Source organism: Spinacia oleracea, chromosome 6 (genome assembly GCF_020520425.1).
Source record: "Spinacia oleracea cultivar Varoflay chromosome 6, BTI_SOV_V1, whole genome shotgun sequence".
Taxonomy (NCBI): Eukaryota; Viridiplantae; Streptophyta; class Magnoliopsida; order Caryophyllales; family Amaranthaceae; genus Spinacia; species Spinacia oleracea.
The window spans coordinates 67,505,938-67,561,847 of record NC_079492.1 but is presented as its reverse complement, the minus strand read 5'-3'; the positions used below and the strand labels follow the sequence as shown (position 1 = coordinate 67,561,847).

The following is a 55,910-nucleotide window of genomic DNA, read 5'->3' as shown; positions in this document are numbered from 1 at the left end:
CAGGCGAAGCACAACTCGCACACTGCAGCTATGGGAATCAAGCATATTGGAGAATGGCTTTGATGTCTCTGTTTAATGTTTTAAAGTTTTAGAGTTTAAATCTTTGTAAAACATTATTGGTTAATCATTCACAATAAATGAAAAGAATTCATTTTTCCATTTAATTTGTGGTTTATTAAATGATGAGTCCCTTCAATTTGACGATATATTCAAGATAGACTGTCAGGACCAGTCATGTGACTAAGAAATGTCTATCAAGTGAACTTGAATGTCAAAGGTTGAAAATGGTCCCTAATCGGAGTTTTCTATAAAATTGAACGCATAGAAAACGTTAGACGATTAGAATGCAAGATGACTAGTAGTTCTGTTTCTTGAACTATGTGGACATGGCAATGTCATAATCATTTGCATAGATACTTACTTTGGGAAGACTAGTATCGGACGAGACCTATGAAACTTTACTGTAAGAGATGAAAGTCTGTCATAAGTAAATTTCATTAAATTATTAGACACTAAATCCTCAATACCTGAGTGATTTGAGATTACTTGTTTGAGAACTGGTTGCTTTGACGTTGACCAACCGTCGCACCGTAAAAGGAGGCTATAAAGGCAACGCTCAGGTAATCACCTATCAAACGAAGTCTAATCTCAAGATCGCAAGATTGGGATTGTCCTCCCATAAATTGGGATGAGATGCTTAAAAGTTGTACAAGGCCACTCGGAGAGCTAGAAACTGTGAAATGCATGGCCGTGCTCGGATGAATCATAGGCAATGATTATCTGTCTATTTGATCAGTTGAACTCTGAAACCGAGGAACACCTCTGGACATAATAAGGATGACAACTCTTACCTTATGTTCAAGAGCAAGCATCGAGCGACAAAGGAATTAGGAAATGCACACTTGTCCCTAAGGACAAGTGGGAGACTGAAGGAAATAATGCCCTTGGTCCAAGTATGCATTCTATGATAAGTCTAATAAATGCGGTTCAGTATTAATTAACAAGTTAATACTTCAGTGAGATCAAGTGAGCTGAATGCCTAGCTAGAGGCCGCTTCAGTTCAAGTGGAATTAATGATATTAATCCACAGCTTACTCTTGACTGAACCCGTAGGGTCACACAAATAGTACGTAAACGGATCAAGTATTTAATAGCATTAAATACTCCATCTATGAATATTCGGAACCGACGGATCTTGGTTTCAGTGGGAGCTGAGATCGTCACAGGCAAGGAATGAATACTCCGGAAACGATGATATTGCCGGAAACGGAAATATGGATCGTATCGGAAATATAAATATTATCCAAGTCGTAGATGTTGCCGGAAACGGAAACATGGTACGTGTCGGAAAATATTATCGGAAATGGAAATATTGCCAGAATCGGAAATATTGCCGGAAACGGAAATATTGTCAGAATCGGAAATATTACCGGAATCGGAAAATAATTCCGGAAACGGAAATATTAAATATTTGTTCGAAACGGAAATTAATTCCGGAATCGGAAATATTAAATATTGTTCGTATCGGAAATGAATTCCGGAATCGGAAAATTTAATCGGAAGCGCATCGTACGAATAAGCATCGGACGAGGCCTGCCGGACGAGGCCCAGCACGAAGCCAGGCCATCGCCCAGCAAGCCAAGCGCGCCGCACAAACAGCCACGCCAGGCCCAGCGCAAGGCCAGGCCCAGCAGGCTGCGCGCAGCGCGCAGCGCGCACAGCACGCACAGAACGCGCAGCGCGCAGCGCGCGCGGGCGCTGAGTGGGCTGCTGCTCGCGCGCACGCATGGGGCCCATCGTGGCTGCCGTGCGTGTGTGTGCAAGTGTTTGTGTTCGTGCACGTTTCCTAAAACATGCAGAGTTCGGTTAATGATTAAATTCCTAATTCTATTTGATAAATTAATTAAATTAGAGTTCTTGTAGGATTCTAGGTTTGATTAATTTGTATCTGAATAGGATTTCGATTCCTTTTCCATACCGCTATAAATATGAGGCTAGGGCTCACAATTTATAACACAAGTTTCAAAGTATTCAAAGTGAGTTTTTGAGAGAAAAATTCTGTCACACATTTGCCTATAAAGTGCCGAAAATAATAGTACCTTAAGGGCGATTCTAGTTGGTCAATCTTAAGGCGGATCCGGACGTGCTGTGGACTATCTACGGAGGGACGACACTTGGAGTCCTAAAGACTTGTTCTTGTTCGGTTCGGGCGCAGCTATGGAAGGCACGCAACAAAGAGTATGCATCTAATCTATGCTAAATGATTATGTGTAAATAATATGTTTTCCTGGGTTTATGGTTTTTTTCCGCATGATTTATGAATTGTCATATGTATCATAACCTAACACTCTCAAGGGTGCGTCGTAATGTGTCCCTTTTCGATGATTTAACTGCTTTCCTCGCCCTTTTTATGAACTGTTAAACTAACCTAATCTGATTGTTCTATCACGCCTAACAAATATAATATTTTTGGGAAATCGGATTATCATGCTAGGTCCCTTAATGTTATTTAAATCAGATAATCACGATCGAATTAGTATTATATGTTGCATATTGCTAAAATCAACTCAGATTAGTTTAATAGTTAACGCATGTCCCTTCAATTATTTATGCTGAGCTAGTAAGGATATCCTGCCTCTGGAGTTATCGACGAGCGAAGTACTCCTCTCGGTAGTTACAGTCCCCCGAACCCTCAATCTCTACCTTGCGGGTGTATAATGAGAGATCCCCATGTTAGGTTATGATACATATGACAATTCATAAATCATGCGGAAAAAACCATAAACCCAGGAAAACATATTATTTACACATAATCATTTAGCATAGATTAGATGCATACTCTTTGTTGCGTGCCTTCCCTAGCTGCGCCCGAACCGAACAAGAACAAGTCTTTAGGACTCCAAGTGTCGTCCCTCCGTAGATAGTCCACAGCACGTCCGGATCCGCCTTAAGATTGACCAACTAGAATCGCCCTTAAGGTACTATTATTTTCGGCACTTTATAGGCAAATGTGTGACTGAATTTTTCTCTCAAAAACTCACTTTGAATACTTTGAAACTTGTGTTATAAATTGTGAGCCCTAGCCTCATATTTATAGCGGTATGGAAAAGGAATCGAAATCCTATTCAGATACAAATTAATCAAACCTAGAATCCTACAAGAACTCTAATTTAATTAATTTATCAAATAGAATTAGGAATTTAATCATTAACCGAACTCTGCATGTTTTAGGAAACGTGCACGAACACAAACACTTGCACACACACGCACGGCAGCCACGATGGGCCCCATGCGTGCGCGCGAGCAGCAGCCCACTCAGCGCCCGCGCGCGCTGCGCGCTGCGCGTGCTGTGCGCGCCGTGCGCGCTGTGCGCGCTGCGCGCTGCGCGCAGCCTGCTGGGCCTGGCCTTGCGCTGGGCCTGGCGTGGCTGTTTGTGCGGCGCGCTTGGCTTGCTGGGCGATGGCCTGGCTTCGTGCTGGGCCTCGTCCGGCAGGCCTCGTCCGATGCTTATTCGTACGATGCGCTTCCGATTAAATTTTCCGATTCCGGAATTCATTTCCGATACGAACAATATTTAATATTTCCGATTCCGGAATTAATTTCCGTTTCGAACAAATATTTAATATTTCCGTTTCCGGAATTATTTTCCGATTCCGGTAATATTTCCGATTCTGACAATATTTCCGTTTCCGGCAATATTTCCGATTCTGGCAATATTTCCATTTCCGACAATATTTTCCGACACGTACCATGTTTCCGTTTCCGGCAACATCTACGACTTGGATAATATTTATATTTCCGACGCGATCCATATTTCCGTTTCCGGCAATATCATCGTTTCCGGAGTATTCATTCCTTGCCTGTGACGATCTCAGCTCCCACTGAAACCAAGATCCGTCGGTTCCGAATATTCATAGATGGAGTATTTAATGCTATTAAATACTTGATCCGTTTACGTACTATTTGTGTAACCCTACGGGTTCAGTCAAGAGTAAGCTGTGGATTAATATCATTAATTCCACTTGAACTGAAGCGGCCTCTAGCTAGGCATTCAGCTCACTTGATCTCACTGAATTATTAACTTGTTAATTAATACTGAACCGCATTTATTAGACTTAACATAGAATGCATACTTGGACCAAGGGCATTATTTCCTTCAGTCTCCCACTTGTCCTTAGGGACAAGTGTGCATTTCCTAATTCCTTTGTCGCTCGATGCTTGCTCTTGAACATAAGGTAAGAGTTGTCATCCTTATTATGTCCAGAGGTGTTCCTCGGTTTCAGAGTTCAACTGATCAAATAAACAGATAATCATAGCCTATGATTCATCCGAGCACGGCCATGCATTTCACAGTTTCTAGCTCTCCGAGTGGCCTTGTACAACTTTTAAGCATCTCATCCCGATTTATGGGAGGACAATCCCAATCTTGCGATCTTGAGATTAGACTTCGTTTGATAGGTGATTACCTGAGCGTTGCCTTTATAGCCTCATTTTACGGTGCGACGGTTGGTCAACGTCAAAGCAACCAGTTCTCAAACAAGTAATCTCAAATCACTCAGGTATTGAGGATTTAGTGTCTAATAATTTAATGAAATTTACTTATGACAGACTTTCATCTCTTACAGTAAAGTTTCATAGGTCTCGTCCGATACTAGTCTTCCCAAAGTAAGTATCTATGCAAATGATTATGACATTGCCATGTCCACATAGTTCAAGAAACAGAACTACTAGTCATCTTGCATTCTAATCGTCTAACGTTTTCTATGCGTCCAATTTTATAGAAAACTCCGATTAGGGACCATTTTCAACCTTTGACATTCAAGTTCACTTGATAGACATTTCTTAGTCACAGGACTGGTCCTGACAGTCTATCTTGAATATATCGTCAAATTGAAGGGACTCATCATTTAATAAACCACAAATTAAATGGATAAATGAATTCTTTTCATTTATTGTGAATGATTAACCAATAATGTTTTACAAAGATTTAAACTCTAAAACTTTAAAACATTAAACAGAGACATCAAAGCCATTCTCCAATATGCTTGATTCCCATAGCTGCAGTGTGCGAGTTGTGCTTCGCCTGCGGCAGAGGTTTAGTTAATGGATCTGATATGTTGTCATCAGTTCCAATTTTGCTTATCTCGACTTCTTTTCTTTCAACGAACTCTCGTAGAAGGTGAAATCTACGAAGTACATGCTTGACTCTCTGGTGGTGTCTAGGCTCTTTTGCCTGTGCAATAGCTCCGTTATTATCACAATACAGGGCTATTGGTCCTTTAATGGAGGGGACTACACCAAGTTCTCCTATGAACTTCCTTAGCCATATAGCTTCCTTTGCTGCTTCATGTGCAGCAATGTACTCCGCTTCAGTTGTAGAATCCGCAATGGTGCTTTGCTTAGCACTTTTCCAGCTTACTGCTCCTCCGTTGAGGCAGAAGACAAACCCAGACTGTGATCTGAAATCATCTTTGTCGGTTTGGAAACTTGCGTCCGTATAGCCTTTAACAATTAATTCATCATCTCCACCATAGACCAGGAAGTCATCTTTGTGCCTTTTCAGGTACTTCAGAATGTTCTTGGCAGCAGTCCAATGCGCCTCTCCTGGGTCTGACTGGTATCTGCTCGTAGCACTGAGTGCGTACGCAACATCCGGGCGTGTACATATCATAGAATACATTATTGAACCAATCAATGATGCATATGGAATCCCATTCATTCGTCTACGCTCATCAAGTGTTTTTGGGCACTGAGTCTTGCTTAGAGTCATTCCATGAGACATGGGTAGGTAGCCTCGCTTGGAGTCCGCCATCTTGAACCTATCAAGCACCTTATTGATATAAGTGCTTTGACTAAGTCCAATCATCTTTTTAGATCTATCTCTGTAAATCTTGATGCCCAATATGTACTGTGCTTCTCCTAGATCCTTCATCGAAAAACATTTCCCAAGCCAAATCTTGACAGAGTTCAACATAGGAATGTCATTTCCGATAAGCAATATGTCGTCGACATATAATACTAGGAAAGCAATTTTGCTCCCACTGACCTTCTTGTATACACAAGATTCGTCCGCGTTCTTGATGAAACCAAAGTCACTGACTGCTTCATCAAAACGTATATTCCAGCTCCTAGATGCCTGCTTCAATCCGTAGATTGACTTCTTTAGCTTGCATACCTTTTTAGCATTCTTTGGATCCTCAAAACCTTCAGGCTGTGTCATAAACACAGTTTCTGTTAAAACGCCGTTTAAGAAAGCAGTTTTGACATCCATCTGCCATATTTCGTAATCGTAATATGCAGCGATTGCTAACATTATTCGAATAGACTTTAGCATTGCAACTGGTGAAAAGGTTTCATCGTAATCCACACCGTGGACTTGCCTGTAACCTTTTGCAACCAATCTAGCTTTGAAAACTTCAAGTTTCCCATCCTTGTCCTTTTTCAGTTTGAAAACCCATTTTCTTCCAATGGCTTGGTAGCCATCTGGCAAATCGACCAAATCCCATACTTGGTTTTCAGACATGGAGTCTAATTCAGATTGCATGGCTTCTTGCCATTGCTTGGAGCTAGGGCTCGTCATAGCTTGCTTGTAAGTCGCAGGTTCATCACTTTCAAGTAATAGAACGTCATAGCTCTCGTTCGTCAAAATACCTAAGTACCTTTCCGGTTGAGATCTATATCTTTGCGATCTACGCGGGGTAACATTTCTAGATTGACCATGATTCTCACCAGATTCTTCTAAAAATCTCTGAGTTTCATCCTGAATGTCATCCTGAGCATTCTCTAGAGTTTGTTGTTCGACTCGAATTTCTTCGAGGTCTACTTTTCTCCCACTTGTCATTTTGGAAATGTGATCCTTCTCCAAAAAGACACCATCTCGAGCAACAAACACTTTGTTCTCAGATGTATTGTAGAAGTAATACCCCTTTGTTTCCTTTGGATAGCCCACAAGGATACATTTGTCAGATTTTGGATGAAGTTTGTCTGAAATTAATCGTTTGAAGTATACTTCACATCCCCAAATCTTAAGAAAAGACACATTTGGAGGCTTTCCAAACCATAATTCGTATGGAGTCTTTTCGACAGCTTTAGACGGAGCTCTATTTATAGTGAGTGCAGCTGTATTTAGTGCATGTCCCCAAAATTCTAATGGAAGTTCGGCCTGACCCATCATTGACCTGACCATGTCTAGCAAGGTTCTGTTCCTCCGTTCTGACACACCGTTCCATTGTGGTGTTCCAGGAGGAGTCAATTCAGATAGAATTCCACATTCTTTCAGATGGTCATCAAATTCATAGCTCAGATATTCACCGCCTCTATCAGACCGCAGTGCCTTAATCTTCTTGCCTAATTGATTCTCTACTTCACTCTGAAATTCCTTGAATTTGTCAAGGGATTCAGACTTATGCTTCATTAGGTAGACATAACCATACCTACTGAAGTCATCAGTGAAAGTGATAAAGTAGCTGAAACCACCTCTAGCAGTTGTACTCATTGGTCCACATACATCTGTATGGATTAAACCCAATAGTTCATTTGCTCTTTCTCCAACTTTAGAGAAAGGTTGCTTCGTCATTTTGCCAAGTAAACATGACTCGCATTTACCATAATCCTCTAAGTCAAATGGTTCTAGAATTCCTTCCCTTTGAAGTCTTTCTAAGCGTTTCAAGTTTATATGGCCTAATCGACAATGCCACAGATAGGTGAGATCTGAATCATCCTTTTTGGCCTTTTTGGTATTTATGTTATATACTTGTTTGTCGTGATCTAATAAATAAAGTCCATTGACTAATCTAGCAGATCCATAAAACATCTCTTTAAAATAAAACGAACAACTATTATCTTTTATTATAAAGGAAAATCCCTTAGCATCTAAGCAAGAAACTGAAATGATGTTTTTAGTAAGACTTGGAACATGGAAACATTCTTCCAGTTCCAAAACTAGCCCGGAGGGCAACGACAAATAGTAAGTTCCTACAGCTAATGCAGCAATCCGTGCTCCATTTCCCACTCGTAGGTCGACTTCACCCTTGCTTAACTTTCTACTTCTTCTTAGTCCCTGTGGATTGGAACATAAGTGTGAGCCACAACCTGTATCTAATACCCAAGAAGTTGAATTAGCAAGTATACAGTCTATAACGAAAATACCTGAAGATGGAACGACTGTTCCGTTCTTCTGATCTTCCTTTAGCTTCAAGCAATCTCTCTTCCAATGCCCCTTCTTCTTGCAGTAGAAGCATTCGGATTCAGAAGTGGGTTGACTGACCTTTCTCTTTGCAGATTTGGCGCCAGTTTGCTTAGTTGGGCTGGCTTTGTTGCCACCTTTCTTAGCATTCCTCTTCTTTCCAGATTTCTTGAACTTGCCCCCACGCACCATAAGCACATCCTGCTTATCACTTTTGAGCGTCTTTTCAGCGGTCTTCAGCATACCGTGAAGCTCAGTGAGCGTTTTGTCCAGACTATTCATACTGTAGTTCAGTTTGAACTGATCATACCCGCTATGAAGAGAATGGAGGATGGTGTCTATAGCCATTTCCTGAGAAAATTGCTGATCCAGCCGACTCATATTCTCAATGAGTCCAATCATTTTGAGAACATGTGGACTTACGGGCTCGCCTTTCTTAAGCTTGGTCTCAAGAATTTGCCTATGAGTCTCGAATCTTTCGACTCGAGCCAGATCTTGGAACATGTTCTTCAACTCACTGATGATTGTGAAAGCATCTGAGTTGATGAACGTTTTCTGCAGATCCGCACTCATGGTGGCGAGCATTAGACATTTCACATCCTTGTTGGCATCAATCCAACGATTGAGGGCTGCCTGAGTGACCCCGTCGCCTGCAGCTTCGGGCATCGCCTCATCTAGGACATACTCCTTTTCTTCCTGCATAAGAACTATTTGCAAGTTCCTTTGCCAGTCAAGGAAGTTTTTCCCGTTCAACTTCTCCTTTTCGAGAATTGATCGAATGTTGAATGAATTGTTGTTTTCCATATTAAAAACTACAATTGAAAAGAATAAACAAATAAATAACCATTCACAGTTTCTCTTAATAAACTTAAATTCTAGCATACATGCATAATTCAATGTTTATTAAGCATTTTATTCAATTTATGTGTTCCGGCAGGTGTGAATAAAATGATTCCAAGATCCTAAAATCATTGAAGAACTAAGCACAGTTTGTCGACTTAATCCTAGAACATCTTAGGTAAGCAAAAGCCTTTTGCTAATAGTCTAGAAACTATTCTTGGTTGATAGGTACGTCTAAGAACTTATTAGGTAAACCTATCGAATTTGCCACGACATAAAAGGACTCCTACTTATATCGTTGAGTTTCACCAAAACTAACATGTACTCACAATTATTTGTGTACCTTGCCCCTTTAGGACCAATAAGTAACACCTCGCTGAGCGAAAACTATTACTAGATTGATGTAAAGGATATCCAAGCAAGTGTATATTTTGGCATGGCACCTTTTAACTCAATTTTTTTTAAGTTTGGAACTTAAGGCTCTTACTATGTTGGTTAGATTTTAAGTGAACTAAAATCCTTAATCATGCAACATAATCAAGCTTTTGATCTCATGCATTTTAAGACATATTTAAAACAATAAATAACTTAAAACATGCATAAGATATTTGTGATCTAGTATGGCCCGACTTCATCTTGAAGCTTTGACTTCAAAGTCCGTCTTGAAAATCTCCGTGGGAGGCACCATTTTCTTCAAATAGGATAAGCTATAACTAATTACAACTATTTGATGGTTCGCAGACCATATTTGAAAAAAAAATAACTTTGGTACTTTGGACCAATTACATTCAAATTAATGGTACGCAGACCATATTTTCTATCCTATTTGGGCCATACTAGTCACTTCATAACCTGCAAAACAGTACATATACAATATATACCATTCACCCATTCATTATCATGAATGGCCCACATAGCTGGTTAGTAAAACACATTATGCATCACGTAAACATTTGTAGCAATTAATCAAGGGCACCAATAATCTACCAATTATTCAGTCCTTATTAATTCTAATCAAGTTGTTTTAACCTTAAGGATTTGTAGACCTAATCAAGAGTTTATGACTAAAAAGCGCTCCCACTTAAACCAATAAATTCATATGCTTTACCAATTTTAAACATAAAAATGTATTTCTAGTCTAACCGGAAACATACAAATTTAATTAAAATTTAAAGCTCATATAAATTTATAATTGAATCCAAAAAGTTTAATTTAATTTCAGTCGCATTTAAATTAATTCATGATTTTAATTTTAGTAAAATAATTAGAATAAATAACATTTATTATAATTACAATATTCAAAATTAAAATCCAAGAAAATAATTTAAATTATTAATTTTAAAATTAATTAAAATTACGTGAACTGAAATTTTCAAATTAAACATTCAAAACGATCTAATCGTAACGCAAACACCCTACGCGTTGCACGCCCATGAGCCGCACGCACACAGCCATTGCTGGCCATGCGCGCGCAGCCCATGCGCTCGTCGCATAGCTGTTGCATCCCTATCGCAAGCCTCCGCACGCATTGGTGCTCGCTGCGCGCGCCAGCGCTCATCGCACGCGACCTATCGCTCGCAGTGCGCGCGCGACATCGCTCGCTGGGCGCGCGAGCCTTCGCTCGCTGGGCGCGCGACATCGCTCGCTGGGCGGGCGACATCGCTCGCTGGGCGGGCGACATCGCTCGCTGGGCGGGCGACATCGCTCGCTGGGCGGGCGACATCGCTCGCTGGGCGGGCGACATCGCTCGCTGTGCGCGCGATCAATGCTAGGCGCAGCGCTCGTGGCACGCGAGCTTGCGCTCGCTGCGCGCGAGGCAGCGCGCGTTGTGGCGCAGCTCGCTTGCTGCCCACACGCGACTGCCTTGGCTCGCCCTACGCCCATGCCCATTCGTCCATTGGTCGTGGCACACGACACAAGGCAGGGCTGCTGCCTTGTGCTCGTGCACTACGCCCTTGCTCATTGCATTCGTGCCGCACGGGCGACGAGCTCCCTTGCTCGTCGTCGCATGCCCGCATTATACAACACCCCTTAAGGGTAACACGAAGCGTCCATTGCTTCGTGCGTGCAAGTTATATGAACGAATCGCATAAAAATTTAAAATTTATATTTAAAATTAATGACAAATTAATAAATAATATTAATTTCATAATTTTAGGGCGAAAAATCGAAAATTTATTATCCAATTGATTTCCGATTGTTATGGATTCAAGTCTAGGTCATAAAAATTTAAAATTTATCGTAAATTTACAATTTTTATGGTGGTTTTTAATCATAGGTTTCTAATTAAATTACAATTAATTATGAAAATCAAATTAATTCTAAATTATTCTAATTTTCAACAAATTAATCATAATTACAAATTAGATTGCATAATTAACAAGATTAGGCATTCAAACTTGTTAAACATATGCAGTAGGTCAATCAAAAATTCAAGATTTATCAACAAGAATCGCAAATATTTAATTTAACATCTTAAATTTACGAAATTTTGCATTCGAAAAACTAAAACCTTCGAAAAGTCATAGTTAGGCTTCGAATTTGAGAATTCTGGGTTCGGCAGAAAAAAACTATTTTTGTCAAAATTTTAGAATGCCTTTTACATGCGGAATTGACACAAAAATCACTCAATTCGGATGAGTAACGAAGAAACCGCCGAAAAACTGCGTACGTATAATTAAATAAACGCAATTTGCAATTAATTAACAATTACGAAAATTAATCACCCCTTTTAATTCTTGCAAATTTGTAATATTTAACCATGTTCATGCAATTTAGATTATGAAAATAATAAGGGGCTCGTGATACCACTGTTAGGTTATGATACATATGACAATTCATAAATCATGCGGAAAAAACCATAAACCCAGGAAAACATATTATTTACACATAATCATTTAGCATAGATTAGATGCATACTCTTTGTTGCGTGCCTTCCCTAGCTGCGCCCGAACCGAACAAGAACAAGTCTTTAGGACTCCAAGTGTCGTCCCTCCGTAGATAGTCCACAGCACGTCCGGATCCGCCTTAAGATTGACCAACTAGAATCGCCCTTAAGGTACTATTATTTTCGGCACTTTATAGGCAAATGTGTGACTGGATTTTTCTCTCAAAAACTCACTTTGAATACTTTGAAACTTGTGTTATAAATTGTGAGCCCTAGCCTCATATTTATAGCGGTATGGAAAAGGAATCGAAATCCTATTCAGATACAAATTAATCAAACCTAGAATCCTACAAGAACTCTAATTTAATTAATTTATCAAATAGAATTAGGAATTTAATCATTAACCGAACTCTGCATGTTTTAGGAAACGTGCACGAACACAAACACTTGCACACACACGCACGGCAGCCACGATGGGCCCCATGCGTGCGCGCGAGCAGCAGCCCACTCAGCGCCCGCGCGCGCTGCGCGCTGCGCGTGCTGTGCGCGCTGTGCGCGCTGCGCGCTGCGCGCAGCCTGCTGGGCCTGGCATGGCTGTTTGTGCGGCGCGCTTGGCTTGCTGGGCGATGGCCTGGCTTCGTGCTGGGCCTCGTCCGGCAGGCCTCGTCCGATGCTTATTCGTACGATGCGCTTCCGATTAAATTTTCCGATTCCGGAATTCATTTCCGATACGAACAATATTTAATATTTCCGATTCCGGAATTAATTTCCGTTTCGAACAAATATTTAATATTTCCGTTTCCGGAATTATTTTCCGATTCCGGTAATATTTCCGATTCTGACAATATTTCCGTTTCCGGCAATATTTCCGATTCTGGCAATATTTCCATTTCCGACAATATTTTCCGACACGTACCATGTTTCCGTTTCCGGCAACATCTACGACTTGGATAATATTTATATTTCCGATACGATCCATATTTCCGTTTCTGGCAATATCATCGTTTCCGGAGTATTCATTCCTTGCCTGTGACGATCTCAGCTCCCACTGAAACCAAGATCCGTCGGTTCCGAATATTCATAGATGGAGTATTTAATGCTATTAAATACTTGATCCGTTTACGTACTATTTGTGTGACCCTACGGGTTCAGTCAAGAGTAAGCTGTGGATTAATATCATTAATTCCACTTGAACTGAAGCGGCCTCTAGCTAGGCATTCAGCTCACTTGATCTCACTGAATTATTAACTTGTTAATTAATACTGAACCGCATTTATTAGACTTAACATAGAATGCATACTTGGACCAAGGGCATTATTTCCTTCACCCCACACCAGGGAACACAAGGGAACCTACGGCCGTCGTGGTCAAACATAATTGCACTCCCTTTATGTCACGATAACCGGGTTTTGTCAGTTTTTCTCATTGTTGTTAAAAACTAAATGGCGACTCCTATATTACTAGTCAATTGGGTGTATACTCACAGGAAATCCAATTACACTTGATTGAATAAAAATGATCGTCACACCCACGAGGGACAAGGTCACGCTTTAGCCTCGCGCTTTTTCGACCCCCTCACAGTGGCGACTCCGCTGGGGATAGTGAAGGAAAGTGCTTGTAGGTAATCAAAATAGCCGAAGGGTGAAACGATCCTACCCCGTGTTTATTTCCCCATCAAGTTGGGACGACCTGAAAATCAGCATATTAATGTGAATGGGCAGAACCTCATAACGAATCTCGGCTCCCTCGGGAGTTGGGACTAAGGATACCTTTTTTCGCCAATAGGGGGGTGCATACGCCGCGCATGTTTCCCACTCTGTACTTGTGCAGGTAGTACACCTATCCCGAACCCAATCGCTCGCCCATTAGGTCCCTCTCGCCTGCATGCCCCCTTGGCTTGCACTTGCGGGTTGGCCTCTTGAGCGAAATTCGTCTGTTGAAGACACTACCTCGACCGGGGCATGTGTTGGATCTACGATAGAAGCGGTACCAAGCCAGGCGCAAATAAACTACCCATAGAAGCCTATCATAAACTACGTGGAATATTTAATTTTCAAATCCATGTTTGTATTGTAGTTATGTGTAGCGAAATATGTGATTGTGTGTGACAAACTATCCTAAAAAACCAACGACCTTAAAAATTGCCCAAACATTCATAGACTAATTTTCCAAAGAGTTATACCGAAACACGTGTTCCACAAACCCGAATGATCGCCACAAAAATAAGCGACGCTCGGGATGGCCTGTAACGAATCCCACAAACGCTGCACAACGCGTAAAGGACGTTATAAGGCAAGCACGCAAAACTAAAGTCGCAAAAACAAAAGTAAACGAAAACTGAAAACGAGAACCAGCCAGGAACGCATTTTCAACGCCCCCGGCTGGGCGCTGAAATTTCTCACGCCCACTGCTGGGCGCTGAAGTTCCTGCCTGGCCTTTTGGTCAGGCACAGCAGCCTCAGTGCCCGCACATAAAAAATATACGCAGCAAAAAAAAGAAACTTTTTGAAAAAATTGCTGTGAGGGCGTATGAAAGGCACTCGATTCTAAAAAGCGACTAAAAAATAAAAAAAATAAATAACTCTTTGTGTCGTTGTTAGGCCTCCTACGACGACAATGCTCGGCACCAAAACCGAGCATGCTAATTAAACGACCTTGATTGTCACATGGGCAAAATATTCAAAAAATAATGTTCGAATAAAGTCTTCAAGAAAAAAAAATGTTCAAATAAATCCGAGTCTAGACTAGGCTATGCCAAAATACAATCCAAATCCTAAGTCTTAGTTGTCTTATCCATAGAATCGGTCCTAATGCTTGGTGTCGTTCTGCAAGTTAAAAGGTTAAACCATATTGAGTCTTCCTTCCTAACATTTAAATCAATAAGCACCCATATGTAATTGTCATATCTTGCTAAGAGTCTACGGCCTCAATACTCTCTCTCACCCATAAAAAGAATATGTTATGCAAAATAGAAACGGTCACATTCTGGAAATCATTCCCCCATAGTCGCACAACCCCCAAAGTGAACCTAAGGTGTAAATACCATTAGCACAAAATTAATGGCCTCAAGGCTTATAATCACATTGGGTCACGACTATCATAGTCCTCTCGAGTCACTCACTCCTTGAAATACTACTAAGTAAGGACTAAAAGATTTTCCATGAATGCAACATGGTCAACCATGAAAATACCCAAATCGGCATACCATAAGGCTACCATTGGGGTAAAGCAATACACACTAAGAGAGAAGCCGCACTAATGATTCTAGTCTTGCAAAAATAAAAATTCGATCTCCCCAACTAACTACCTTGCCAACATTAAGTAAAATGGCGCTTGACAAATGAACACCTGAGGGTTAAAATCTAAAAGTGTCAACCAACGAAAGTTATGGTCCAATTAGCCTAAGTCTGAGAGTCGCTTGGTCAAGTATTATAGGCGTACGTCGTGTCATCATTTTGAGTCTAGGCCACCTCCTTGTATTCATACACGGGTTATAATCAGAAAGATTAATGAACGTTTGAGTCTAAATCACAACTTCCAATTAAATCCCAGAAACAGGAATCTGAAAAGAAGCAAAAAATTATTTTCAATGTAATTCTTTCGTTAAAATTCAATAAGGTAAAAACAACATTTTGAATCTACGCTATTTGCACATTTTAAAGAAACGACTAAATACGCTTGCAAAGTAAGACAATTTAAAAGGTCCACCCTAGACCCACTAAAACTAAAGGTCCACCCTAGGCCTACTAAAATTAAAGGTCCACTATAGGCCTACCAAACGAGGCTCACTCAGTCTCGCCTCGTGACTTAAAGACCACAACCATCTACCTTTTAGCCCAAATTGATTGAAGGATTTATGTTGGGGAGAAATCCCGAGCGAAAAGAAAAAAATAGAAAGAGAAAAGGGAGAGCGAAAAGAGCGAGCCATGAAATACTTAGCCCGTACCTCCCAAAGCGCAAAATTTACTAAAGTAAACGAAGGAAAAGAATTGAGTAGTCAACCAATCCAAATCATAAAATTCTACGATATCTACCCTTTCCAATCCTTATGCTCTTAGACGCCTTCACTCTGGGGTCCCTATTCAGCTCATTTAACCCATCCATGTTCTCATTACCATAACCCAAGAAACCATTACCTCAACTCTGGTTTTTTAAACTTGCTATCAACCGCAAACCACGCACGGCCATTGACACGTGCGTCATACCCATTATTTCCAAGGCCCAAACCTGTTCTTACACCATCATTAGCATAATGACCATATAACTTGTGTGGATACATCCTGTTGATATACCCTTGAACTGTCCCCATGATATTCATTGGCCTTGGTTGATGTAATCCTCGTGCTCGACTAATACCTACACAAATTACCCAATCTTTCAAGCCGTCTTGAGTCACAAATGATTCCCCATTTCATTTCACCTGAAACCTGCTGTTTATGGAAACCTGCTAAAAATAGTAACTGCCGTAACAGGTAGTTGTTAAAAGTGGCAAATCATAAAAGATAGAAACCTGTCAGAATTAGGTGTTGCATTCCAATATAAATCCTAAATGAGATAGAAAACTGCGAGAATCCTATTCCTAATAGGATTCGGAAATAAGAGCTACGAATTAATTAAAATCCTAACGAACCTAGAGTTCGTAACGGGCCCAGACGCATTTCGTCACAAAATTGATACGCGCTAAAAGACTCAAATGAATCTCAAACTCTACGGATTTTAGGAATCCGAATCTGACTAAACAAAACTGCCCAGACCCTATATTCAACGCCTGGCTCTGGGCGCCGAAATCTTCGGCGCCCAGGCCTGGGCGCTGAAAATACCTGGGTACGTCTCTTTTCCTAATTCTTTGTGGATTAGAACTCTGCAATTCTATCTTTCCACGAACTCTTCCCTATAAATAGACCCCTAGTTTCGACGTGAAAGAAGACAACAACACATAATGATATTCTGAGTGTTGACTCCAACCCTTAGCCTAAGCCTCTCGCTGCGAAACTGTTCACGCGTTCTGTCGCAATCGATCCATAAATCGAACAGAACGTATCCTGACCCATAATTGAGATTCGTTAAATAAAAAGGAGAAATAGCAAAGTCAAAGTGGTTAGTTTTCTGAGAACCGTGACGCACCTCTCAAGGGTGCGTCGTAATGTGTCCCTTTTCGATGATTTAACTGCTTTCCTCGCCCTTTTTATGAACTGTTAAACTAACCTAATCTGATTGTTCTATCACACCTAACAAATATAATATTTTTGGGAAATCGGATTATCATGCTAGGTCCCTTAATGTTATTTAAATCAGATAATCACGATCGAATTAGTATTATATGTTGCATATTGCTAAAATCAACTCAGATTAGTTTAATAGTTAACGCATGTCCCTTCAATTATTTATGCTGAGCTAGTAAGGATATCCTGCCTCTGGAGTTATCGACGAGCGAAGTACTCCTCTCGGTAGTTACAGTCCCCCGAACCCTCAATCTCTACCTTGCGGGTGTATATTGAGAGATCCCCACACCAGGGATCACAAGGGAACCTACGGCCGTCGTGGTCAAACATAATTGCACTCCCTTTATGTCACGATAACCGGGTTTTGTCAGTTTTTCTCATTGTTGTTAAAAACTGAATGGCGACTCCTATATTACTAGTCAATTGGGTGTATACTCACAGGAAATCCAATTACACTTGATTGAATAAAAATAATCGTCACACCCACGAGGGACAAGGTCACGCATTAGCCTCGCGCTTTTTCGACCCCCTCACAGAGGTAGGTTTTTACGGTTCGAGCATTTGCCTAATTGCAATAGAAACCCTATTATGAATTGGTTCATAATTCAATTTCTTCTTCTGGAGATCAATGGATTTTGTGTTTTACTCTTTTTTTTGTTGTCAATTTTGAAAGAATGTTAATTTTATATTAGGTTTCGAGAATACTGATTTGGGTTTTATCCTTTTTGGATCATGTGTAACTACTGGTTTTCCGAATTACTCTTTGCTAAACACTAGGTATCGGGTTTGGGTTTCTGGAATCTTGTTGTTGATGCTTAGATTGCTTGATGAAATCAACAGGTGAAGCTGTACGGAGGTGAGTTTTTGGGAATCTCCTTACACTATATGCGTTTGTTTTTTATTCAAACATTTCCAAGACGAGTACAATCTAATCAAACCTTACCCTTGATATGCCAGGTAGTCTCTTAGTTTATTTACTTTTGCCTATGCTTTTGTATAACAAGGAGTTTCAAGTTTCTTCATTTGCTATTATTTTTTACTGCTTGCTCTGGATGATACTGCTTTCGCTCACTGTATGCTCCATGAAATTTCTGTTATGTGAGTTACTGATACAAATTAGGGAAAGAACCTTGATATGCTCACTGGTATTTTTACATGGTATTTACTGATACAAATTAGATCTTATATATAGTGCATACTAATTTGTTCCGTGGTATTATCTTAAGCACTTGTTTCAAATTAATTTAGTTAGCATTTGTTTCTCTGCAGACTAACAGACATCATTCTTCTTTTTCCTTGTTAGAAAATAGTCTAAAAACTTGTAGCTGTTATGTGAAACTGTCATGGATCTCATGTTATCCAGAATCTGATTTGTTTATGCAAAGGAGTATTATTGGATTTAGAGTTCCATTCTACTTAACCATTTACAACTTTATCTCGTCGGTTAGATCTTAATTCTGATAAATAGCACAAGAACATTGCAAGCAGACACAACATGTTATTGATCACTTTTGTTGTCTGGTTCTAGATGTTATGGATGCTTATTCCTCTTTATAATAATGTTGAACCTTGTTTGTTGTTGCAAAATGTTGCAGCTTTACCAGAATGGTTTGCAGTAGGGGCTTGTAGATTGGTGACTCTTTTAATCTTACTACATCAAAATGTTCCTGAACTGTAGTTGCTTTTCCAAAAGGTTCGTGTTAGATTTTGGTTTGATTTTTGATGAGTATGCAGTTGGTTGTGTGTTCGGTGATCAAGTAGGTTGTTTGTTGATATGCAAGTTCGTGCTTTATGAGGATTGCATAGAGCTGATATGCAATTTGATTTGTCGGTTTCAAATGATGTTGTGTTGGTTGTAGTCCCAAAAACTCTTACAGATTTTCAGGTGTTCCGTTTCTGTTCATTATGATTTTGTGTGATTCACCTCGTGATTCTGTGATGATGAATAAGTTTGAAGATTTGGAGATAAAAATTCATTATGAAAAATTCAAATCTTATAGACGATGGTATTTGGACTAGGTGTTATTAATTACTTACGTTTAGAATCTCTTATTACCAAATAAGAGCCCTCGGTGCTTCAGACTTCATACTTCTAATTTCTTAATAATATCTGTAGTATTCGGTTGGCAATGGAAGTTTCCTTCGATTCCCCCCTGCTTTGGTAAACTGTAAATATTGCTTAATACCTAGTTTTGAACTGTTTTTAAACGGCTTTTATCTTCTACTCATCATTTATTTTCATCTTTTTGTTCTGTTATATATTTTTCAGTTATACTAGTTTTTCTGATGTTACTTAAACATAGGTTTTATTGAGAATGATGAACTTTTAACATAATTTTTTAGAGTAATTCATAGGTCATATTTTCTGATTTTCATTTGAAACAAAATTGTTCCTATCTAATTTTCTCTTTTTGGGTTGGATTTGATACAGCAAAAGCACAAGAGGTCGAAATCCAAATAAGCTGGTTCCTTGCAAATAGTCATATTTTCATTTGAAACAATTTTTTTTTATTTCCTTATTATTTTTGCCAGCTCCTCAGATCTTTAGTTTTTTTCATAACGTAAGTGCGCTTCTGATATTTCCAAGTATTGTCCAGAGACCAAAGTATGAGGATTAAGAGTGGTTGACTACCTGAGATTCTATGACATGCGGAATTCCTGGAACTAAATTTTGAGGTCTGAATTCTCCAAGTATTTTTATTGATTATATTTGCTGGACGATTTGTCTTTGTTTTGTTTTTTCTGCTGCAATTGCTTCATGTTGGTTAATTACTGGTGAGTAGGTTCTTTGTTCACTGCGTCTCCTAGGAATATTGTTATTCGCTTAAAGGTTTTCTGTAGATGGTTTTGATTAGCATACACACTTTGATTTGTTAATTTGGAGTTTTGTATAGCTTTTTCCACCTCTATTTTGGTGCTTGCGTTCTAAGTCACTTGCAAACTGATGCTGCTGCAGTTTACACTCCAGTTTTTTTCTTCTCCTACATAATGCAGAATCTGTCTTAATGTTCCTCTAAACTTCCTCTAGTTATAAGCTTATTTCTTGAGAGTTAATTAAAAGATTAGACTTTAACATTTGGTCTTAGTTTTTAAGCTTCTCATGTATGATATTAATTTTTTCATGGTTATTTATGTTGCAGAAGGAACTTCAGAAAATAATTGAAGAACCAACACTTTTTCATGTCTAGGTAACTTTTCTTCTTCTATATCCTTTTTGGTTGTATATTTACTTTCCCATCCAATGATATTTAACTTTTTTTTCTTTATCTTGGTGGCACAAAAGGTGCTTAAGTCGAAGTCTCGTAATTAATTTGTGGACTTGTGGGTTTAGGGAGGTACTTCAATCTAAGTTTAATGAAGAAAACAAACAAAATCAGGTGCTTACCAATCGCGTGGATGCGGTACATGAAGAAAACAATGCACTTAAGAGCTGTATGAGTTCAGTTGAAGATGAGCTTAAATCATTTAGAGACGTGTTACTATAGCGGCTTGAGGCTCCAAGAGAGGACATTTCAACTATTTAGATTTTTATTTTGTTATTTTTTATTGAACATGAGTTTTATATTTATTAGTTTTTTTAGAATTTAAAGACAACGGGATGTGATTGTTAGGTTCATATAACTTGAAGTTCTATTGTCAAATTTTTTTTGAGTAATGAAATTTTCATTTGTTAAAATTGATTTATGGTTTTGTATATTGTTTCATAGTGAAAATTTAGGCTTTTTGAAGAATGTAAATATTGTTATTATGATTGCAATATTAACTACATAATATTTCGGTGGTATTGCCATAATTCAACTTTTTTTTACCGTTGGAGTGACATTTTACGAGGGTTTTTTGGTCGTTATTGCTCAATTATTCATTGTGAATAAGTATTTAACGACGAACATCGTCGTTAAAGCCAATAACGACGGAACCTGTTACAACGAACATCATGACCGTCGAAGGTTTTAACGACGAAAATTAAAGCTTTTAACGACGAAATTGTTCGTCGTTAAATGTCCTTTTTCTAGTAGTGTAAATTTTGAACATGCTTGGATAAATTTAGAACACGATCTTGAAAATTTAGAACATTTATATATGTATATGCGTTGACTTGTTCTAAATTTAGAACATGGTTGAATAAATTTAGAACATGGGTGAACAAATTTAGATCATCGTCGAATAAATATAGAACATGCTTGTATAAATTTAGAACACGGTTGAATTAATTTAGAACATGGTTGAACAAATTTAGAACATGCTTGAATAATTTTAGAACATGGTTGAACAAATTTAGGACATTTTTGAATAATTTTAGAACCTGGTTAACAAAATTTAGAACATGCTTGATTAAATTTAGAACATGATTGAATAATTTTAGAACATGCTTGAATTAAATTAGAACATGAGCTTAAAATTTTGGAACATGGTTGAATAAAATTAAAACATGCTTGAATAAATTTAGAACATGGTTGAATAAATTTACAACATCATTAAATAAATTTAGAACATGGTTGAATAAATTTAGAACATCATTGAATAAATTTAGAACATGGTTGAATAAATTTAGAACATGAGCTTGAAATTTTAAAACATTATTAAATAAATTTAGAACATGGTTGAATAAATTTAGAACATGATTGAACAAATTTAAAATATGGTTGAACAAATTTTGAACATGTTTGAATAAATATAGAACATGGAGAGTGTAAAAGTGTTCTTACCGTAAGAAGTGTTCTTACCTAAGGAGGTGTTCCTAAATGAAGGCAAGCTTTATAGAAGCATACAACTATTAATATAATATTTTTAATAATACTAGTATAAGGTCCGTGCGATGCACGGTTTATAATCCTAATATTAAATTTGCATGAAATCTAAACTGCAGTTGCAGACAATCTATAATAAGAAACAAAGCTTGTAAATATTTTTCTATATAAAAATTAATGATGAATAAAATATGTTGTTGTCCCATTCGTACAATGTCTTATTTATTAAAAAAAAAATTAAAGATAAGAGTACAAAGATATGATTATTTTCGTCCCCGCTCATCACACGTGTCAAATAAAAAATTATTCTCATTCTCCCTATACTTCGGTAGTCATACTCCTCTAGCACTCCCACCGTCCATCTATTTTATTCGACTATAAATTACTTTGAATCGGGCGGAGCCTCCACAACCGTACCCGGGTAAAATTTTTATCCCCTCCACCAACTATAGGTATAGTACCAAATCCAGTTCCATTCCTGCTCGTATTAATTATGAGATACGAAATAAAATTCATCCTTAGTAACTACCTCATTATCCGATCATTCAACACATACCCCCATCATTTACTTTATTCAGATATAGATGACTTTGAGGCGGGGAGGGGCCTCCACACTCATAGCCACCTAAGATCTTACCCCCCTCCTTGCCACCCACGATAGGAACAATGGTACCAACCGGGCCACCCCACCCAATCCCTTTCTTGAAGGGTAAACAATAAAATTCATCCCCGTTCAATCACCCTCCCGTGTATCTACACCGGCCTCAAACCCACCGCTGGAATCAACATTTTTTGTTTAGGTAAGAGAACTTTGAATTTTAAAACTCTATTCTAGAGTCTTCTACAATTTGATTGTCTGGTTAGAGTGATTGAGTAAATAGACAAAACATTATAATATGTAGGTTAGTATTTTTTTTTTAAAGATTCACAATAAATTAGTTGAAGGATAAGAGAAGCGGGCAGGGCTAATAAAAATTCATGCATCCTCGTCCGACCACCCGCGGTGAGTACATTTGTTTAACCCCATCATCACCCATAAATTTCCTCCACCCTGCCCACCATGTGCGGATGCACGGGGCTTATCTCACAAAAAAAAACCCGCCCCATTGACAATCTTTCGTCCCTATATTCGTTAAATAAGTCATCTTTGTTTTTCATCTATCATTTGCATATATTGACATAAGTTTATTATTAAAATTATTTTTATTTGCTATAATATTGATGAAAATATCTAAAAGTGACATACATAATTAGAATTGGGTGAGGGTTCTCAATCCAATAATTCAAACTCGCCCCATCACCAAGGTGGTCTGGTACATGTTATCCTCTTATCTGTTCACCAACACTAAATCTCTATTTATTAGTCAATATTAGTCAATTATTTATCTTTGTTTTCTTCGTTAGAATAAATTAAGTCCGGACTCGCCCATATCAAGTGTGATGCATGGTTTACATATCAAAATGTTAACTTTGCACGAAATTTTATATATAAGTGATATTACAATCCTTTACATTAACATAGAAAACTTATTTTTGTCGTTGCAAACATATTAATAATAATTTTGTTATAATATAAGATACTACTACGTACAATATAAACCCTTAATTATAAAATATAACCATTATAAAGTCTATGTTGACTTGTGGAGTTAGAAATTTCAAAATCATCTTTGCGCCTTTACCCCAAGTATGATATAATATGATATATTATTAGTAGATCAAATATGTTACATTATAATGCTCACCCACTTTATTCGACCAAATATTCATTAAAGAATGTCATACTCCACCCTCTTAACTCAATTGACCAATTTAAAAATTTATCTTATTCATCAACTTTAAATTGAACTTAATATAATACCATACAAAATTAGAATTTTACTAAGTTATATGTATGTATATTCTCACCTATCTTATCTTGTTATATCACAAAGTAATGTTTTCGTAATATCTAGTTTTGCATGTACAATTGCATGGACATAATATGAAGCAGATCAGTTGCGTTGACATATAATCCGTATGTCATAGTAATACCATTTCATGTTTACTAATTTACTAATACATAAATTATACTACCTCCGTTCCTTAATGTTCTTTACGCTTTGGAATATGTATACAAAGTATGAAAATTTTGACCATGGATTCTCGTTGTTATATACATCAAAACGTTATCATGTAAGATCTTGTTAGATTGGTCTCGTTGTGTATTTTCAAAATATCAAATTTTTATAATTTTTTACATACAGAAATGGATATATAAGTGGTTAAATACTGCATTGGAGTGCGTGCAAATAATAAACGTAAAGAACATTAAGAAACAGAGGTATTAAAAGATATTTTTTAGTTTAGCAACAATATCTTTTAAAATACTTCGTAATAAGGTATTGAACTGAAGTATAACCTCCGTACATAATTGATTTGTTTAATTAGGAATGGGAAAAGAGCCGGGAAATATTTTTATTATGTTTATTATCAACATAATCTTTAAGATTTATAATGAAAATCAATAATATTTTTTCCTTAATTTAAGTATTTTAATTATTTTTGTTTAATAAAGAGAGGCGAATCAATGAGTGACATTTGTGATCACCACATTGATTTCCTCTATTTTAGTATAATATATAGATATAGATTATGTGAAAAGTTATCATGTTTGGAGTATTACTGTATGAGTTATAAACTTTCTATCATGTTAAGAGTTCTAATTTTGTAATCTAAGAAGTATTGCATTTTTATTATCTTTTATAGCTTTGTTAAAGTTTCTAATTATGTTAAAATTAAATATCAGCATATATGAATTAAATATGCTTTGACATATTTGGTCGAAATTTAGTTTAATGAATTCTAATTATGTAAGTTAGTATCTTATGAAAGAGCTTACAGGGCCACAATAAATATAATTTTAAGAACAATTATAAATTACCATAGTAAAAAAATGTGATGTATTAATTATTTATATTAAAAGAGAGGGAAATCAAATAGTGGAAGTTGTCAGCTCCACATTTATCCTCTCTACTAAGCTATGTTCTATTCGATGCATTATCGTTTTGAACTTATATTATCTGAATTTATCTGAACTTATCCGAATTTAACCAAACTTATCTTAACTTATCTAAGCTTATTTTATCCGGGATATATACTTATTTTTGGGTGAAAAAAATGTCTGGAAAAAACTTAGTTTTCTTAATTTATATTATCTAAACCTAACTGAATCTTTCTAAACTTATTTTGTCTGAAATAAATCAAAACAAATCAAACAACACAAAGCCTTAATATAATCAAATATCTTCCAAATAATTTAGCCAAGGTGTGATTGTTTGCAAATTGCAAGAGTAATTTTGTGGATAAACAAATACTACGTAGCTTCCAAATAATATATTCCAAATATTTGGAAGATAATAACTGAGCAACTTTCCATATTGGTTATTCATATAATATCTTCCAAATGATACATGTCTTGTAAATAGTAATATCGTTGTACAGTATGGGAAATATACAGTAATATAGATTGTGCGATTTTTCCATATTCATTATTGTTACAATAAATAAAGTAAGTTAAATATGATAAAAATGTTATCTTATTAATTTATTATATTAAAAGAGAGGCAATGAATGAGTGACATTTGTCATCACCACATTGATTTCCTCTCTTTTAGTATATTATATATATAGATTATTACAGAAGGCAAGCTTTATAGAAGCATACAGCTAAATAAGAGACGTTGTCTAGATCGACTAGCTACTAGCGAGTACGTTGTCTACACTCCGTACATATTAAGCTAATTAACTGCGGGCGTATAAGAGGATGAGGGCCAACTCATATATAGCTAGGCTGAAGCCCTAATACATTCTCTCTTGTATTATTGATTGCAACATAATTAAACTTAGATATAGAATTACACATGCATGCATGCATGCGTTGTTCCTAAATGAAGGGATATGATGGAAAGTACGTGTATGCATGTGTTAAATTAATTAATTATAGGATTAGTTAGTTGGTAACTAATTTGAGATGATTGGCATTGTCGCGAGGCAAGAGGCTACCAAATTGAGGCCACTTGTCTATGATTTTCCCTGAATTGATCAACGTCTGATTACTTGTGGTGCCAGGAGTGTACTGGATAAGTGCATAGGAATCATGTTTGAATAAGTATACCTGATTTGGAATGTGTGAAGCAAAACAAGCATCAATTCCCTTTTCAAATATAGTGCCTTTCAAACAGGGAAAACCTTGAGTTATGGTACCCAATGTAATGAGGTGGCCATTGTCACTGTAGTTGATACGAGCATATTGATTTCCCCAGCTAAACAGATAAGCCTCATAAGGAATTGTTGAATTGAAAGCAGCAAAAACCCCATTTTCAAACTCTGTACCCTTCAAGAAAGGGAACATATCAGAAACGTACATAGGACCCTTAAGAATCTTGTCGTTGGTTGAGTCTGGAGCATAAAACCATTTTGCACAATGGACGCCGATAAATATGTATGCATCTCCAGGATCTTGGGATTCGAATGCACTGTCTATTCCCCTACTAAAGACTGTATCCTTTAAGGAGGAAAACACATCACGCATGTAAGCTGGTCCATACAGTATCGTGTCAGTAGCAGTACCAGGTGCATAGTCATCTAGCACATACTCGGGGTACATGAACAAGTAGACTTGGTTTTTGTGAGTTGATTTGAATGCAGCTGTCACATACGAATTATTCGACATCTTTCTTTCTTTCTTTTCTCACTTACTTACTTGCTCATCACCCGTTCCACCTGCACACATATTATTATATATGAGAAATTAAACGTTTCATAAATACTTCTATGTATTCTATAATACCAAGTAACTAGCTAGATTAACTAGAAATCAATAAATATATATAAACATACTCCCTCCATCCCTTAATTAATACTCGCACCGTTTTCACTTGACACGCTTGCCAATGCACAACTTTGACTACCAATATATTTAACTATAATATTATAAAACTTATAAAAATATTAATATTTTGAAAATATATATTATGATGAAACCAACAATATATTATATACTAACAGAGGGAGTATATATATATATATACACGATAAGGAACGAACAATGGTATTTCCAATCCTTCCGTTTCCAATCCTTCCGTTTCTTAATAGAAAAAGTGTAATTAAATATGTAACCATGCATGCATATATGATTTTAGAATAGCAGGAAAAGAAAAGTAACTGTTAATTCGAAACAAAAGGGGAGTACTCCGTATGTATAAGCCTATGGACTAGATACATACTCCCTCCGTCCCTTAATACTTGCACCGCTTTCCTTTTCGAGCCGTCCCTTAATACTTGCACCGCTTCTATAAATGGAAATCTTTACCAATATTATATTATTTCTCACACTTACCTACTACCCTACATACACCCCTAGTTCCTACAAAAAATCATTTAAAAATCAATATCCCTCACTCACCACTCCCTACCCCTTACACATTTCCCACTAACTATATTAAAAAAATACCACACTATCAACAAACACCATTAAATTAATAAGTCAATTCAAATGTCTTAAACTCCGCATCGGTCAAACCGGTGCGAGTATTAAGGGACGGAGGGAGTACTATAGCAACTACAAATTAGATAGATAGATAGATAGATAGATAGATATAGATAGATAAATAGATAGATAGATAGATAGATAGATAGATAGATAGATGGATAAATTGATAGATAGTGTGCTTACCTCTATATGAGCTTCTGAATTTGATGATTTGCCTATAAGATGGAAGTTTATGCAAGTTTTCCATTTTATAGATGGACCAAAGGACATTAATGTAAAATCACCTTCAACTCTTTGAATATATTCATGGACCCCAAAGGAATCCTATGCCACATTGGCTTTATATACACACTGCTATATTAGAGCTGATCAACATGGGCCCGACACACTGTTAATATTAGAGCCGATCAACTTGGGTTCGGCCCGCTGGCCCAGACTAATCCCACCCAAAAATTACCGGGTTACGAACAACATATTTCGGGGCTGGCCCGACCTGGCCCGAACATTTTAAAAAAATTGTTGCCTTTGGGCAACGTAAAACTACAATTTTAATTATAAATTTGGCCCGGTCCGAAAATAGCCCGAAAAGCCTGCTATTTTTGGCTGAAATAGCGGGTTCTGGGCACAAAAAATTTGCCAGAAGTTTGCCCAACCCAACATAATGGCAGATTTTTATGTCCTCGGCTCGGCCCGCCTTTTGATCATGTCTAACTGATATATATGACCAATTAATCAATTATATACAGAATTGAATGAGCCTAAAGGGTAATGCAATTTACAAATGCGGGTGGGGGATAAAACTTGAGATATTATACACTAGTATTTTATGCACGCGATGCGTGCGTGGATTTTAGAAATTTTATTGTGCCTAGTATTTCATGCATGGGATGCGTGCGGAATTTTAATTTTATTGTGCCTAGTATTTCATACATGCAATGCGTGCGGAATTTTACAAAATCATTCGCAAAGTCCATATTTTGCGATATTGAGGTCATACAATACTCGTAGCCTTACATGACGAATGATCGAATCTTATGACCAATTAAAGCTATTAAAAAACTTAACGTTATCTTGATACAACTAACATATCCCATCGAAAAACCAAAATTGAAGTACTGAAAGTAAAGTTATTAAACATACAAAATAGTAAGTATCACTTTCTTCTTTTGCTTGCAATATATTTGTTTAACCACATGCACTCCTCCACCCAATCGAGATGCAACACATAACCAACCGTATACGAATGTTCAGGATTAAAAGCTCCATTTGGTGGATGTAGCACCCATGAAAAAGCTCTGTTTCCGAAACATGCAAATACTTTTTCCATCACTCGATTACGTCCATTATGCTGGATGAATGTTAGAAAATATACGAAGATGTAAATACAACATGAGTTAATTATAAAAAAAAAAATTATCTTGTTAGAGTATTAGATTGAAACCTGTTGAAAACTGATTTTATTTCAGTTGCTAAACAACCTAATTTAAATATTTTATTTTGTTTCCTTTTTCTTTTCTGCTAAAACAAAAATTTCAATTTAAAATAAAATAAAAAAGCAAATGAATTAGTAAATTAAAGTAAATATTTTATTTTGATGCTTTTTATTTTTATTTTTCGCTAAAATAAAAGTCTATTCATTTTCGTTTTAATAAAGTTCGGAGAACGGACCTGTAATCAAACATAACTTGTCAAGTTAATAAGAAATATATTCATTTCGTTTTAAGTTCGGAGAATGGGCCGGCCCATTTCGTTCTCAAATGTTGACAGTAGGGTCTTTTCTTTCCAAATTCTAACCCTAATTTATTTTTGTTGCTCCTTTCTCTCTCATTCTTATCCGCCGCTCTCCTCTCTCTCCTGAACATATTAGATTTTTGTTTCTTTTGCTTGCTATCACTCCGTTCTCTCTCCTCATTGCTACTTTCCTTCATTTCTCTCCTCAGAAAATGGTTTCTCATAATATCCCTCCTTTTCTCTCTCCTCTTTCCAACTATTTTAACATCTTAGAAATTAAAAATGGCGAAAACCTTCAGAAATCGCGAGCGCCGTAGATTACACAGGTATATTCATCTTCTCTTCATGTGAAATTATTAGTCAATTTGGACTTGATTTAGAATTTTAGGGTTTTTTAAATTCATGTTTCTGGGTTTATAATCTGAATTTACTTCATGCAGAATTGGAATCTTAGGGGTTTTTAAATTCATGTTTCTGAATTTAGAATTTTAGGGTTTTTTAAATTCATGTTTCTGCTTGATTTTAGTTGTATTTCGTTGTCTTAATTATTGCTTAACTCACTTGTTTGCACTTTTGATTTGCATGTGTTGTCCCTCCATGGTGGGAGAGAGCGCTGATGGAGGCGCGGGTGGAGGCGCGGGTGGAGGCGCTGGTCGTGGTTAATTGTTTCTGCTATTGAGAATCTGATCATCCTGAGGTAAATTGGACAAAATTGGAATCTAATCTAATCTGATTATTGATTAATTTTATTGGATAAAATGATCTTGGTTATAAAGTTTTACCATTGAATTTGATTAATTGGTTTGATTTCTCATGTTAAAGGTGATTTTTTTATATTTAATTTTAGGTATGTTTGCTCTCTTTTGAGATGTGTCAGAGTACGATTGGCCAAATTTTGTAGTTATCTCAGTTAATTACAATAATGAAACTGTATGAAACTGTTTGTGTTAGTTGTTAGTTGTTGAAATCTGAACAAACAATATGCACGCCATTCAATTTTAAAATTAAAGATTTCATGGTTATGGTACGTGTGGTTAGTTCAGATTGCGTGTTGTTAGTTCAGATTAATTTTAAAATGGATGAAACTGTTGGTGTTAGTTGTTGAAATCTTTAATGTAGTTTATTACGTACAATTGGGAGAATGTGACTGAAAAGTATATATTTCCAATGATACAGAGATTTAGGCAATTTAACATTAACTTTGTTAACTTTTGAAAATGTTAGTATCATCTGTTTGATGCTTCTATTGATTTTTTTTTACATTATTAAAACGGGCGCTATACATACGTCGTGTTTGAGAGATGTATAGTAATCGATTATTTGAACTTTTGGGAGAACAGATAATGCATCGCGTACAATCTCGTGCTCTTATGTTTTAAGCAAAACCATCTGTCTTCTTATGCTTCTGCTCAATTGAATTATGGTTTACTGATTCAAGTTTTGATGAACACATTAGTTCCAATTTTTCCAATATTCAATATTTCCAATAATGTTTCCAACCATTTGTTTCAATTTTTCCAATATTCAATATTCTTTTTTAAAAATCAATAACAAACTCGAAAATTAAAAACCACATGATGTACGAAGTATATTGCAGAGTGAATAATGTAGAATAATAAGAAAAAGTGAACTGAAATAGGAAAGACTTTCAAGACTATAATCTATGAATGTTACATGGATGGTGGAAGAGAATTCATGTTCACAATGATCGAATACTTGAGTGCATGGGGTTATATGCTAATTATAATTTCAATTTTATTGATGCTTTATTTGTTCATCTGATTTTGCTGTTTTCTTTGACTATTGGGTGTTATTGGATCAAATGCGACTGTATGTTGTTATGGTGGGTTTTGTTGATTTAGTTAGAATGAAATTTGATGATTTTCTTTTCGTTCTATGTAATTAAAAGCATGATCTAAAATCTGTAATAGTTAATTGAAATCAGTAAACGTATGTTTAATTTTTTTTCCCTTTTGTTTAATTTTTTTTCCCTTTTGCTATTTATAAGTTATAGGTAGATGTAATAATCAATTTCTAATTTTATAGAACACATGTTTAACCGATTTACCTGATAATTAAGAAGGATATTTTAAAATCAAATAACAACTTATTCAATAAAAAGCATCAAAAGTGATCTGTAATTATTAATTAAAATCAATAAAAAGAATGCATATTAATATTATTTTAAGAGATTGGTGGGCCACATACCTTATGCCGTTGTTTATAGTATGCCTTGATGAACTTAACACCCAACTTAAAATTGAACTTAAATCCGAAATTATAACCTGCAAAACAATAATTTATTTCAGATTTTTGATTTACATAATTGAACAAAAAAAATGCAAACCCATATGGCAAGAGTACTACAAAATTTAACAAAAGAAATGCAAAAAATCTCAGATTTGACTTGGGAAAGCAAAGATCTGAAAGATGAGGAGTTTAGTTTTCCTTCCAGATTTTAAAGATTAAGAATTTACCTCGTTATGAACTTCAAACCACAATTAAATTCTGCATTAAAACAAATATAAGTCAATTATATTTAAAATCATAATTCTAATAACAGAAATTTATGTTATCACATACCTTCGCTGTTGAAATCTGCAAATTAAAATTAAAAAAATTATGAGATTATTTAACCAAATGCATAAATTGAAATAAAAAATCATTTAAAAGCAATAATATTACCTACCTTATATGTTTAAATCTGCAAAACAAATAAATGCAACAATATTAGAAAAGAACATTAGTTTTATGCATAAATTCACAAATTTTATTACGATTTTATTTTTTATATAGTATTGTATACATAAAAATTATATTGTTATGCGTACAATATTCACTGTATTTGTATGCATACACATATTTGAATATGTCCATACAATTAAATTAGAAATTCACGAATTTTGTTAAAAGAAAAATTGTTTAATTTCTGTTTCTTTATGGTTATGTATTAAAATTTATGAATTATTATTATAAAAAAATCTTTAGTTTCTGTTTGTATTTTTTTTTTGCAAGGATTCATACGAAAATTGTACTTACATGTGGGCGACTTCAAGAAGGAAGAACAGTGATGCGGCAGTAGATTTCTGGAAATTTTCTGCCTCTTTTGGTTTACAATGGAGATTTTTTTAATGTTTTTGGTTTCTGCAGTTAATTTGAAACTTTTTATTCGTTTAGCTGTATTGTTCTTTTTTTGTCTTGTAATAATTTTCGTTTCATTTGGAAACTGTAATAATTGTAATATTTTATTTTCCTTTTTTTCATTTCTTTCCTGATTTAATCCATCAATCAACACCAATTTTGGTAACTGAGTTAACACTACTACAAAAATGGGCAAAGAGACCCTTAATAAAAGACCCGTTGATCAACATAACGGGTCTCTTTAGCATAAGAAATCTAATATTATAGATAACGGGTCTCTTATGAGTCAAAGGGCCCACTTAAAATTAGTGGGGAAAAAAACAGAGACCCCTTATTTAATTTAACGGGTCTCTAATATATAAAAGGAGCAATTTTTTTATACAGAAAATAAAATAAGAGAAACAAGAGACCCTTTATTCACCTAAACGGGTCTCTTATATATCACTGGACCCACCACTCTCTCGTAGAAAAAAAAAGCAAAAGCAAAATAAAGAAATACCCGTCATCTAACATAACGGGTCTCTATTTCCTTCACTTGTCTTGGCACCTAAAAAAACTTTGCGAAACCAATATTCGCCCTCTATCAGTCTATCCCTCTTTCTTCTTTCGGTTTTCTCTCGACATAGAAGCTAGGGCAAGGCAACCATTGACGAACTCATTACCACCGGCGAATCGCACTACCACACAGAGACCCGCGCTACGATTGTCGTCTTCACTATCACCGTCGACCTCACCGTCGATCATCTCTAGCGTACTACAAATTTAGGTTTTTGTTCTCATCACTCTCTTTTTCTCTTTAGTTCTTGTTTCGAATTTATGAATTTCTTGTGGTTTCTTTTGATTTTCGATTTCAATTTGTAATTTCTGCTACAAGTTAGGTTTTTTTTTACTGAAATTTTCAACTTCAATTTCAACCACGAAGTTGGACTTCCCCCCAGAATTTCTAAAATTTCAATTGTTGCGATTTGTGTTTAAATGTTCATGTAATTGCAATTTTGGGGTTAGATTTTCCAATTTCATGGGGAAAGTATGATTTTTTTAAGGGAAAATAATTACTAAAGAGGGCACCTTCAGAAATCAAGCTTTTCTTCTATGTATATTCTCTGATGCAGGTTAGAGTGTGATAACAATATAACATTATGCTATGCGATCTTTGCATATTGGAGTTTGTTAACTTGGGAGTTTACATCTTGTTTTTTATCTTTTATTCTGGTCACTGGAATAGGATTCATGGAATGTATGGGGTTTAACTTTGCATCTTTTGACTATGAAGAAATGAACGATGTCCTTATTTTCATAAGATCAGAGTCCTGCTCAAAAATTAGTGGTACTTTCCTTCACAGTCGGCCAGTATATTACTGGAAATTTCGGAAGGTACTGAAGGTGGATACCGAAGTTAAACGGATGAGGTTGAAGAGTTCGTTGCGGATCTTAAGGCTTTGTTGAAGGAATCTGAGGATAAGGTGAAGCAAATGGATGAGAAAATGGATGAATTGGTGAAGAAATTGACAGAATCTGATAAATTGATCGGAGTTTTGATGGAGAAAGTTACAAAGAGAGAAGCTGTTATTCCAGCAGCTATGTTGAGGAGAAGCAAAGTAATAACAAATTCAAAGGATTGAAGACTCAATTACTTGTTATTTGGAGCTATTTTTGCTAGTGTTCTGGTCGTCGTCATCGTCCCTGCTTGCTACATTAGGCAGAAGTAGAAACAACTACAAAATGTAGTGTGTTTAACAGAGATAATTTTGTTTGGTTGAGAGTTTGATGGTTATTATGGGCTAGTAATAATCTAGTTATTTGTTAAATTTTGATGTTAGTTGCCGTTGTTTGTTCTCTGGCGTTTTTTGCTGTTATAGCAAGCAGATTTGGAAATATCTCCCTGGTTTGTTTCTGGTCTTGAGATTATTGAGTTTTTTATCTCACTTTTGTTCTATGATAAATGATTATTATTGTTGGGGCCTTGATTTGGAATAGTTTCCTGTTGAATTTTTCAAGCTTGATGTTAAAAGTTTATTTCATTTATCTCATTTGGTATCGGAAATACCATGTTTGAGTTGGTGAATTATCTAATTTTGTTTCTATTTTGTCCTCGATCTTATCGTTGCCTCATTGTACCATTAATGTTGAATTTTCATGAAAATATTAGGGTCCTAAAGATTCATCGAAATGCATTCGTGTGAGGCCTAGTTCGTCAGGGAATCAAACTAAGGGCAGAACTTTCAAGAAGCGGGAAGTTCGGGATGAAAAGCCATTTGATAAGAGGGGCGCTCACTGGCCAGAGCATCTTGGAAAGTTCCTTAGGTAAGATCATTTGTCTGTCAGACTATGTCTTCCATAGTATTGATGCGAAGACTGGTTACCATTTTATATCTGTAATGGGGACATAATGAATAAGGTGCATATTGCTAATTAAAGAGAGGAGAGATAGGGTATATTTGGTTGTAATTTGCAAATTGTTCCTGCCAAACTCTTGTACAAGACTTGAATTGGATAGATAAAAACATCGGTATCTGTTCTACATTACAAACATGAGTTCCTTTTACATTTCTTTTCATTGTCTCTCTCTTCTTTGTTTGGCTACTGTTGTTTCTTTCTAGTTTTGATTTGTTTTCATGTGGTTACTCAAAGTTCCATATTGGGGCTCAGTTAGATTCAATTTGTTGTGACTTGGATTTGAGCTTATAACAACAAAATATTGGTGGTAATTTTTTCTAGAAAAGTTGTTATTGAAGATGATTGTGACAACTTATTGCCAAATCAGCGGCGTAATCCATTATTTTTTTAGTGCTTCATGTATTTCAATTGTTTTGGGGTCTTGGGGATGGATCGAAGAGGGCTGGAGTTCATAATTCTCGTTGAATGTTGTTAAGCCTTTTGCCTAATTTGAGGTAACTAGGTGTCATTTTGAAAGCTGGTTGGAATATAGATGTATAATTTAATTATATAATATGAAAAGAGTTTGAGTTATATAGGTGTATGAAATGTTGGAATAAAGATAAAAAGATTATGTTATCTTTTATCTCTTATATTGTACATCCATTTCGGACTAAGATTCATTTCCTTTGGTGGTGCAGCAAGTAAATTACAGTAATGCTAGAAAATGAGAAAAAGAAGGTTGGTTTCAGCAATTTAGAGGATCTTTGCAGATAGCTCCTAGGAGAAAGTGGCTGATGTAAGTGGACTTTATTGCTTCAAGATTTTATTATTCATTGATCATTTTTAGATTTCTAACTTTGAGTTTAAACAATTTCTACATTCTACCTCAGAAATGTAATTTACTGTTAAGTTTATTGGGGATTCGATATTCAGTTTATTATTTGGAGTTCTTTCATTTTCCATTCTTCCTTTGCTTGCTCCCTTTATTTGATGATTCAAGTTAGTTGTCAGAGATATCACTTCTCTAATAACTTAAGAATTTAACCTTTTTTGGTTTTTCTATCAATAATTTTATATTAGGGGATAAGATTTCTGAAACTAGCTGGATTTTGACTGTTGCTTGCAGTTACATGGAAACCCGAACTGCTAAATTCAATCTTGCGGAAGTTCTTGAGGCTGTCATGAGTCAGGTAACACCCTTTAGCCAGGAAAGCCAAGTGCAGCTCATGCGCAATTTGCTGGCCTGCTGGTTTGTCCTCTATGTATCTGATGGAGACAATTTGAGGCTACAACAAGTCCTTTCATATTTTTTGGCAGTTGCTATCCGTTTTACCCCTGCATGTTCATATGTGTTGTGTTCTATTTTTCTTTATGTACTAATTCCTCTACATTTGTCTAACATACAGATTTAGGGATCAGAAGCATAGCTTGTGGTTGTCCCGGCCTTGGAATGATTAGCATATCAATGAAGATGCAAGGTTTAAATGAGGCTATATTGATTATATATATTTCTTGTACTTGTACAATTTTCAGATATATATGTAAATTTTTTGGATATATGTTCATGATAGATCATGAACGATTTTGTAGAAGAGTTTTTAGTTGAATATATAATAGTTGGTGCTTTATTAAAGTTGATTTTTTAATGTAAGTTTAATAGCAGGTACTGAATTAACGTTTTTTTTAAAAAAAAAAAATACATGAAAAGAGACCCGTTATTCGTAAAAAGGGCTCTCTAGGCATAATACTAAAAAGTTCAAAGAGACCCCATATCTTACATATGGGGTCCGAGGTTATTAGAAAAGAAATTAATAAAAAAATCAAAGAGACCCCATATCTTACATATGGGGTATGAGGTTATTAAAAAATAAATAAAAAAAAAAAATCAAAGAGACCCCATATCTTACATATGGGGTCAGAATATTTTTAATAAACAGACCCCAAATCTTACATATGGGGTCTCTTTCCCTTCTAAAATATTTTCCTAAAGGCCTACGTAAGAGACCCCTTTTCTTACATGATGGGTCTCCAACTTTTAACAAACAGACCCCATTTCTAAGAGGGGGTCTCTTTTAAAAAGAGACCCCCCCATCTAGAGACCCCCTCAGAGGAGGTCTCTTATGCCTTTTTGGACGGGTCTCTTTGCCCATTTTTGTAGTAGTGTAAAGAGGATTTTATTATGTGGTAATGGGCACATATTCTTGGTTTTTGGCGTTACATTCTTTCAGTCAATTGAGGTCTGTAGGGCAAATAAACTTTAGAACTTGGGGGGGGGGGTATTTTTGTCTTTTAATTGGGGGACACGAAAAGTTAAATTACCTAAAAGACCTCAGCTGTTCCTTTATAGAATAGAGATAAATGTTCAATTTTAATTATTAGGCCAAGACTTTATTAGTATGACTAATTATATTATAGATATACCACAAATTAATTATCTTTGTAACATAAATGTATGACTACGTTGACTAGCAGCTAGGGAACTTGGCTCGGACTGTAATGGATTATGACTAGGGGTGTCAATTCTCAAACCGACCCAGTGAATGTGATGGGTTTGTCCGACCGTTTAGAATCCTAACCATTTAGAACCCGCGAGCTAAGATCCGAAATCCGATCCGGCCCGATTATATACTATGCTCAAATGAAACTTGTAATTGATGTAGATTTAAGGCGTAAAGAACTTTCAGGAACAAATGTAGTATTAAACAATGTTTTATACTATATATTCAATAACTTATATTATTGATCTTAAATTCTTATTACTTTTAAAAGTTAGTTATCCTTTTCGTCTCCTAATTAAGTCATCGATATTATAATTATATAATTTGGAACCAAATGGACCCGACCCGGCTAAATCCGTTTCAATCCGACCCGTGTTAGTCTGTTACCCGATAAATCCGATCCGATATGAGTCCGACCCGATATGAATCCGAACCCATTATAGTCCGGCTAAACCCGTTAACAATCCGTCATGTTCCAATCCGATCCGATCTGACCCAACCCGACTACAACCCGACCTGTTTACAATCCGATCTGATATGAACCCGTGCATAAAAAATCAGACTCGACCCGACCCGTTAAGTTTTCAATCCGATCCGACCTGTTAGCCAAATTAATCTGTTCCTATCCGATCCGTTTCAACCCGAATCCGATGAGTCCGATCCAAACCCGATCCGTTGAACCGATTTGACACCCCTAATTATTACATACTTCTCCCTCCATCTAACCATCTCTATTTTTACTCTGTTTGACTTTTCACTGTCACTAGCTAAGACGCGACTTAAAATTTAATATCTCTAATTCTACATGTGTAAAAATATAAAATGTTGACATTCTAATAATATACATTGGACCGTATTTACAAGACCCACATGTAAAAAATGATAAAATGTTGACATTTTTTTTTCTTACACTCACCTACCTACCTATTTTATCCATTTTCTTACCCACTTTCTCACATTTGTTTTAATCTTTGTGCAAATAATAATTATAAAGATAATTGTGAAACAGAGGTAGTTCACTATAACTATGCCTTTTTCTAAGTTTCATTTTTTTTCTTGCCCTCAGTATGAAATTTATGGCTCTGCCGTTGATTAAAAAAATAAAAAAGAAATCCAACTTTCTTGCTGTTAATAAATTTTTATTTTTTTTTAAAAAAAAAAAGCTCGAAAGATTACTAGTCAGTACTCCGGCCATAAAGTGGATACCAATAGTTTATTTCTTCAAATGGCAATATTCCAACCAATATTTAGTGGATAGAAATGGTTTGTTAGGGCCTCGGGGGATAAGATTCTTTTTTGGTGTGAATTATAGGATAAGACTAGTATAGCATCCGTGCGATGCACGGTTTATAAGTTTTAACATTAATTTTACACGATTTAAACTACATTTAATTTAGTGAGTAATAGTGGACATCTTAATATTAATAAATATTCTCTCTGTCCCACATTAGTTTTCACACTTCTTATTTTCATTTGTTTCACATTAGTTTTTTACACTTCTATTTTAGGAAAGACCGCACAATTATTTTAATACACCTTTCTTTCCACTGCCAAAAAGTTAATTTGGGTCGAATACTCTCTCACATTTAATTAAAAAAATGCTCCATTATCTTCTATCGCATATACTTTTCAATAAAATAATACCCACTATCTCATTTTACATCTATTTTTCCAATAGAATAATATTTGAAAACCAAACAACAATTTATCTTCTAAAATTATGTGTCTGATAAATGTTAAAACTAATTTTGGACGGAGGGAGTACGATTAATGGCCTCCAAATTAAATACGGACTTTCGAAATAACCCATCGCCTCAATCCTCTTACCATAAAACCCCTAATATTTTCTCTTTGTCTAGCGGGTGCCATCTACATTTTGGCTGGTGATGGTAAGCCCTAACTTCTTGTTTTTTTTTTTATGGAAAATTGACTTTTTCCACCTAAAAAGATTGACAAATTGTTTTTTACCAACTAAAAATATTATTTTTTACCACCTAAAAATAAATATAAAAATTGTTTTACAACCTCTTAACTGCAAGATGAACGAAAAAGTTATGTGAGAGCGTGAGACTCCTTTTTGACGCATATCAAACATAAAATCATACCTTAAATCAAATTGATTTTCGTTTGCAAATTAAGAAAGGAATCATGTCTCTATCAATTTGAGAAATACTACCAAATTCTGTGAATGAATGGGAAGCCATGAAAAATAGTAGCTTATATTATTATATACATGAAAATCATGGAAGAAGAGAAGGAAATCAGAATTATCGAGCCCGCATAACGTTTTTGTCCATCTTTCCGATTAAGAGGTGGTAAAAAATAATTTTTATTTTAGTTTTAGGTGGTAAAATACATTATCTAGTTTTTTAGGTGGAAAAGTATAAACTGAGATCACTACTCACTAAAAACTTCTTTTTTCCAATCTCAATATTCTTTTAAACGGAGATTTTTTCACCAAATACCCTTTAGGTTTTCAAATATTCACCAAATACCCTCGTATTTTCAATTAATTCACCATATACGTTATACCACTGAGATTTTAAAAATTCTTAGTGTGCCAATGACGTTAAATATCCGTTAGATTCTCTCGGTTTAATCTTCTTTTCTCTCCACCTTCGTCCTCTATTTTTTCCGAGTTACACTATCACGTCTCTATTAAATAATTTTAAAGAAATGATAATTTATTATTTTTAAAAAATTGTTTGTTAAAAGAAATAATTTTAAAAAAAAATACTTTTGTCTAGTACTTCCTCATTCCATGAAGTTCTCACTTTTCCATTACGTGCATTTTTCAATGTACTACTTTCAGTATTAATACACTAAATTACGTATTAGTAAAAATTATAAAAATTAATATTTGAAAAATTGTAAAAAATAAGATCCTACGAGCTAATGTTTTTACAAATATTTAAACTACCAATTATGCTCTAAATTTTAACACTTTATAGAACCGAGGAAGTATAAGACCCGTGCGCGCGATGCACTTTTTAAATTTTAGACTAATATTTTTAATAGGGTCTAAATAAGGCTACATTGGTTTGTAATACTATACTATATTAGTTTGTAAGACTATAATACACTTCGGATATAGAATAGAAATATATAGGGATTAGGGAATGACATATTTTAGTTTATTGCAAGATTATATTAAGATCATTTGGACAGTTGGACTGGATAAAACTCTTGGATGTACTATATAGAAAACGCGACTTAAAATTTAATATCTCTAATTCTACATGTGTAAAAATATAAAATGTTGACATTCTAATAATATACATTGGACCGTATTTACAAGACCCACATGTAACAATGATAAAATGTTGACATTTTTTTTTCTTATACTCACCCACCTACCTATTTTATCCATTTTCTTACCCAATTTCTCACATTTTTTAATCTTTGTGCAAATAATAATTATAAAGATAATTGTGAAACAGAGGTAGTTCACTATAACTATGCCTTTTTTTAAGTTTCATTTTTTTCTTGCCCTCAGTATGAAATTTATGGCTCTGCCATTAATTAAAAAAATAAAAAAGAAATCCAACTTTCTTGCTGTTAATAAAATTATTATTATTTTTTTTAAAAAAAAAGCTCGAAAGATTACTAGTCAGTACTCCGGCCATAAAGTGGATACCAATAGTTTATTTCTGAGTAAACAGGTCTGGAGGTCCTTAAACTTTGCCAAAAGGAGCAGTTAAGTCCCTCAAGTTTCAAAAGGAGCAGTTTAGTCCCTGCTTTTGGATGGAATCAGCTATTTTGGTTAACACCGTTTCCTTTTCTGTTAAATTCAATTAAATAATAATAAAACTACTTTAAAAAAAAGGAAAATTAATTTACACATGTATAAATGAAATAAAACAACTGATTTTGATTATTTTTTAGCCTTTTCAACTTACTTAGCTTTTTCACATGGCTTTTTCACATTTAACGTTCGGCAACTTTTGTGTAAGACCGCCTTACCGGAAAGACCACTTTGGTTGCTTAACTAATTGGTTCAATTTCTTAACTAAGTGGTTACATTGCTTAACTAATTAATTCATTTGCTTAACTAATTAATTCTTTTGCTTAACTAATTGGTTTCAATGCTTAACTAATTAGTTCAAGTGCTCAACTAATTGGTTCCATTGCTTAACTTATATGATACCAAAGTGGTCTTTTGTGTAAGACCGTTTTATAGAAAAGTTTGTATTTAACGTTTCACTCCTTCAGCTTCCCTTTTTAGGTTCTACCAACTTTCATAAGTGTTAGATCGATTATCTTAATTTACTGCAAAATTATTTATTCATAACCCTCCTACCAACTTAGTTTATTTGTTTACACCTGTCACTTAATTTACTGCAAAATTATAAGTTGATCCACAATTATACTTCATTATTATATTAAAGTCATAATTAATCTTTTATTAGTCAAACTGGCATAATGTTTATCAATATTTCATCTATTATTGGATTTAATTGTTATACTACGTATTTATGGATTACGAATGCTGGATACTGTTAGAATATATGGCACATATATTATGTAAATATAAATTATTGTAAATAATAGAAATAGTCAACCTACTAGAATTAGTTAGCGAGATTAGCGAGATTGCTTTGCATATTTCACGCAAGTTATTTACGTATATAATGTAGCTACCAACAATGAATTAATTTACGTATTACGTATATAATGGAGTAGTAGGTTGACTATTTCTATTATTTACAATAATTTATATTTACATAATATATGTGCCATATATTCTAACAGATACATCATTTACAGTATCTCTTCACCAGCGCAAATAGGCCGGCATTTCCTTTGGTTTAGTACAATAAACAACTTTTTTAATAGAAAACTACAGTTTAGCTTCCAAAACAGTGTCGATTATTATCGTTATTGGTTAAAACATAAATAAGGTCTCACTGATTAGACCCCTAATTCTTACACTGGGTTTTATTAGGAATTAATTTACGAGTTAGTTTTACGCTTTTACTCCGTATTCTTGCCATAGAATTCCTAGCAATGGATGCCCAGGCAGATTCGGACCCGAAATCTCCAAAGAGCAGTCATCCTCTGTTAGTTGCTCCTCAACAATCCTCAATACCCTCAAACGAACCGAGTCAATTATTAGCTTATCAAAACCACCTTTATTCTCTCACCTCCAATGTCGCCGATACAGGACACCCACCCAAAACACTAGAAATCAATTCCTCGTTCATTTTTGTTTTGGATACGTTCAGTAGCTTCAATGAATTCCAATTAATTATTCCCTCATTGGCAAATTTACAGCAACAAGTAAAAAATTCCACCAAATGATCAATCTATTTGTTTGGGGGATTAGATCTCTGTTTTTTTCTTTCTCGTAATTAATCAAAATCAAATATTTTAGCATCCCTTTTAATATATTTTGTTAATTTTTATTGTAGATGTATATAAAGAACCCACCATTTTCAATCCCAAAACCATGTAACCATCTTTCAAATTTCAAGCTAAAACATGGGTTAAATTGCTCTGTTATGATGAAATGTGTAGGGTGAAAAAGCAAATGAAAAGGCTAAGGAAGTTGAAAAAGCTAAGTCAAAATCAAAAGAAGCTATTTTAAATTAATCATTTATACACATGTAAATTGAATTCCCTTTATTTAAAATCAGTTTTATTATTTAATTGAACTTAACGGAAAATATAACGGTGTTAATAAAAATAGCTTATTCCATCAACTTTGAGGGACTAAACTGCTCCTTTTAAAACTTGAGGGATTAAACTGCTCCTTTTGGCAAAGTTTAGGGAGCTCCATACCTGTTTACTCGTTTATTTCTTCAAATGGCAATATTCCAACCAATATTGAGTGGATACAAATGGTTTGTTAGGGCCTAGGGGGATAAGATTCTTTTTTTCTTCAAATGGCAATATTCCAACCAATATTGAGTGGATACTAATGGTTTGTTAGGGCCCAGGGGGATAAGATTCTTTTTTTGTGTGAATTATAGGATAAGATTCTGGATAAACAAGATTATATGCGCAGGAGTTGAAGAGCATTCATTTTGATAGCAATTGAAAATACTTGTCGTGTTTTCTCTCTTTTTATTTTTTATTTTTTTATTTTTATTTTTTTATAATTAGGGCAGGGGTTATTTTTACGCTCCTTTCTGTTAACCCAAATTCTTATATGAGACTGTCCTCACCATCAACTGATGGTGAGACCAGTTCACACTTACGAATTTAGGTATGTTAATTCTATAGTTTAGACATGTTACTTTTTTTTTATATAATTTTAGTACTTTTTTAGTTTAGGTATGTTACTTATAAAGTTTATACATGCATGTTACTTTTTTTATACGGAGTAGTTTTAGGGGAGATACCTTCTTAGTTTAGGTATGTTACTTCTATAGTTTAGACATGTTACTTTTTTTTTTTAATAATTTTAGATGAAGTACTTTTTTTAGTTTAGGTATGTTATTTCTATAGTTTATACAAGTTACTTTTTTTATACGGAGTAGTTTTAGGGGAGATACCTTCTTAGTTTAAGTATGTTACTTCTATAGTTTAGACATGTTACTTTTTTTTTATAATAATTTTAGAGGAGGTATTTTTTTTAGTTTAGGTATGTTACGTCTAAAGTTTAGACATGTTACTTTTTTTTATATAATTTTAGATGAGGTACTTTTTTAGCTTAGGTATGTTACTTCTATAGTTTAGACATGTTACTTTTTTTTCATACGGAATAGTTTTAGGGGAGGTACATTTTTAGTTTAGGTATGTTACTTCTATAGTTTAGACATGTTACTTTTTTTTTTTATATAATTTTAGAAGAGGTACTTTTTTAGTTTAGGTATGTTACTTCTATAGTTTAGATCTGTTACTTTTTTTTTTTAAGTTTTAGGGGAGGTATGCTATTGGTTTCGCGCTCGTCACACCATCAAGTTGATGGTGTGACTGGTCTCACAGGAGACGCGCTGTTCTATTAAACCAAAGGGAATAATATTAATTGACGATTGTATAGTTTAACAACTTATCACAACTTGGTTACATAATTTGTTTACATAGAAAACTCATAAAATAACTAAATAGACTCTAACATACATTCCAAACCTTATTAATCTAGTTTCCTAAACATACTATAATCCTAGTTATATCGTAATTCTAGCATTGTCTACGTACTTTTTCAGAGGACGTCTTTTAAGGGAGAATTTGACTAAGAAATCTTAGGAACTGACTATTATTAATGGGTCAATGTGGGGAGCTACCAATGAATTTTATGGAAATTCTTAAACCATTATGTGGATTTCGAATAGGAAAATTCAGAGACTAATCAATTGGGACATATGCACGTAAGGACTTTTATGAAATACCAAGAGAATTTGACTCTAAAATGGTTAAGAACAAAAGATGGATACAGGGACATGGTATTTATTACGTCGCGCATGAGTTAACCTTAAAAGATAATTCTTTCAGAGTTTCAGTATAGTTATTACTCCATCCGTCCTTTAATACTCGACTTGTTTTGACTTTTTGCACTATTCACATAATTCACTTTGACCCTATTTTATTTATAGTATGGAAACAAATGTTATTACATAATATATTGTTGGCTTCATCTTAATATGTATTTTCAAAATATTAGTATTTTTATAAGTTTTTATAATATATAGTTAAAGAAATCGGTGGTTAAAGTTGTGCATTGGCAAGCGTGCCCGGTCAAAATAGGTCGAGTATTAAGGGACAGGGGGGAGTAATTCTTTCTTATATGTTCCCTTTCTTGAAGGGTTCAGAGTTTGAAAATGGAATTTTTGCTGCTTTCAATTCAACCATTCCTTATGTGGCTTATCTGTTCAGCTGGGGAGATCAATATGCTCGTATCAACTACAGTGACAATGGCCATTACAGTGGGTACTGTAGAATTGTGTAATTCTCCCTTAGGAGGCTATGCTTTGATTATCAACATATATATAGTTTACAAAGTCAACTAGGGTTTACATGTTTCTATATTTACAATGCTATTTCTGTAACAATAATATATCCATATTATTGTGTCTAACACACTCCCTCAGTCGGAGCGGGAGGAGGACAGACGCTTAGACTGGAGCGAAAATCGACGAACAAAGGAGAAGGTAGACCTTTAGTGAAGATGTCCGCGTATTGAAACGATGACGGGACATGGAGAACCAGAATATGACCAAGAGCTACCTTTTCCCGAACAAAATGAATATCCATCTCCACATGCTTAGTGCATTGATGATGTACCAGATTATGGGACATATACACCGCACTAATATTATCACAATAAACAACTGTGGCGCGCCTAAGAGGACAATGGAGTTCCAACAGTAAGTTCCGAATCCAAGCCGTTTTGGCCACGACATTAGCCACGCCCCTGTACTCGACCTCTGCACTGGACCGAGATAAAGTAGCTTGTCGTTTAGACGACCAAGAAATCAGATTATCACCAAGGAAAACACAATATCCAGACGTAGAACGCGAGTATCCGGACAACCGCCCCAATCCGCATCAGAATACGATACCAGGCCAGTAGGAGAGACCGAAGAGAAGTGTATGCCATAATCAATAGTTCCTTTGACATATCGAAGAATTCGTTTCAGAGCATGGAAGTGTGATTCACGAGGGTCATGCATGAATAGACAAACCTGCTGAACGGCATATGATATATCTGGTCTAGTGAAAGTAAGATACTAGAGGCCCCTGCTAGCTGACGATAGAAGGAAGGGTCAGCGATCGGCTTGCCACTCGTGGCACTAAGCTTGGACTTAGTGTCAACAGGTGTGGCGGCGGACTTACAAGAGAACATATCAGCCCAGGCTAACACTTCCTGTGCATACTTTCGCTGGCAAAGAAACATTTTGTCCTTGGTACGAGTGAAAGATATACCAAGAAAATAGGAAAGAGGACCAAGATCCTTCATTGCGAACTCGGAACTGAGCTGGGCAATGATACGAGTCCGAAGTGCAGCAGCGGAAGAAACAAGTATAATATCATCAACATACAGCAGTAAGTAGGCAGTATCCGTACCACGACGAAATATGAACAAGGAGGTGTCACTCTTACTGTTAACAAATCCCAGAGACAGGAGAAACGTGCCAAACCGTTGGTACTACGCCCTAGGACCCTGATTTAGACCATAGATAGACCTGCGAATTAGACAAACATGCTTAGGCTTGTCTAGATGAACAAACCCGGGAGGTTGATGCATATAAACCGTTTCATGTAAGTTACCATGAAGGAAAGCATTCTTCACATCCAATGGATGAATGGACCATTTCTTAGAGAAAGCCAGATTGAGAACCGTACGGATGGTAGTGGGTTTCACAACCGGGCTAAAAATATCACCACAATCAACTCCAACCTCTTGACCCTTACCATTTGCCACCAGATGTGCCTTATATCGCTCAAAGTCCCCATTAGATTTTTCTTTGTGTGTAAAAACCCACAAACAACAAATCACATTTGCATTCACAGGACGTGGAACCAAATCCCACGTTTGAGTGTCAATCATGGCATTATACTCATCAGACATAGAATTATACCAGTTAGGGTCCTTAAGAGCAAGAACGGGTGACTTTGGAATAGGAGAGATATTAGGCATAGACGAAGAAATTAAGGCCAAACTTGCATATTTGGAGTTAGGCTTAAAAATCCCGTCTTTAGCACGAGTGCGCATGGAGTGAAAAGAGTGTGGTAGAGGAGATTGAGCAACAGACCTGGGCTCAGGAGAGGAAGAACGTGTTTGAGCCGTGGAAGGAGAGGCTACAACAGTAGGTTGGGTAGGTCAGCCATGGGTCGTGGCTGATTGAACAATCCCACGGTCCATGGGTGACCCAATCTGCCCAGCCCTACCGTGTGGAGCAATAGGGGGAGAGGTGGGGTTTGGCCCACGTGAGAGAGAGGCAGAAATACGGTCCTGAGGGGAGAGGATGGAACTGGTCTGCGGTAGTTGGGCCGGCCCAGGGGAAGGAAGATGAGGCTCAATGGGTGGATCCTCAACTTGGGACTTGCGGTGTGGGCCGGGATAGGACACTAATGAGAGGTGGACTTACACTATCCAACTTAGAATCAACGAAAGAGTAATCAGTGACATTGGGTTTGTAATTGTGAGAATTAGGAAAAACGTTTTCATCAAAATTAACATGTCGAGAGATTATCACTTTCTTAGTAGCTAAGTCAAGGCATCGATACCCGCGGTGAGAGGAAGGGTACCCAAGAAATATGCAAGGGGCGGACCGAGGACTCAACTTATTTTGTGCATTAGCCGAGAGATTAGGGTAACATAGGCAACCAAAAGTACGGAGATGATCATATGAGGGAGCCTTGTTAAAGAGCATATGCATCAAAGTGAGATTACCAAGAAGGGGGGTAGGCCGAATATTCAACAAATACGTGGCCATATTTAGAGATTCGACCCAATAGGTAGAGGGAAGAGATGTATAAAACATAAGAGATCTACTGATATTATTAATGGTTCGTATCATACGCTCGACCTTTCCATTTTGGGGGGAGGTATGGGGGCAAGAAAATCGCCAAATCATGCCATGGTTTTGTGAAAATGACATGAAACTCGAATTATCGAATTCGGGACCATTATCACATTGCAAGGCCTTAATAGAAATCCCAAATTGAGTCCGAACATAGGTATAAAACCGCACAAACACATTAAACACGTCCGATTTAGATTTGAGGGGAAAAACCCACAAAAAATGAGAATAATCATCCAAAAAATAGCAAATAATACCGAAAACCGATATGACTATCGATAGGGTATGTAAACAAATCGGTGTGCATAATATCAAACGGAGCAAATGTCTTAGTAAGAGAATTGGAAAAAGGAAGACGACCATGTTTGCCTAATTGGCAGCCATGACAAACAGTGAGGCTAGACCCCTTATTACAACGAATAAAATTATGATTTCTAAGAAAACTAAGAACTTGATCTCCTGGGTGTCCCAAACGATTGTGCCAAACATCAGAAGAGAGAGCAACAAATGGCGAAGGAGGAGAGGGTGATGTGGATGATAGAGGATAGAGATTCCCAACACTATTGCACCTCGTCAATATTTTCCCCGTCCATAGGTCCTTCACAGAAAAACCAAAAGGGTCAAACTCAACAGAAACACAGTTATCGGTAGTGAATTGACGTACGGAAATAAGATTTTTAATTATATTAGGAGCATAAAGAATATTTTTGAGGGTAAGTGAAGGGAATGGGCTGGATAAGATAGTCGTCCCGGAACCTCTAACTGGTATTTTCGTGCCATCACCAACCATAATATGAGAATTCAAATTACGCCAATTGACAATAGAAGAGGAAATACTTGATCCGTTCATGAGATGTGATGTAGCACCCGTATTCATGTACCAATTCGAATCCCGTGGTTGCATCGACATTGCATTAAAGAAAGCCGGAAGATCCGTGGGCTGAAAAGAGCCCCCTGGGACCAGAAACGCCCCATTGGGCTGCTGGACCTGTTGTGTTCTCGGACCAGGGCCCAATATCCCTTGCTGATTAGGAACAGTGGACCTCCATGGCTGTGAGGGATATGGGCAAGGAGGGGATGCAAACTGTTGGGCCCAGCCCAAGGATTAAAGAAAAATGGAACTTGGCCTTGCTGTTGTTATTGTTGACTACGGGCCTGTCCACCCGCGTTCGAACCTGAAGCAGACCCATTTCCACCCTTCTTCTTCCCCTTGTAATTTTTACTACCCCATGACTTTCCTCCGCCACCACGGTGGCCACCTCCACTCCCTGGTGGTTGAGACCCAGCAGTCCCGTGAGCAGTACCCGCAGCCAGCAATACGGTGGATGGTGCCTCGTCATCTTTTTCCGAGAGATAACCGAGCCTATCCAAATCCAATGTGGAACACGCCTCTTCGAACGACGGTAGAGGATTGGTCTGTCGAATAATGGTTGCAATGGTACGATACTCCGCATCGACCTTCCCGACCAATTGAAGAACCAAGCGTTCCTCCGAAATCGGGTGATCTAGAGCGGCAAGTTGATCAGCCACCGTCTTTAGGGCTTGACAGTATTCATCAAGAGATGAAAAGTTCGACATCCGAATGTTACCGAATTGGTTTTCCAGCAAAACCACTCGCGTGCCACGATTATCCTGGAATATTTTACGAAGCTTGTTCCAAATGTCCATGGCAGAGGCAGTTTCGTCCAAGACGTACCTTAAGGAGAAGGTCTTTCGAAATCGTTCCATAAATCCATTGGAGAACAATCGCATCTAAACGCTCCCATAAGTCATCATCCACGTCCTTCGGTTTCTTGACTCGAGGGTCGATGTGGTCCAAGACCATGTAAACCTTATCCGTATTACGAAATAAGGTTGCCCAAGGTGTATACTACACATTATCCACATCGAGAACAAGAGTAATCAAAGCCTTTACGTTGGTGGAACTAAGTGCCGGATGATAGGCGTGGAGCACGGTGGTGGAAGGAGGAGGGAGAACATCCTCATCACCGGCCATTGGAAGAAAAAAGAAGAAGAGAAAGGGAAGGAAGAACACAAGAGCAGCGGAAAAGTATTTGCCTAGGTTTAGGGTTAGGCTGATACCATGTAGAATTGTGTAATTCTCCCTTAGGAGGCTGGGCATTGATTATCAACATATATATAGTTTACAAAGTCAACTAGGGTTTACATGTTTCTATATTTACAATGCTATTTAAGTACCAATAATATATCCATATTATTTTGTCTAACATGTACCATAACTCAAGGTTTTCCTTGTTTGAAAGGCACTATTTTTGAAAAGGGAATTGATGCTTGTTTTGCTTCACACATTCCAAATCAGGTATACTTATTCAAACATGATTCCTATGCATTTATCTATACACTCTGTAGACACCTACTTTTGTCCCCATTCCCGAAAGGGAAGGTTCGATGATGAGAACATAAATCTCCATTTGGCAACGCATCTCCTATAAAATAACGAATCTCGATCACCCTTTTCATTTCAGCCAAAACTGCTATTTATAGAAACCTGCTAAAAATGGTAAATGTCGTAAGAAGTAGTTGTTAAAAGTGGCAAGACATAAAAGATAGAAATCTGTCAGAATTAGGTGTTGCACTCGAACATAAAGTCCTAAAAGAGATAGAATTGGCAAAGGAATTCTATTCCTGTTATAATTCGAAAATAAGAGTTACGTATTAATTAAATTCCTAACGAACCCAGAGTTCATAACGGGCCCAGACGCATTCCGTCATAAGTTGATACGCACTAAGAAACTCGGATAAGTCTCAAAAGCTCCGTGATTAAGAGTCCAAATCTGACAAAAGGCTCGGCTCAGACCCTATTTTCAACGCCTGGGTCTGGGCGCCGAAATCTTCGGCGCCCTGCCCTGGGCGCTGAAAATACCTGGGACGTGTTGTCTCCGAATTCTCTTTGGGTTCGGATTCTAAAGATCTATCTTTCCACCAACTCTTTCCCTATAAATACAGCCTCATAATCGTCGAAAAAAGGACACACAATTCATAATCTGAGTATTGACTCCAACCCTAAGCCTAAGCCTCACGCTGCGAAATTGATCCCGCGTTCTGTCGCAATCGACCCAAGAGTCGAACAAAACGTATCCTGTCCCTTGTAGATGAAGAATTAAGCCTAAATACTGGAACACTGCTCAGAATCCCGAGATTCGTTAGATAAAAGGAGAAATAGCAAAGCCAAGTGGTTAGTTTTCTGAGAACCGTGACGCACCTCTCAAGGGTGCGTCGTAATGTGTCCCTTCGCATGATTTAATCGCTTTCATCACCCTTTTATAAAATTGTTAAACTATTAATTTGATTGATCTATCACGCCTAATAAAGATAATACCTTGGACAATTGAACAATCATGCTAGGTACCTTAAATCAATTTAAACAAGATAATCACGATCGATTTAGTATTATGTGTTGCATATTGCTAAAATCAATTCAGAATAGTTTAATAGTTAACGCATGTCCCTTCAATTATTTGTGCTGAGCTAGTAAGGATAACCTGCCTCTGGAGTTATCGATGAGCACTCCTCTCAGTAGTTACAGTCCTCCAAACTCTCAATCTCTGCCCTGCGGGTGTACGTTGAGCGATCCCCACACCAGGAATCACAAGGGAGCCTATGGCCATCGTGGTCGAACATAATTGCACTCCCTTTATGTCACGATAACCGGGTTTTGTCAGTTTTTCTCATTGTCGTTAAAAACTGAATGGCGACTCCTATATTACTAGTCGATTGGGTGTAAAATCACAGGAAATCTAACTACACCTGATCTGACGACGTCACGCCCACGAGGGACGAGGTCATGCGTTAGCCTCGTGCTTTTTCGACCCTCTCTCAGTGGCGACTCTGCTGGGGAACGTTAATGAAATACTCGTGCTCGTAGGTAATCAAAGTAGCCGAAGGGTGAAACGATCCTACTGCGCGTTTATTTCCTTATCAAGTTGGGACGACCTGAAAATCAGCATATTAATGTGAACGGACAGAACCGCATAACGAATCTCGGCTCCCTTGGCATGTTTCATCTCGGGAGTTGGGACTAAGGATACCCATCGCCTACCGGGGGGTGCATACTCTTCGAATGTTGTCCACTCGGCACTTGTCGCTAGTAGTACACCTGTCTCAAACCCAATCGCTCGCCCACTAAGGTCCCTCTCATTGGTGCATGCCCCCTTGGCTTACATCGTGATTGGCCTCTTGGGACGAAATTCGTCTGTTGAATGCACTACCTCGACCGGGGCATGTGTTGGATCTACGATAGAAGCGGTACCAAGCCAGGCGCAAATATCACCCATAGAAGCCTATCATAAACTACGTGACATATTATTTCTGCTTCATGTTGTAATGTTAGTTATGTGTAGCGAATTAGATGATTATATTGTGATTGTGTGTGACAAATAACGCTAGAAAACCAACGACCCTAAAAATTGCCCAAACATTTATAAAACACCGATTGGCCAAAGAGTTATACCAAGATACGTGTTCCGCAACCCCGGGCTATCGCCACAAAGATAAGCGAAGCCTAGGATGGCCTGTGACGGATCCCACAACGCTGCACAACGCGTAAAGGACGTTATTAGGCAAGCACGCAAAATTAAGTCGCATGTACAAAAATAATACGCGAACAGAATACGAGTACCAGTCAGGGGCGCATTTTCAGCGCCCCTGGCTGGGCGCCAAACATTTTCACGCCCTGCTCTGGGCGCAGAAGTTGCTGCTTGGCCTTTTGGCCAGGCCACCGCAGCCTCGCTGTCCGCGCACAAAATATACGTAGCAATAAAAAATTCGTAACAAATTTGCTACGAGGACGTATGAAAAAGCACTCGATTCTAAGAACGACTTATAAAATAAACGAATCTTTATGTCGTCATTAGGCCTCCTATGACGGCGATGTTCAGCACCAAAACCGAGCAAGCTAATTAAAATAACTTTGAACGTCACACGGGCAAGTGTTCCAAAAATCTAAAGAATGACCAAAAGAAAACCCAAAATATACCAACAGGAGTGAGAATAGAAAACCGATAGGAAGAGTCAAAAGTCTAGACTAAGTAATGCTTAACTTTGGGCCTAAAATTTAGCTTGTCTTATGCATAGGGCTGGTTCTGCCACTTGGCGTCGATCTGAAAATCAAAGGTTAGTACGTCTCGAAGATACATCACCAACACAAGGTTTAGCAACTCCAAGCTCCATCCGTCACTCCCCCTTTCAAGGATCTCCGATTCCCCAACCTCGATTCGCACCCTCAAACGTGTCCATGGAAGAGCTGCGGGACCAAATGGCCCAAATGACCCTACTTATGAATCAACTGAAAATGGAAAACGAATCCTTAGCGGCTGCGCAAGCCAAACATGACCTCGATAACGAGAAGAAGATCGAAAAAATGGTTCTGCAGCAAACCATGGGGAGCAAGTATTTCTCCCTCGATCCTGAACCTTTTTCCGGCAAACTACCGGAAAAGTTTAGTTCATCCGACTTACCGAAGTTCAAAGCCACGGACAATCCCCGTGATCATCTCTTGAGCTTTGTGAATGCCATGAACTTGAAAGGTGTGGACAAGTCCATGTATCTGCCTGCCTTTCCTTTGTCCTTGGAACCTGTGCCACTCAAATGGTACTACCACCAGGACCCTAAGCTCTTCCCCAGTTGGGAGGACTTTGTCAATGTCTTCATCAAGCAATACTCGTCGAACATGGATTTTCAAGTCACCATGCGCGCGCTGGAAGTCCTCTTCCAAAAGAAAAATGAAGGTTTGACAACCTACTTTGCTAGATGGAGGGACCAAGCGGCCCAACTAATCAATAGGCCTCCCGAAACTGAATTGGTCCAAAAATTCATTGACAACCTAGACCCAGCTTATAAACAACATCTTAGATACCTGGGCCTTGGTACCTTCAAGAGGGTTTACGATGTAGGAATAAAGATCGAGGATGACCTCACAAAAACAGTACAAAGCAAGCCTGCATACAAAAGTAATACCTACAACAGGGGCCACACGCCTCAAGCCCAAGAGGTCCACGCCGTAGAAGAAACCCCAACCCGAAGGAGCCCCGGGAGGTGGACCCGAGACCGAAAGTTTGCCCCACTCGGGTCGACTCTAGTACAAGCCTTCCAAAGACTAACCAAACAAGGAAAACTAAAACCCATAGGCCCCACACCCGACCCTCCATTCAAAAATAAATACTGGGTCGAGGGCGCCCGCTGCGAGTTCCATCAAGGAAATGGGCATGATACTGAAAACTGCTGGAATCTTAAAAAACAGATCCAGAATATGATAGAGGATGAAATAATACTCCTCCCTAACGTTGGCAAACCCAACAACAACAAGATCCCACTCGGCTCTTGTCATATCTCTCTCGATCAACCAGAAAATATGAACTTTGACCCTACGGTGTATATTACGCCCCAAGGTGCACCACTCGCCATGGTCCCTATGGATCAAATCGAGAGAGAAGTGTGCGGTGTGTGGGATGATGATGCTGAAGATATCTACCTGTCCCAAGTATCGGGCCAGGACCTCTTTACTGAAACTTGGCCCGGACACTCTCCCATTGACACCACCCCTCAAAAGCCTGAAGTTGACAATCTCACTCGGTCCGGAAGGGGATACCAACAGGATATTCGCCCACCTCCCGTGGACGACATCCCAGTCAGACAGACTCCCAAAAACATGCGACACACCACCATCGCAGAAGTCATCGAAAATCCTCTCTTGAAGCAACTAAAAAGAACCAAAGCCGAGATTACCATCTGGGATCTCATGTGCACTTCAAAGGAACATCGTGAAAAACTTATTCGCTCACTTGACCTCATCTCAGTCCCTACGGACATCACACCTTACTCTTTGGTTAGCCACGTCACGAGAGATGTTGAGGAAAAAGCAATAGTTTTTACTGACAAAGACTTACCTAAAGAAGGAGGTGCCCACAATAAGGCTCTCTATCTAGTGGTTGGATGCAAAGGACAAAACATCCCCCTAGCACTCGTAGATAACGGTTCGGCGGTAAATGTTTGCCCATTGCGAACCGCCCATTGCTTGGGGCTAGGAAATGATGACTTCCAAACCTCCACACAAGGGGTGCGAGCCTATGATAACTCTCGAAGGCCTGTGTTGGGAAAAATCAACCTCACAATACAAACCAGGCCTGTGGCACGCACCACGGAGTTTCAGATAATTGACATCAAGGCCACTTTCAACCTCCTCTTAGGGCGCCCTTGGCTCCATGACTTAGGAGGTGTGGCTTCTACCTTGCACCAGGTGGTTAAACTTAACCATAACGGGGTAATTCTGGAAATACGCGCCCGTCCTCTTGACGCCAGTTGTACTATGGTCGAAACGACCAATGCTGCAGAAGACCTTTACGGTTTTCAAGTGGATGAAGTCATCCAGGTCATTAAGGACTACAACTTAGCATTTCTAGATCTGCGAGCGTCCCGGGTCATCCCTAAAATGTTGCTAGCTCAAGGCTATTTCCCTGGAACTCCATTGGGCATAAGGAAGAAGCACAACATGTTCCATCCCCCACCCAAAAAAACTACTCCCTTTGGTCTAGGCTATACACCAACGGAGGAAGATATTGCTGACCACTTGTCTAGGCTACGCCTTAAGCCAGCCAAGACAAAATAAACCACCCTTCTTCCCCAATACCAAAGAACCCTTAACGGTATGTTTGTCCGAGAAGGAGAAGAACACCCATGCCGCGACTTCCCTGAGCCCTTTGTTCAGAATGGCCTGCTAAAACCCGGATTTGAGATTTTCCATGACTGTCATATTATGGATGAGGCACCCCACCTCACCAAGACCGAAACAGCTGAAATATTAGAAAACCAAGCTCTATGGACATTGTTTAACGAATCGAGGCCTATGGAGGACGAGACTGTAATAACCACCCTAGCCCTGCAAGATGAAGGTTTCAATCCAACCCGGTTAATCACCCCCATATCAACACCAGAAGAGACCGAGAACGGATGGGTGAAGACATATCAGTGGGTCAATGCAAAGGGAATAGAGTTCAAGATGAGTACAGGCGAAGGACCAAAGTTGTACGAGACTAAACCCAAGGCTTGAGCCATAGAGAGCACTTTAGCAAAACGCCTAGTAGTTCTTTAGATGATAGAAATAATAAAACTCTAGAGATGGTCCTAGGACCCCTTAGAATATAGGTTAATTTATTTTCAGTGTGTTTTCCTTACTTTCCAAATTAATAAAGGCGTAAGATTTCTCCTAAAAGTTGCTCTAACACTAAATAAGCACTAATCATATTCGCAAAAACAAAATCGA

At 37.1% G+C, this 55,910-nt stretch overlaps 2 protein-coding genes across 2 annotated transcripts; one reads left to right on the top strand and one right to left on the bottom strand.

Moving 5' to 3' along the window:
• Positions 1 to 25,441: 25,441 nt before the first annotated feature.
• On the bottom strand, positions 25,442 to 27,721 carry LOC110794058 (albumin-2). The gene is made up of 2 exons (XM_021998998.2): positions 27,598 to 27,721; positions 25,442 to 26,645 (listed from the first exon to the last, which is right to left on the bottom strand). The coding sequence occupies exon 2, from the start codon at positions 26,593 to 26,595 to the stop codon at positions 25,873 to 25,875; it is 723 nt and encodes a 240-aa protein (XP_021854690.2). The 5' UTR covers positions 26,596 to 26,645; positions 27,598 to 27,721; the 3' UTR covers positions 25,442 to 25,872.
• Positions 27,722 to 44,892: 17,171 nt separating this feature from the next.
• LOC130463233 (albumin-2-like) lies at positions 44,893 to 53,914 on the top strand. The gene is made up of 3 exons (XM_056832305.1): positions 44,893 to 45,035; positions 49,829 to 49,998; positions 53,892 to 53,914. Exons 1-3 carry the CDS (start codon positions 44,893 to 44,895, stop codon positions 53,912 to 53,914), a joined length of 336 nt encoding a protein of 111 aa, XP_056688283.1.
• Positions 53,915 to 55,910: the final 1,996 nt, after the last annotated feature.

Bases quoted from the DNA above. Each gene is read 5' to 3' on its own strand.
- LOC130463233 (XM_056832305.1), top strand. From the start codon at position 44,893: ATGTTCCCTTTCTTGAAGGGTTCAGAGTTTGAAAATGGAATTTTTGCT. The intron at 45,036-49,828 runs GTACTGTAGAAT...ATGCTATTTAAG, and splicing joins GACAATGGCCATTACAGTGG to TACCAATAATATATCCATAT. The intron at 49,999-53,891 runs GTAGACACCTAC...CTTAAAAAACAG, and splicing joins TGCATTTATCTATACACTCT to ATCCAGAATATGATAGAGGA.
- LOC110794058 (XM_021998998.2), bottom strand. From the start codon at position 26,595: ATGTCGAATAATTCGTATGTGACAGCTGCATTCAAATCAACTCACAAA.